General features: G+C 43.9%; 4 protein-coding genes and 1 pseudogene across 11 annotated transcripts; 2 read left to right on the top strand and 3 right to left on the bottom strand.

The window, feature by feature from the left end:
* The first annotated feature begins 23507 nt into the window (after window positions 1-23507).
* hapln2 (hyaluronan and proteoglycan link protein 2) lies at window positions 23508-30405 on the top strand. 2 transcript variants are annotated; one of them, XM_071384429.1, is made up of 6 exons: window positions 23508-24020; window positions 26465-26569; window positions 26807-27163; window positions 27339-27455; window positions 27575-27757; window positions 29605-30405. In XM_071384429.1, the coding sequence occupies exons 2-6, from the start codon at window positions 26491-26493 to the stop codon at window positions 29880-29882; spliced, it is 1014 nt and encodes a 337-aa protein (XP_071240530.1). In that variant the 5' UTR covers window positions 23508-24020; window positions 26465-26490; the 3' UTR covers window positions 29883-30405. The 2 variants fall into 2 exon arrangements, with proteins under 2 accessions (XP_071240530.1, XP_071240529.1); XM_071384428.1 differs by lacking the exon at window positions 23508-24020 and adding an exon at window positions 24878-26306.
* Window positions 30406-30462: 57 nt separating this feature from the next.
* On the bottom strand, window positions 30463-52440 carry LOC139564682 (aggrecan core protein-like). 4 transcript variants are annotated; one of them, XM_071384425.1, is made up of 15 exons: window positions 52305-52440; window positions 44151-44233; window positions 43366-43752; window positions 42533-42707; window positions 42255-42403; window positions 41875-42168; window positions 41153-41745; window positions 39961-41071; window positions 37002-38699; window positions 35073-35180; window positions 34763-34921; window positions 34162-34244; window positions 32153-32297; window positions 31865-32047; window positions 30463-31713 (listed from the first exon to the last, which is right to left on the bottom strand). In XM_071384425.1, exons 1-15 carry the CDS (start codon window positions 52307-52309, stop codon window positions 31586-31588), a joined length of 5301 nt encoding a protein of 1766 aa, XP_071240526.1. In that variant the 5' UTR covers window positions 52310-52440; the 3' UTR covers window positions 30463-31585. The 4 variants fall into 4 exon arrangements, with proteins under 4 accessions (XP_071240526.1, XP_071240528.1, XP_071240524.1 ...); XM_071384427.1 differs by having other exon boundaries at window positions 42255-42382; XM_071384423.1 differs by having other exon boundaries at window positions 39961-41745.
* Window positions 52441-56898: 4458 nt separating this feature from the next.
* isg20l2 (interferon stimulated exonuclease gene 20-like 2) lies at window positions 56899-60772 on the bottom strand. The gene is made up of 4 exons (XM_071383234.1): window positions 60470-60772; window positions 59091-59973; window positions 57675-57875; window positions 56899-57509 (listed from the first exon to the last, which is right to left on the bottom strand). Exons 2-4 carry the CDS (start codon window positions 59796-59798, stop codon window positions 57408-57410), a joined length of 1011 nt encoding a protein of 336 aa, XP_071239335.1. The 5' UTR covers window positions 59799-59973; window positions 60470-60772; the 3' UTR covers window positions 56899-57407.
* Window positions 60685-64697, top strand: LOC139564098 (methyltransferase-like protein 25B; annotated as a pseudogene).
* A 2595-nt stretch (window positions 64698-67292) lies between these two features.
* s100a1 (S100 calcium binding protein A1) lies at window positions 67293-70033 on the bottom strand. 4 transcript variants are annotated; one of them, XM_071383236.1, is made up of 3 exons: window positions 69676-70033; window positions 67987-68143; window positions 67293-67554 (listed from the first exon to the last, which is right to left on the bottom strand). In XM_071383236.1, exons 1-3 carry the CDS (start codon window positions 69708-69710, stop codon window positions 67411-67413), a joined length of 336 nt encoding a protein of 111 aa, XP_071239337.1. In that variant the 5' UTR covers window positions 69711-70033; the 3' UTR covers window positions 67293-67410. The 4 variants fall into 4 exon arrangements, with proteins under 4 accessions (XP_071239337.1, XP_071239336.1, XP_071239339.1 ...); XM_071383235.1 differs by having other exon boundaries at window positions 67984-68143; window positions 69676-70010; XM_071383238.1 differs by lacking the exon at window positions 69676-70033 and adding an exon at window positions 68571-68890.
* Between the last annotated feature and the right edge of the window lie 806 nt (window positions 70034-70839).

Genomic DNA, 70839 nt, shown 5'->3' with positions numbered 1-70839 from the left:
CATGCCCACCACATTTGTGTGCCTCCAATCAGAGGCTGAATGAAAACCTCAGCTCCTCCCCTTCCCTATTGCTGCTGTTAAGGAGGTCTGGAATGAGTTAGGACTCCTTAAAATGATCAGTTACTCCTCTAGATTCCAAGAGAACGAAAATGACCCATTAAAAACTATTTTCATGGGGTTGCCCTTCATATTGAAATCATTTCTCATACATTATCTACGGTAAAACATTAGGTTGATGGTTCAAGGCCCACGGTGAATTAAAAAACACAAACAGATGCATGCAGACAGTCAGGCATGCACAGGATCTAACATATTGCTCCTGTGATTGTAAGCAGTGTCTCTCCATTATGCCATTGACTCCTCAAAGTTAGACAAAAAGTAAAATAAAAACAAAACATCTTGGGATCAGAATAGTTTGTGCAACCAGGTGTGATAATGGGCCAAGACACACACACACACACACACACACACACACACACACACACACACACACACACACACACACACACACACACACACACAAACCTTACTGCCACAATGTCAAAAATCTAAAAGAGCCTGTAGTTGAGATGTTTGGACAGGCGCAACTGGAAAGACAGGGGGACATCGGGTTTGGGATGGGTGGGGGTGTTGAGACAGGTTTTGGGGGAGTAGGATGTGAGAGGGGATGGAGGCAGGTCTGTGCACATCTTTCTCCTGTAAGGAGCAGTCATCACTCAATATGTACGCTTTCTTTCTCCTATAGAGAAGAGCACCTAGCAGGAATGCTGTGATGGTTTAGAGAATCTCAACTAAAAGCCTACAACAGGCACAAAGCCAATCTATGAAGTTGAATTGTGAATGTCTGTCAAGCTTCCTGCCTACCTTTGTGCCTGTATGACTGTCTGAAGAGTCAATTAAAATTCAATAATTGACGAATTCCACTAATGATGATGACTGATGGCATACTGTAGGGCTACTGTAGCTAAGGCACAGCAAAATCCAAGCAGAACTTACAGTAACTAGGGATTTTATTGGCCCATCCACCACTTCGGTGGACAAAAGTGACTTTTGTATGACATTTTTTACAGCTATTTTGTGACATATACTGTACATTATTCATACATTTCACATACATGGTACTTCTAATAACAGTATTACCAGGGCCGTAACCAGAGTTTGAGTTTTAGTGAGAACAGTTTGGGAGGGGGGGGGGGTATTTAAGTTTATTTCCTGAATTGACTGCCTTCATTTCGAATTGAACCCAGCCCTTCTGGGCATGTGCCCTGTGTGCACGGTCGGTAATTTGGATGTGATTACTACAAGTTTAGATAGCTGGCTAGACTAACTTGACTAATTTACCAATCAAAATATTTTTTGCTGATATGGGCTAATTGCGTGACTGTCAGTCAGAGACCTATAACAAGAGGGAAGCTGCTGATGTTCATGTTCAATTAACCGAAACAGAGAGGTTGATATCTGGATAAAGGAAAAAAGGCAATAAAAAGCCATTCTTACTACTCTACTGGAGAACCAGTTTGGTTTAAGTATACCTGTTGTATGACTGACGCTTTAATAACATTTTACTGCGGTGGGCTAAATCAGGGTGTTTCTTGCTAGTCTTAAAACAAATCCACTTTGAAACAAAAGTATACACCTCACACACATCTTTATGGGCATAGGAAAAAGAAGACACGTGTATCATGTCAGATATAGAGTTGGCATGTATTCAATTTTGAGTTTGCATACCAATATTACACTTTATATACAGCACAGAAGACCAAAATAGAACAAAACTGGTTGACATAGAAACACCAGATTATTGGCAGATTTCTTTGGAAATAATGTTTAATTATGAAATTATGAAAAATATTAATAACATTCCACCCATGAGACCACTAGGTCATTTGACTGCAGGAAAGGGTGAGAGGTTTAATGCTTTAATATTTAATACTCCCCCCCACCCCCCAAACTCGTATACATTATAGAAACAAGCACATTTAATTTTGTCTGGCTTACCGTTGCAAATAAAGCGAAATATTTGTTACTCAGAATTTGGAAAACAAGTAGTCTGGAGTAGGCAGAGCTTTAAGTAAATAAGTAAACTGTGATTTTCCTAGTGTAACATGTTTCATCCTGTCTTTACGTGGGACCCACTACCATTCCTCCCCACGGTACGTTGACAGGGTGGGCTACAGGGCACGTCTAAATCATCAGCCTCTTCAAAACAATTGAGTTTCACTTACTTAGCCCCACAGTTTAACTCGGGAGTATTCTTCTCTAAACTGATAGCATATTCTCAGATTAGTAAATTACATGCTTGCCCAGGTTGGGACACTGATGGGCAGAGAGGATAATGTATTGACCATGTTCTGTACATAGTGTCTCGCCATCTTGATTAAGGTGACTTTTGAAGTCAACAAACAAAAGCCATGGATCATGGGCAAAATATGAATTTGACGGAGGTTAGCCTGGTGTAAGGGATCCCTTTAGTAATTTATAAAGGAGGGCAATCTTTTATTGAGTACTTTTAGGGCTAACCCAATTAGATAAATCTGCTGAGGCCGTATTACGGTAAATGCTGCATGGCCAATGCAGACGTCAGATTGACCATGCGCCAAGATGCACAATGGACTTCTCTCTCCAGAATGAGCTCTCACACGCCAATATGTGCACATTCAAATTGTTTCATAACTTTATTGTGTGAATTGTTTGCGTTTGATTGTTAGTGTATATCAATTCCCCATTACCTACTGTATATTACCAGTAGTACATTTACCGTTAATTCCTATAATTAAGTGATAATGCCCGAGAAGCTGGTGTTTGGAGGATATATTGCCATAGGTGTTGTTAGGCGAAGTCGAGGGCCGGCAAACCGTGTATACCGTGGGTTACCAACGTATTCAAATAATGTTTGACACATATTTATTAAAAATTATGCCAGCTGATTCATGAAGATGGCTGCCTATTTGTCTCATCCTAACTCCCAACACGTTCATTAATTAGGGACAGTTGGAAATCAAATTTTAATATTGAAAACAATGTTGCAAATGTCGGAGAGATTGACTGCAAGATTTATACAAATCTCCGCTGTTGAAAACTAAATGTAAGGCCAACATTTTTTGAGATAATGTCTAAATGTTTTTTATAGTGGAGATCAAGTTTATAAATTGCCTGGCTGGGCTGAAAAGACAGTGGATTGCGCAGTCAAATGGAACAGAGTAAATAGGCATTTTAACTTCATAGATTTAGCCAGTGGTAACTTGTGGAATAGACACCGGCTGGAATGCGGTTTTAACCAATCAGCATTCAGGATTAGACCCACCCGTTGTATAATTAAGCAATAAGGCCCGAGAAGGTGTGGTATATGGCCAATATACCACGCCTAAGGGCTGTTCTTAAGTACGACAGAACGACAGGTATTTTCTACCTGCAGTCTGCAATGTGTTTATTTGTTGGCTTTATGTAGGCTATTTTTACATAGTTGGCAACGCAATAAAAAAATATTTTTAGGTTTGTATCATTTTCATTTAGATATGGATAGAATTTTGGAATTTTGATTAACCACATTTACATTTACATTTAACCTTTATTTAATAATTTATTTAAATTTAACCACATGATAATGATTTTGAGATTTGAAGACGTTATTATAAATGAAAGGAAACCTTTTCATAAAAATGTGCATATGAAAACCATACCTGGCACACAGATCGGTAGATATGGTAAGATAAATTGGCATTCCACTTGAGAAAGGTTGCCGACTCCTAGTGTAGCCTATTACTGGCAACTTCAGGAGAATAATGGCAGAATCTGCAAAAACAATTTATAAAAGATAGATCATTTAGAAAACGGGATTGTCTTTTTTTTAACCTTTTTAACATTACAAAATGGAAATCGACAACTGTCTCGGTCTTCATCTGATTCTTGTAAGCATCCTAGAGTCTAAGACCTTGTAGGAATCTGTGGTAGATTGCATTCGGAAAGTATTCAGACCCCTTCACTTTTTCCACATTTTGTGACTTTACAGCCTTTTTCAAAAATGTATTAAATAGCTTTTTTTCTTGTCCTCAATGTTCCCACAGTACCCCATAATGACGAAGCAAAAACAGTTTTTTTTGTTTTGCAAATGTATATAAAAAAACTGAAATATCACATTTATATAAGAATTAAGACCCTTTACTCAGTACATTGTTGAAGCACCTTTGGCAGCGATTACAGCCTCAAGTCTTCTTGGGTATGACTCTACAAGCTTGGCACACCTGTATTTGGGGAGTTTCTCCCATTCTCTGCAGATCCTCTCAAGCTCTGTCAGGTTGGCTGGGGAGTGTCGCTGCACAGCTATTTTCAGGTCGCTCCAGAGATGTTTGATCGGGTTCATGTCTGGCTGGGCCACTCAAGAACATTCAGATACTTTTCCCGAAGCCACTCCAGCATTGTCTTGGCTGTGTGCTTAGGGTCGATGTACTGTTGGAAGGTGAACCTTCGCCCCCAGTCTGAGGTCCTGAACGCTCTGGAGCAGGTTTGCATCAAGGATCTCTCTGTATTTTGCTCAGTTCAACTTTCCCTCGATCCTGACTAATCTCCCAGTCCCTGCCATTGAAAACATCCCCACAGCATGATGCTGCCACCCACGTGCTTCACCGTAGGGAAGGTGCCATGTTTCCTCCAGATGTGACGCTTGGCATTCAGAACAAAGAGTTCAATCTTGGTTTCATCAGAGCAGAGAATCTTGTGTCTCATGGTCTGAGACTCTTTGGGTGCCTTTTGACAAACTCCAAGCGGGCTGATCATGTGCATTTTACTGAGGAGTTGCTTCCGTCTGGCCACTCTCACTCGTCTGGCCACTCATAAAGGCCTGATTGGTGGAGTGCTGCAGAGATGGTTGTCCTTCTCCCATCTCCACAGAGGAATTCTGGAGCTCTGTCAGAGTGACCATTGGGTTCTTGGTCACCTCTCTGACCAAGGCCCTTCTCCTCCGATTGCTCAGTTTGGCCGGGCGGCCAGCTCTAGGAAGAGTCTTGGTGGTTTCAAACGTTTTCCATTTAAGAATGATGGAGGCCACTGTGTTCTTGGGGACCTTCAATGCTGCAGCAATTTTTTGGTACCCTTCCCCAGATCTATGCCTCGACCCAATCCTGTCTCAGAGCTCTATGGACAATTCCTTCAACCTCATGGCTTGATTTTTGCTCTGACATGCACTATCAACTGTGGAACCTTCTATAGACAGGTGAGTGCCTTTCCAAATAATTTACAATCAATTGAATTCACCACAGGTGGACTCCAATCAAGTTAGAGGATGATTTCAAAAATATATATATTTCACCTTTATTTAACCAGGTAGGCCAGTAGAGAACAAGTTCTCATTTGCAACTGCGACCTGGCCAAGCTAAAGCATAGCAGTTCGACACATAAAACAACACAGAGTTACACATGGAATAAACAAAAATACAGTCAATAATACAGTAGAAAAAAGAAAACAAAAAGTCTATATACAGTGAGTGCAAATGAGGTAAGATAAGGGAGTTAAGGCAATAAATAGGCCATGGTGGCGAGGTAATTACAATATATCAATTAAACACTGGAATGGTAGATGTGCAGAAGATGAATGTGCAATTAGAGATACTGGGGTGCAAAGGAGCAAGATAAAAAAATTTATACAGTATGGGGATGAGGTAGTTGGATGGGCTGTTTACAGATTGGCTAGGTACAGGTGCAGTGATCTGTGAGCTGCTCTGACAGCTGGTGCTTAAAGCTAGTGAGGGAGATATGACCCTCCAGCTTCAGTGATTTTTGCAGTTCGTTCCAATCATTGGCAGCAGAGAACTGGAAGGAAAGGCGGCCAAAGGATGAATTGGCTTTGGGGGTGTCCAGTGAGATATACCTGATGGAACGAGTTCTACTAGTGGGTGCTGCTATGGTGACCAGTGAGCTGAGATAAGGCTGGGTTTACCTAGCAGAGACTTGTAGATGACCCGGAGCCAGTGGGTTTGGCAACGAGTGTGAAGCGAGGGCTAGCCAACGAGAGCATACAGGTCACAGTGGTGGGTAGTATATGGGGCTTTGGTGACAAAACAGATGGCACTGTGATAGACTGCATCCAATTTGTTGAGTAGAGTGTTGGAGGCTATTTTACAAATGACATCGCTGAAGTCGAGGATCGGCAGGATGGTCAGTTTTACGAGGGTATGTTTGGCAGCATGAGTGAAGGAGGCTTTGTTGCAAAATAGGAAGCCGATTCTAGATTTCATTTAGGATTGGAGATGCTTAATGTGAGTCTGAAAGGAGAGTTTACAGTCTAACCAGACACCTAGGTATTTGTAGTTATCCACATATTCTAAGTCAGAGCCGTCCAGAGTAGTGATGCTGGACGGGCGGGCAGGTGCAGGCATTGATCGGTTGAAGAGCATGCATTTAGTTTTACTTGCATTTAAGAGCAGTTGGAGGCCATGGAAGGAGAGTTATATGGCATTGAAGCTCGTCTGGAGGTTTGTTAACACAGTGTCCAACGAAGGGCCAGAAGTATACAGAAGGGTGTCGTCTGTGTAGAGGTGGATCAGAGAATCACCAGCAGCAAGAGCGACATCATTGATGTATACAGAGAAAAGAGTCGGCCCGAGAATTGAACCCTGTGGCACCCCCATAGAGACTGCCAGAGGTCCGGACAACAGGCCCTCCGATTTGACACACTGAACTCTATCAGAGAAGTAGTTGGTAAACCAGGCGAGGCAATCATTTGAGAAACCAAGGCTATTGAGTCTGCCAATAAGAATATGGTGATTGACAGAGTCGAAAGCCTTGGCCAGGTCGATGAATACGGCTGCACAGTAATGTCTGTTATCGATGGCGGCTATGATATCATTTAGGACCTTGAGTGTGGCTGAGGTGCACCGTTGACCGGCTCGGAAGCCGGATTGCACAGCGGAGAAGGTACGGTGGGATTCGAAATGGTCAGTGATCTGTTTATTAACTTGGCTTTCGAAGACTTTAGATAGGCAGGGCAGGATGGATATAGGTCTGTAACAGTTTGGGTCTAGGGTGTCACCCCCTTTGAAGAGGGGGATGACCGCGGCAGCTTTCCAATCTTTAGGGATCTCAGACGATATGAAAGAGAGGTTGAACAGGCTGGTAATAGGGGTTGCAACAATGGCGGCGGATAGTTTTAGAAAGAGAGTGTCCAGATTGTCTAGCCCAGCTGATTTGTACGGGTCCAGGTTTTGCAGCTCTTTCAGAACACCTGCTGTCTGGATTTGGGTGAAGGAGAAGCTGGGGAGGCTTGGGCGAGTAGCTGCGGGGGAGGCGGAGCTGTTGGCCGGGGTTGTAGTAGCCAGGAGGAAGGCATGGCCAGCCGTTGAGAAATGCTGATTGAAATTTTTGATTATCATGGATTTATCAGTGGTGACCGTGTTACCTAGCCTCAGTGCAGTGGGCAGCTGGGAGGAGGTGCTCTTATTCTCCATGGACTTTCTGTAAAGGTGGATTTTTAAAAGTAGAAGCTCGAATTGTTTAAGCACAGACCTGGCTAGTATGACAGAACTCTGCAGGTGATCTCTGCAGTAGATTGCAACTCTGCCCCCTTTGGCAGTTTTATCTTGTTGGAAAATGTTGTAGTTGGGGATGGAAATGTCCGAATTTTTGGTGGCCTTCCTAAGCCAGTAATTCAGACACGGCTAGCACATCAGAGTTGGCGGATTGTGCTAAAGCAGTGAATAAAACACGCTTAGGGACGAGGCTTCTGATGTTAACATGCATGAAACCAAGGCAGTTACAGAAGTCAACAAATGTGAGTGCCTGGGGCCTGGGAATAGGTGTGGTGCTGGGGGCTGCAGGGCCTGGGTTAATCTCTACATCACCAGAGGAACAGAGCAGGAGTAGGATATGGGTATGGCTAAAGGCTATAAGAACTGGTCGTCTAGTGCGTTGGGAACAGAGAATAAAAGGAGCAGATTTCTGGGCGTGGTGGAATAGATTCAGGGCATAATGTACAGACAAGGGTATGGTAGGATGTGAGCACAGTGGAGGTAAACCTAGGTAAACCTAGGCTGAGTGACGATGAGATCGGCAGTGTCTCTGGACGCACCAGTTAAGCCAGGTGAGGTGACAAAAAAGCCATCTAAGGCATGTATGGCGCGGCTGGGGGCTCTACAGTGAAATAAAACAATAATAACTATCCTAAACAGCAGTAGACAAGGCATATTGACATTAGGGAGAGGCATGTGTAGCCAAGTGATCATGGGGTCCATTAAGCAGCAATAGGTAGGTCAGGGAGCCGTTTGGTAGTCGCTACTACGCTAGGCGAGCTGGAGACACGGCGATTCAGAAAGCTAGCGGGCCAGGGCTAGCAGATGGGTCTACGGCGAAGTCGCAACAAAAAAGCCTGTTGAAACCTCCTCGGACAATAACGTCGGCAGACCAGTCGTGATGGATCAGCGGGGCTCCGTGTCGGCAAAAAAGGGTCCAAGCCAGTTGGCAAAAGAGGTATTGTAGCCAAGAATTAGCTGGTAGACCTCTTCGGCTAGCCGGGAGATGGGCCTAGCTTGAGGCTAGCTCAAGGCTAACTGGTGCTTGCTTCGGGACAGAGGCATTAGCCAGCAGTAGCCACTCAGGTTGCAGCTAGCTAGCTGCGATGATCCGGTGTACTGGTTCAGAGCTTGCAATAGGATTCCGGTGAAGTGGTAGAGAAAAAGCAGTCCGATGTGCTCTTGGTTGATATAGCGCTGTGCAGACTGGCAGCTATTGACTGAGCAGCAGCTGGCTGGTGTCCATGTTAACGGTGAAGACCGCTGGCAGTGGCTAACTGCCTACTAGATAGTAGCTAGTTAGCTGGCTAGCTTCTGATGTGGGTTCCGGTTCTAAAGTATAAAAATAGCAGATCATTACCACATTGGGTGAGGCAGGTTGCAGGAAAGTACACTGCTCAAAAAAATAAAGGGAACACTAAAATAACACATCCTAGATCTGAATGAATGAAATATTCTTATTAAATACTTTTTTCTTTACATAGTTGAATGTGCTGACAACAAAATCACACAAAAATTATGAATGGAAATCAAATTTATCAACCCATGGAGGTCTGGATTTGGAGTCACACTCAAAATTAAAGTGGAAAACCACACTACAGGCTGATCCAACTTTGATGTAATGTCCTTAAAACAAGTCAAAATGAGGCTCAGTAGTGTGTGTGGCCTCCACGTGCCTGTATGACCTCCCTACAACGCCTGGGCATGCTCCTGATGAGGTGGCGGATGGTCTCCTGAGGGATCTCCTCCCAGACCTGGACTAAAGCATCCGCCAACTCCTGGACAGTCTGTGGTGCAACGTGGCGTTGGTGGATGGAGCGAGACATGATGTCCCAGATGTGCTCAATTGGATTCAGGTCTGGGGAACGGGCGGGCCAGTCCATAGCATCAATGCCTTCCTCTTGCAGGAACTGCTGACACACTCCAGCCACATGAGGTCTAGCATTGTCTTGCATTAGGAGGAACCCAGGGCCAACCGCACCAGCATATGGTCTCACAAGGGGTCTGAGGATCTCATCTCGGTACCTAATGGCAGTCAGGCTACCTCTGGCGAGCACATGGAGGGCTGTGCGGCCCCCCCAAAGAAATGCCACCCCACACCATGACTGACCCACCGCCAAACCGGTCATGCTGGAGGATGTTGCAGGCAGCAGAACGTTCTCCACGGCGTCTCCAGACTCTGTCACGTCTGTCACATGTGCTCAGTGTGAACCTGCTTTCATCTGTGAAGAGCACAGGGCGCCAGTGGCGAATTTGCCAATCTTGGTGTTCTCTGGCAAATGCCAAACGTCCTGCACGGTGTTGGGCTGTAAGCATAACCCCCACCTGTGGACGTCGGGCCCTCATACCACCCTCATGGAGTCTGTTTCTGACCGTTTGAGCAGACACATGCACATTTGTGGCCTGCTGGAGGTCATTTTGCAGGGCTCTGGCAGTGCTCCTCCTGCTCCTCCTTGCACAAAGGCGGAGGTAGCGGTCCTGCTGCTGGGTTGTTGCCCTCCTACGGCCTCCTCCACGTCTCCTGATGTACTGGCCTGTCTCCTGGTAGCGCCTCCATGCTCTGGACACTACACTGACAGACACAGCAAACCTTCTTGCCACAGCTCGCATTGATGTGCCATCCTGGATGAGTTGCACTACCTGAGCCACTTGTGTGGGTTGTAGACTCCGTCTCATGCTACCACTAGAGTGAAAGTACCGCCAGCATTCAAAAGTGACCAAAACATCAGCCAGGAAGCATAGGAACTGAGAAGTGGTCTGTGGTCACCACCTGCAGAACCACTCCTTTATTGGGGGTGTCTTGCTAATTGCCTATAATTTCAACCTGTTGTCTATTCCATTTGCACAACAGCATGTGAAATTTATTGTCAATCAGTGTTGCTTCCTAAGTGGACAGTTTGATTTCACAGAAGTGTGATTGACTTGGAGTTACATTGTGTTGTTTAAGTGTTCCCTTTTTTTTTGTTGAGCAGTGTATATTCAGTCCATAGATGGAAAGAGTGAGTAAAATATATACGAAATATATACGGAAAAAATTAAGAAAAACTACTATTTACACGGGACAAGATGAGACAAGACAAACACATGTCTGACTGCTAAGCCATCTTTGAATTTATTTGTCTTGATCGGATGACGAGAACCACATGTTAATGCAAGGTGTAACCACGGCAGGAGATGTGCGATATAGACCTAGGTGCGATACAGGATTAGGCTAGCTATGACGGATGCCAGTGAGATGCCAGGAATCCCTGTCATTCCAGCACACACACTCAGGCATAGTGGGGAGACACACATGGTGTCCCAACAGTTTCGTAAGCCAGATGCAAGCCTGTCCCGTGCTGGCACAAACAATATCTCTGTTGTCATTTCCTTTGCTCTGATAAGAGGCTCAAACTCTGTAACATATTTCATCTATTAAACATGAACACTAGACATTGTCATATGCCATAATGCAGTTCCAATACACCTATGTATTGAATAATTACATTTCATTTGCATAGACACACATTTCAAAGAAATAACATTTTATACACACATACACACCCTTCAGTGTGTCAACAACCCCTGCCCCCACAGGCATCAACTGTAGAATTCCAGCAGCTGCACTACCACAAATATGCGTGCAAGAGATGTCCTATGAAGTGTTCTATTGACACTCCATCTGCAGGCTGGGTCCTGGGCCTCTCAGATAAGACAATCTGGCCATCAGGCAGGGCCGATGGGACATGTGGCGATGGGGGAGTTGCTTGTGTGTGTGTGTGGGGGGGGGGGGTCAAAGAAGGGACATGCGTTGTAACAGAACTGGCTACTGGAGCCTTGGCACCTGATCTGACGCGATAAGTACAAGAAAGGACCTGTCCGTTATGCAGCCTGTGATAACATACAGTAGTACACCATACAGGTACTTCACACCTGTGTGTGTGGAGGTGTGTGTGTTACGGAACGTTATAGTACTACTGTGCTTGCATGCTTAGTCATGAGGCTAGGAGAGAAATTCTGAAGTGGCGGACTCCATCGAAGACTGTAGATGTGAGAGTGCGCCTATTAACTCCTCTTCCACAGGTGATGTGGAAGTCAGGTATGTGTGTTTAGGAAGACATTTTTGTGATTACATTCCTAACCAAAAGACAGTTCTTCTCTCTCTCTCTCTCTCTCTCTCTCTCACACACACACACACACACCTATTTCCTCATGTGATGTCCGTCAGCACCCATGGCATGCAGTGTGTTGTTAGAACACAGAGTGGTGCGGAGTAGCTGCAGGGGAAACGGAGCGAGAAAGAGATAAGTAAACAGTCCTATACCTGAGCCCTATCTCTGATCTCTGCCTATGTGACTTCCCATCAAATGGGGAGCACACATGCCCCAAAACCAACTACACTGAGAATCTATGGGGTTATCCAGTATGTTGTTGTCACCAAGGGGTGCAAAAAAGTGGCATGTGGGGATAGTGACCCCTGGGCGACAGGTCAGAAATAACAGAGATGAAGAGATAGCGTCTCACCTAACCTCCCAGAGCTTAGGTTCACTATAGTGAGTGAATCAGTGTTGTCACTATAAGGTACCCTGATAATAATGTCTAAGTAAGAGATGCCTTACTGTGCGCTACACATGGAACAGTAGGCCTTGGCATATCTACAAAGCACATATAGAAGCTTGGCTTTTTATTTTTCATGGAGGTTCCAGGGGTGATGAGTACAATTAGCATGCAATATCTTTGGAGAAACAATGTAATGGCACGGGTAACTCATTGTGGAAGAAGGCTCATGACAATGATGAACATTTCAGCTTTTACAAGCGAGCACAGAGATAAGTCTCACTAGAACTGGTTCAGCAGAGTTTTGAATGAGCCAATCCGTAACAACCTATGTGTGAATGGGAGGAGCATCTGGTTGTCACCTAGGCAATCTGTATACCAGAACATCACATGACACATTTTAGACAACCATCAGTAGACCATGAAAATATGGCACAAAAACTGAACACATAACCATTCACTCAGGTATGTGTGTAGACCCTTTATCAGTTCTCCCTGTACAATGGCAGTTTGTGAAGGCATAATGCAGTCAAACGCCCAACTGAAAGTGCAGAGAGGCAGACAGTAAAAAAAAGAGTACCGTTTCTCACATTGAGCGTTTTTGTCAGGTCAGCATGCCTTCTAGGTTCACCTGACTAATATTCATATGAACGACTCACAAGGGAATGTGAAGGAAAATGTATCTTGTGATCTACTGTAAAGGTTCCTGTCAAAAAAAGAATACATTACAAGTTAAATTTGGGGCAATTCGATACAAACATTTTTGTGGCATTTCGTCGATTACACAACAACAATGTAAAGCCTTCCTCCAACAACAACAACCAACCCACTGGGCACAGACGTCAATTCAACATCTAAACTACGTTGGTTCAATGTAATTTCATTTATATGATGTGGAAACAACGTTAATTCAACCAATGTGTGCCCAGTTGGAAGTGAACCAGCAGTCCAATTATGCTTTAATTACTTTACCATTCATCTATTAGTGTCAGTGCCAAGTTATATTTATATCATAGCCTAAGGAACATACTGCACTTTAGATAGCATGAAAGACGAAAATAAAATGCAGCACAACGTTCAGACCTCAACCTAAAAAAAACTGTTTTTCGCACGTACAGTTGAAGTCGGAAGTTTACATACAATTAGGTTGGAGTCATTAAAACTCGTTTTTCAACCACTCATTGATTTGCACTTTTCGCACCAAAGTACGTTCATCTCTAGGAGACAGAACGCGTTTCCTTCCTGAGCGGTATGACGGCTGCGTGGTCCCATGGTGATTATACTTGCGTACTATTGTTTGTACAGATGAACGTGGTACATTCAGACGTTTGGAAATTTCTCCCAAGGATGAACCAGACTAGTGGGAGGTCTACAATTTTTGTCTGAGGTCTTGGCTGATTTCTTTTGATTTTCCCATGATGTCAAGCAAAGTGAGTTTGAAGGTAGGCCTTGAAATACATCCACAGGTACACCTCCAATTGACTCAAATGATGTCAATTAGCCTATCAGAACCTTCTAATGCCATGACATCATTTTCAGGAATTTTCCAAGCTGTTTAAAGGCACAGTCAACTTAGTGTATGTAAACTTCTGACACACTGGAATTGTGATACAGTGATTATAAGTGAAATAATCTGTCTATAAACAATTGTTGGAAAAATGACTTGTGTCATGCACAAAGTAGATGTCCTAACCGACTTGCCAAAACTATAGTTTGTTAACAAGAAATTTGTGGAGTGGTTGAAAAACGAGTTTTAATGACTCCAACCTAAGTGTATGTAAACTTCCGACTTCAACTGTATATACTGTACTCTTTACAATCTACTGCATCTTGCCTATGCCGCACGGCCATTGCTCATCCATATATTTATATGTACATATTCATTCCTTTACACTTGTGTGTATAAGGTAGTTGTTGTTTAATTGTTAGATTACTTGTTAGATATTACTGCACGGTTGGGACTAGAAGCACAAGCATTTCGCTAGACTCGCATTAACATCTGCTAACCATGTGTATGTGACCAATAAAATGTAATGTGATTTGAGACAGGGGGGAAGCCAGGGTGCTGTAACCCCGGATAAAGCGTCAATAACAGTTGGTGGAAACATTTTGGCTGCACCCTGGACATAGGCTGGGGCCAATTTACCATCGCTCTCACCTTTCCTGGGATCCATCTGAATTTGCACTTCTCTGCTTTTACAAAAAGCTGGTTCTCCAGGAGGCGTTGGAGAACCTGTCGAGAGAAGACGAGGATGTCATTGAGGTAAACGAAGACAAACCGGTTCAACATGTCACGGAGAACATCATTAACCAGAGCCTGAAACACAGCAGGTGTGTTAGTAAGGCCAAATGGCATGACCAGATACTCGTAGTGACTGCTGGCCGTGTTGAAGGCAGTCTTCCACTTGTTCCCTTCCTATATCCGCACCAGGTGGTAGGCATTCCGTAGGTCCAGCTTAGAGAACATGGTGGCCCCCTGGAGTGTCTTGAAGGTCGAGGAGATGAGGGGTAGCGGGTAGCTGTTCTTCACCGTGATGTCGTTGAGACCCCGGTAGTCGATGCATGGGCGCAGGGTTTTGTCCTTCTTCTCCACAAAGAAGAACCCTGCGCTGGCGGGGGAGACAGAAGGAGAGATGAACCCTGCAGCTAGGGAGTCCTCAATGTCTCCATAGCCTTGGTCTTCGGACCCGACAGAGAGTACAGTCGTCCCCGGGGCGGAGTGATGCCTGGGAGAAGGTCAGTCCCACAGTCATAGGGTCGGTGCGGAGGAAGCAAAGTGGCCCGGGCCTTACTGAACACTTTCCGGAGGTCCTGGTACTCCGTGGGAATGGCGGAGAGGTCCAGGGCAACATCCAAGCCCACAGGAAGACGTTCCGGGCAGGCAGCGCTGACTTCAGACAATGGGTGTGGCAGAGCGGGCTCCAGCCCATAATGGCACCAGCAGTCCAGTCTATGATGGGATTGTGTCGCTGGAGCCAATAGAATCCCAATACCACGGGAACCTGAGGAGACTTAATCAGCATAAATTGGATTGCCTCGCTGTGGTTCCCTGACACTCGTCGGTTGATGGGAGTGGTATTGTGAGTGACCCGGCCTTTAGAGTGCCCATCCAGTGCTCTAACATCCATGAGAATGGAGAGGGGCTGAGTGGGGATGCCCAGCTCGGACTCCAGGGTAGCGTCCAAAAAAACTCTCATCGGCCCCAGAGTCCAGGAGAGATTTAGACTGGTTACCCCACAGCAGGATGGCATGGAAAGGGGTGCGAGTAAGTGGAGAGGAAAAGTTTTCCATAAGGCCCACCAGAGTATTCACCCCTTATTGATGAGCTTGGATTTTTAAATGGCAGGTAGCCACGAAATGTCCCATAGGTCCACAATATAGAAAGCTCTGGGTGTCGGCGTAAGCGCTCAGCCAGAGTCAATCTAGCCCTGCCCAGGTGCTTGGACTCTGAAGGAGGCGAGTCGGCAGCCCTCGTGATTCCCGAGAGAACTCGTGTGACATCGGGTTCACTCGAACATGTAGACTTCGGGGGTCTCCGGGATTCTTTGGAGGTGAGGTGGGTTCGAGGGCAAATGAGGGCGACAGGGCACAAATTCCCTCTTCCTCCTACGTTCTCGAAGCCACCCATCAATCCGGGTTGGGCAAGGTCAAGGCTATGAGGGAGTAAAGGTCCATGGGCAGCTCCCGGGCTGCAAGCTCATCTTTGACCACCTCCGATAATCCATGAAGGAACATGTCAAACAATGCTTCCGGGTTCCAGGCACTCTCAGCCGCCAACGAGCGAAAATCCACCGCGCAGTCTGCCACACTACGGGAGTCTTGACGTAGCTGGAGCAGCTTACGAGCAGCCTCACTCCCAGACAACGGAGAATCAAACACCTTCCGAACTTCCGCATCAAACTCCTCTAGACTGAGGCAGATGGTGGACTGTTGCTCCCACACCGCCGTAGCCCCGGTGAGTGCCCTCCCAGACATCAACGTTATGATGTACACTATCCTCGAGCGGTCCGAGGGAAATTAAGAAGGCTGCAGCTTGAAAAGGAGGGAGCACTGGGAGAGATAAGCCCGGCAGGTTCCGGAATCTCCAGCGTAGCGTCCCAGAGGAGGTAAGCAGGGTTCTTGGGACACTGGGGTAGGCTGGGAGATTACGGGTGTGATCTGCTGCCCAGTGGGGAATCCAAGGAATTGCTCCAGCAAAGTCTCGAACGCCTGGTCATGGCGTGCTGCCAGGGTATCGAGTCTCTCCATAAGACTTTGCAGTAACTCCTCGTGTCGTCCAATGGTGGCTCCTTGCAGGGAGACAGCATTGGGGAGCTGGTCTGAGTCTGCTGGGTCGGTCATGGCCAGTTCGTACTATCACATTTCAGGAAAGACCTAGAAGCAGACAGTGTCGAAGTAACAAAAGTGTATTACTAGAACAGGGGTAGGCAAAACGACAGGTCAAGTGCAGGCAGAGGTCAGGATCCAGAGCAGAGTCCAAGAGGTACAGAATGGCAGGCAGTCTCAGGGTCAGGGCAGGCAGAGGTCAATAATCCAGTGTGGTGGGACAAGGTACAGGACGGCAAGCAGGAATGGTCAAAACCGGGAAAACTAGAAAACAGGAACTTTAGAAAAGACAGGAGCAAGGGGAAAAACGCTGGTAGGCTTGACGAACAAAACAAATTGGTAACAGACAAACAGAGAACACAGGTATAAATGCACAGGGGATAATGAGGTGAGATGGGAGACACCTGGTGGGGGATGGAGACAAGCACAAAGACAGGTGAAACAGATCAGGGTGTGACAGTTCCAGTGTGATAGCCATAGCCAGCTAGCTAACATAGCATTCCTCTCTTTATGAGCTGGGTGTTTGAGTAGGCTACACTAGCTAGCTACTGTACATTCGCTAGCTAAGTGAAAGTGAAAATACAATGGAATGGAGTGAGAACCATGAGCCTCCTTGGTTTTGTATTGACGTACCCAAAGGAGGACAGAAACTAGAAGTCCTCCGGCTACACCATGGCGCTACCCTACAGAGTGCTGTTGAAGCTACTGTAGAGCTTCATTGCAAAACAGTGTTTTAATCAATTATTTGGTGATATAAATATATTTTGTAAAGTTATATCTAAAAATGTTAACTTTTTCAATGTTTTACTATTTTTATGAAATTCACTGTGAATGATGGTCCTCCCCTTCCTCCTCTGAGGAGTCTCCACTGGTTGAAGCTCATTGGCTTGATCTCGAATTGGTAGGAGGCTGGCCCAAGTGGGTGAACATTTTGGGAAAATGTCACCACACAGCTTTCGATAAACAGTCGCTTTCAAACTATGGATTTCGTGGCTAATTTAAGGAAGACTGTAATTCTGCTCATAGATTATGCATGTAAACTCAGCAAAAAAGGAAACATCCCTTTTTCAGGACCCTGTCTTTCAGAGATAATTCGTAAAAATCCAAATTATTTCACAGATCTTCATTGTAAAGGGTTTAAACACTGTTTCCCATGCTTGTTCAATGAACTATAAACAATTAATGCACATGCACCTGTGTAACGGTCGTTAAGACACTAACAGCTTACAGACGATAGGCAATTAAGGTCACAGTTATGAAAACTTAGGACACTAAAGAGGCCTTTCTACTGACTCTGAAAAACACCAAAAGAAAGATGCCCAGGGTCCCTGCTCATCTGCGTGAACGTGCCTTAGGCATGCTGCAAGGAGGCATGAGGATTACAGATGTGGCCAGGGCAATAAATTGCAATGTCCATACTGTAAGACGCCTAAGACAGTGCTACAGGGAGACAGGTCGGACAGCTGATCGTCCTCGCAGTGGCAGACCACGTGTAACAACACCTGCACAGGATCGGTATATCCAAACATCACACCTTTGGGACAGGTACAGGATGGCAACAACAACTGCCTGAGTTACACCAGGAATGCACAATCCCTCCATCAGTGCTCAGACTGTCCGTAATAGGCTGAGAGATGCTGGATTGAGGGCTTGTAGGCCTGTTGTAAGGCAGGTCCTCACCAGACATCACCAGCAACAACGTCGCCTATGGGCACAAACCCACCGTTGCTGGACTAGACAGGACTGGCAAAAAGTGCTCTTCACTGACGAGTCACGGTTTTGTCTCACCAGGGGTGATGGTCGGATTCACGTTTATCGTCGAAGGAATGAGTGTTACACCAAGGCCTGTACTCTGGAGCGGGATCGATTTGGAGGTGAAGGGTCCGTCATGGTCTGGGCCGGTGTGTCACAGCATCATCGGACTGAGCTTGTTGTCATTGCAGGCAATGTCAATGTTGTGCGTTACAGGGAAGATCCTCCTCCCTCATGTGGTACCCTTCCTGCAGGCTCATCCTGACATGACCCTCCAGCATGACAGTGCCACCAGCCATACTGCTCGTTCTGTGCGTGATTTCCTGCAAGACAGCAATGTCAGTGTTCTGCCATGGCCAGCGAAGAGCCCGGATCTCAATCCCATTGAGCACGTCTGGGACCTGTTGGATCGGAGGGTGAGGGCTAGTGCCATTCCACCCAGAAATGTGAGGGAACTTGCAGGTGCCTTGGTGGAAGAGTTGGGTAACATCTCACAGCAAGAACTGGCAAATCAGGTGCAGTCCATGAGGAGGAGATGCACTACAGTACTTAATTAATGCAGCTGGTGGCCACACCAGATACTGACTGTTACTTTTGATTTTGACCCCCCCTTTGTTCAGGGACATATTATTCCATTTCTGTTAGTCACATCTGTGGAACTTGTTCAGTTTATGTCTCAGTTGTTGAATCTTGTTATGTTCATACAAATATTTACACATGTTAAGTTTCCTAAAAATAAACGCAGTTGACAGTGAGAGGACGTTTCTTTTTTTGCTGAGTTTATGAACTACACATTGACACATCCAGCCCATAGCGGGAGGTTGTAAAATGACTTACTAATCACCAAAGTTCCGGAGCATGTATTTACCTGGAGGGAAAGGGCCTCTTGCAAGTTGATAAAGACCTGTCAGAAATGCATGCCTTTGGCTTTGAAAAGCCTTCATGACCCCGATGTGTGCGCCAAGCTTTCATCAACACAGTCATGCACTGGTGATCCCAGTAAACTGATACTACATAAGGGCTTCAGGGCTGGTAGGACAAACCTGCTCTTTATCATTATTTCTTATCTATGATATAGGCAAAGAAAAGGTCATTCAAAAGCTCTAGTTCAACTGACACCCAAAAATATGAAATGTCATGTTAACGTTGTGGACAATAGGTTTACAGACTATATTTGACATCTATAGTGTAATACTGTACCTCTTCACACTTAGTGATGAGCTAAATTACACTAAAATGTTTAGTTAGGTATAGAAAACAAGTTACCTTGTTACTGTACATCCATTAATCCATGTTTAGTTAGCGTACACTAAATAAGTACTGCAGCTCCACTGTAATATCCATGATACTCATGACCCTAGCTTCTTGAAAAACCTGTTGGTTTACCACAAAGATTATTTCTGAGAAGCCACAAAAAAGTCCATAAATCAAATTGAAATTAAACATATGAACATGTCTTTACTTGAGTCGGTTATTTAGTACTGTTTACCTGAGGGTAAGAGTAAAAAAATGTATAATGAGAATGGGATCGAGCGATAACGGAGAGAAGCAATACAGAGAGGGGTCGATACATTTGTGATAACTTCCAACACAGAGTACATACAGTAGTACACTAGAAAACACAGAGAAAACCTGTCAGTTAGTCTTGCATTAGTCTCTCTACTCTATCTCGTGGCCCTAAGGACAGTTACGCGTATTCATGGATGCCAAGGGAAGCCAGGCTTCCCCAAAACTTTACCAAGACAAAAACATACAAAACATACAGTCATCTCTCTGTGCTTCATACATTTCCTTCAATTTGCTGAATGTATCTCACTGGAGAAAGCATCCGAGTGAACGAAAGAGTGCCCTTCTGTCTCAGTATGTGTAGCCCATCTATCTGATGCTATTTGGTCAGAAAGAGTATGATGTTTCCGCCTGTAGCATTGAATGCAAGGGAAGCCAGAAAGCATTTGGCCTCCCTTAATAAAAAACGTATAAAATAATATCCAATCAGCGTTGAGCTAAACTGAGTGAGTTCAGCTGTGAATGGTCCTGGCGCACCAAAAAAAAAGTATCAAGGGAAGCCAGTTCGGATTTGGATTCAAACCAATCACATCAGAAGCTAAACGTCATTGACAGAAAGAACTTGAATTGTTGCATCTGCATCTAGCTAGCTAAAATCAGCCCTTTCCTAAATTATCCATGGATGGAGATAGGGATTTGGACTTGTGGTTTTATTGAATTATCCGTACTGGCCAATGATTATAACGGTGATTCTGATCCATCCATAAATTCATACATTGAGAGGATGGAAGTTCAACATGTAGGTAGATGTAGTAGGCTAATGTTATTAACTAGCTGGCCTGGCACATCGTTGCCCATGAAAGGAAGTTAGGCTACTGATGAAGCATTTTAGCCAGGTAGCATAGGACAACAAAAACTAAAATCGTGTACTGTATGACAGAGTCATAGATCGTTTCTGCTACATTAAAGAGGAAGGCATTGGCGTTTCCCTACAAGTAGGGTGAGTCAACATGTTTTTTTCTACTGGCATGCACGCATGCAAAACACACACACACGCACACAGAAACTCTTAACTCTCTTTCAATGGAGGCTGGTAGGAGGAGCTATAAGAGAATGGGCTCATTATAATGGCTGGAATGGAATAAATGGAACAGAGCTTCCATGTGTTTGATGTGTTTGATACCGTTCCATTGATTCCATTCCAGCCATTACAATGAGCCTGTCCTCCTATCGCTCCTCCCACCAGCCTCCTCTGCGCTCAATGGTTCTACATCAATAGTTGTTAAACTTGCTTGACCATGCTGTAAGTCAACTGTTTGTTACATGCAATATGTTTTGTGGACTTCAGGTTTTGTAATGAAACAAAGGTTTGTTTGAATTTATTCTGCCACTGTGTCTTCTTATTGTCTCAGCCTTTAGGCCTATATATCACGGTATCAAGGCATATGAACTAACTGGTTATAGAGCAAACAACGCAATTATCACAACACGGGTCTTAACTGTGTGAGAGACAGGTTAAGCCGGGTGTACACTACACAACTTTCAGAACCCTAACATTGCTGAGCCTCTCACATTAAATGACCATTTCTCCTGTAGTTTTTATTGTCTTGCCAACGTTGTGGTGAGCACACTAAACGATGTGGCACAGACGGGGGTCACACACTACAAGATTCTTCACTTGGTGGTGAGGATTCTCAATACCACGCTGTCTCGCCAAAACAGTGATGTGATTAGATTTAACGTAGCTACTACCAGCTGTTGCTCATAGCAGCCCCATAAAGGTTTAGCATCAGAGATTCACTCTTGCCATACAGAGTTGAAATATCTAGTCAAGATTTTGAATTGAATAACGTTGCTTGTGAACTTCAGAGCTGTAATGATTTGATACTTTGGCTTTGATTCTGATTCAAATAATCAACTAATCTTCAAGCTTTGATAATTTAAATCAGCTGTGTAGTGTTAGGGAAAACACCGAAATGTGCACCCCTTGGGGTCGCGAGGACCGAGTTTGGGAAATGCTGGCTTAAAGGAAAGTACAAATGCATACTAATAATAGTCCTCACTCCTGCTCGAGAGCCTACACATTCTGGGTGATGCGAAACAACGTTATCATCTCACTGGCTTCTTCTCTGGCGAGCTCTCATTGGCTATTTCTGATCACCGTTCTCAAAACTTGTCATTGCACATCTCACACTACAAAAGCATTGCAGAATTTTGTGCCGATAAATATCAGGACTTCTGGTACTGTTTAAAGACAATATCAGTAGCCCTCAGATTGTGCCTCTGACCCGCTCACATTAAACGAGAGTCCGTGACAGCCGCGCGCCCCCAGGTAGGCAAGACATGGGAATTTTGTCTCCGATCTCAAAAACTTGCCTGGGACAGCTAAACCGGGGCCAAAATCGTGTAGTGTCCACCAGGCTTTAGAGAAGAACACGTTAACCTCACCTCTGACACCAGGCCTGACCTACGACATCAACTGATGTGATTAAAGTTTCTGAAGGTATTGAAGTGCATCTTTAATTCAATCGAGTACAGGCTTAACTGAATGACAGAGACAGAATACAATATGGAATTTTATTGAATAGTTTGGGGTAGGCCTCGTCTCCGAGGAGCGCTCCTCAGAGCCAGATGCTGATGACAGGGTGCCCTATGCTAATGAGGTAACATTATAAACGTTTCCCTATAAATACTGGCTATACTGATGGGGTAATCTGAACTTTCTTAACTACATTACAAATATGTACCAGAGGGCAGTGTTTCATTGACTCTCAGCACTGAGGAGTAGGTATTGATTGTGCGTCTCTTATACAAATATTCACCAGAGGGCAGCGTTTCATTGACTCAGCAGAGAGGAGTATGATTTAAAAGAACGTTGGGTTATGGAGCTGATGAGACAGAGGAAAGCAACTGAGAAAGTGAGGTAGAGACAGATATGATCAGGACAGAGAAAGCTCTTTCTCAATCAAACGGTAATTGATTGAGAATGAGAAAAGGGAGAGGAAAGAGACAGGGAAATTAGAAAGAGCAAACATAACTCCACCATGTCCAACTCTCCTACCTGCATATACCTGCCTACAAACTTCGCCTGAACACCTGTAATTCATTCAATGGAGGGCCGAGTGCCTGAGGTTTTCGCTCCTCCCTTGTACTTGATTGATAAATGAAGGTCAGTGATTAGTTAGAAACACCCCTCACCTGGTTGTGTAGATCTTAGTTGTACACTCTTATAAAAAAGGGTTAAAAAAGGGTTCTTCGGCTGTCCCCATATGAAACCCCTATTTGGCTCCAGGTAGAACCCTTTTGGGTTCCAAGTAGAACCCTTTTGGGTTCCATGTGGGAAGGGTTCTACATGGAACCAAAAATTGTTCTACCTCAAACCAAAAAGGTTCTTCTACCTTGGTCCAAAAGGAGTTCTTCAAAGGGTTTTCCTATGTGGACAGCCGAAGAACCTTTTTAGGTTTTAGATAGCACCTTTTTTTCACAAATCGAAAGGAAAGCCAGGCCTCACCAAATATTTGACCAATAAAAAAATATCAATTATGAAATAATTTATCTTTCGTCTCTCTGTGTTTTCATCATTTTCCGTCAATTCGCAAGTGACTGAATCTCACCGGAGAAATCCTCCAAGCGTTGGATATGGCGCCCCTCTGTCTCAGTGTGTGTAGCCCATGTATCTGATGCTGCCTGGACTAAAAGAGTATGACATGTTATGGCTGTAGCATTTGATTGATTGATGCCAGTGTAACAGTATAACTTGATTGAAACGCTACTAGCGCGTACCCGCTAACTAGCTATCCATTTCACATCCGTTACACCAGCAATCATTTGGCCTCTCTTAATAAAATAATTATAGGATAATTAGCCAATTAGCTGAGCTCAACTGTGGGTTGTCCTGGTGCTTCACCAAGGGAGGCCAGTTTGGATTTAGCTTCACACGAATCAAATCTCACCCTAAGCAACATGTCATTTTAGTTTCTGGTCTACTTGTGTTGATGTCCTGCAGTAGCTATCGGCCCTTTCCTAATCCATGAATGGAGATGGGGATTTGGAGATGGGGATTTGGACTTGTGGTTTTGACTTAATTCTCTGTACAGGCCAATGATTATGATGCGATTCTGATCTAACCATCAACGAATATGCTGTGCCACTGGCCTGAGACGAATGAAGTTCAATATCTAGCCTTGATGTAGCCTAGCTCTTTTAGGCTCAAGTTAACTAGCTAGCTAACTTAGTTGGTTAATTTTTGCACATGCAAGGAAGTTAGGCTAGCAAGCATTTTAGCTAGGTAGCCTAGGACAACAAAAACTTAAAGCATACTTACTATATGACAGAGCCATGGACCGTTTTGTCAACATAAAAGAGAGGAGGATGGCATTGGCGTTCTAGTCTACAATTAGGGTGAGTCCCAAATTGTTTTAGCTTGCTCGCTCACACACTTACACACACAACATTGATTGGACTAAATCATTTTTGGTACCTTTAAGTTTGTTTTCAGTGTATAAAACTAAGCATGTATAGCGTTGATTTGACGATGTTTAAGTGTTTATGTTGAAATAGTGCTGAAATAGCTAAGGCAGTGCTCCTGTTGTCTTTGTGCAAATTTGCGGTAACTCCGTGGTTCTAAATCGTTAGTTGTTTAGTAAACTGTCAAACATTAACTTGCTTGACCATTCTGCAGGTGATATAACGGTTTGTTGCATGCAATATTTTCTTTGTGGACTTCACTGGACAGATGTTGCTCTCCGGTTTTGTGATGAAACAAATGTATGTGTAGTTGAATTTATTCCGCCACTGTGTGACTGTTGTGTTTTTGTTGTCACGGCTTTATTGTATATCACAGTGGCGTATGAACAATTGGGTTATAGAGTAAACAACGCAATTATCACAACATAGGTTGTTATATGGATTTTTTTACTGGCTTGGCTTCCTCAGTGATTTGACCCACGCACCGCTACTGAAGGGAAATAACAAAAACCAGCAACTCTGCCCTCCATGGAAAGAGTTTGACGCCCCTGATCTAACATCTGAACTTAACTCAAATATATCAATAAGACCAACACATACAGTATAATAGAAAATACATGGAGAGCTGGGGTCGAAGTACAGTGAGAGAAAGATATATAGTTGGATGGAAAGAGGGACAGAGACGGGACAGTTGTCACTTAAGCGTGTCCTGATGAATACTAATTGCTGTGAACTAAAGAGCCAGAATGAGTTCCATTGATGGCTGAGCACAATGGAGAAGGGACAGGGGAAGCAGAGGAATTCTATTATTTCATTTTTCCCTTCTCCTCGTGTTTGTATGCCAGCCCACCGCCTGTTGTCTTTGGGGGGAAAGGAGACCATGGCTCTCACAATGCAGCCCTTGTGTCTGGGGCCACAGGGCCAGAGTAAGCCAGGGCTCACACAGCTTCCTCCCTCCCTGCAAGATGGCAAGGGCCTCAGCGTACAGGCAGGCTTGCCATCAATAAGGTTTTGAGATGATAAATTGAGCTCACTGGTGTAGCGGAAACCCCCGTAGCCCCTGCAAGGTGGGGGTCCCGCGAGCTCTGGGTGCCAATGCGACCATCATCTCACACCTACAGTATGTCTAAATTGTATTATATATTTTTTATAATTTTGACAGTAACCCTCCTTTTTAATGTCCACATGTAGCAAGCAAAGTGTTTGTGTTGTGCAATCTACATTGGGGCTGTTTCATGGAAAATTTATTTTACAATCTGCAATGTTTAAATTTCCAACTTTAATTGCTGTACAAGTACATACAATATTGCCGCCAGCCATCATTCTAGATAGCAGCATTGTGACACCGTAGGCCTATAGCTTCGTGAAACATAAAGGTTAGACTTAACATGAGAAAATGACGACCAAATAAAAGTAAATATGAATCCATTAAAGCAAAGCTATAGTCTACGACAAGCACTAGCACCACATAATCTGATAGGCAGCCGTGTAAACGTCCCAATTTAAGAACCATGGACAGTGATTAGTAAGTAGTTCTAAACTTCGTGAGCGGCTGACACATAAGATTTTTCTGCGGTCCAGAGAAACTGCGTTATGCCAGTGGTTGAGCCAGCAGTAGGCTACAACCTTGCTACTGAAAGTTACAGCATTGACCAGCAACATGGTTACCTCCATGGGGATATACTGCTGTTTTACCCATACACAATACCAGACTCAAAACTAAATATGTATAAATATCCCTTTCTCGAACTGTCTCTCTATTACATAAATACAGTAAACAAACGCGTTCTAGGTTCAAACTCTTTGAAAATGGGCAACTCTTCCTCACTTCCTCTCACTTGTTCCTTATTGATAAGTAGAGGATGGAGGCAGAGAGAGACACAATGGCAGCCTGTCACATCACATCCTCATTAACATCTGGAGCAGAACAGAGAACAACCCAGTTTACACTGTCCACCACAGCCTGAGACATATGAGCACTGGTCTGAGAGAGAGAGAGAGAGAGAGTCAAGGGAAGGAGAGAGAGAGAGAGACCTTGGGGGTCAAAGGGAGGAGAGATCACAGTGGCAGAAATGGGCTCAGAGAAAAATAAAGATATTTTTGCTTCCGAACTATCCCACTAACGGAAAACGGTCATGTTTGGCTGAACAACCCTCAAAGGTGATCAGTCACCGCTGTTTTGAAGAGGAAAATAAATCCTCATCTCATCAACTGCTGCAGGTTAGAGCTTTGGGATTTTCTTTTAGTGTCTGTTGAGCTGTATTGGTCCTCCTTAGGGACAAATGTTCTATGTATAAAACTGTTCTTAGTACAATCAAAAATGCTCTACCACATTATGTAACCATTATAAATCAGATAATGCTGTTATTCTATTGCAGGGACAGGGAGGGTGACTTGCTTCATTATGAACGGTGCTGCTATTTTGATACTAACCGCAAGTTGTTTCAGTTGGACGTCTGCTATTTATCTCCCAAACAGACAAGGTATGTTTTATAATTTTCCGAGTATAAAAGTTATTTTAGCTTATGACAGGAGAGTATGGAGAATTGTATCCATCTATTGAATCTGGTCAATTTAGTTCATGAAGGCCACTAGCTATAGGTCAGTGACATTGCTTAATGATGACCATAGAATAATTCTAACCCAATGTAATGTATGAGACTTTGATTGTTGAATAATGGAGGAATAATCTTACAAGGAAGCTGTTTTAATTCCCTCAGAAACAAAGAAACTGAAGTATCTGCTTGAGCCTCCTGTTTATGCCGAAGTAACCAGCCCTCGGGGAGGAAATGCCACTTTGCCATGTGTACTGCGATTCAAACCAAGCCATTACAAGGTGAAATGGACAAAACTGGAACCACTTCGTCGTGGAAGCGAGAACATTGTCATGATCACAAACGGTTCAGCCCACAAACCCTATGGCCTGCTTGGGCCACGGGCCTCGCTTCGTAAGGCTCATGCCATGGATGCCTCACTACAACTCAGCAACTTGGAACTAGAAGATGATGGTAGATATCGCTGTGAGCTGATCAACGGTATTGAGGATGAGAGCGTCATCATTACATTGAGGATAGAAGGTAAATTATGATGATTCATGTAGCCTTTCTAAACATTTCAAATGTTGTAAAGAAACCTTATTGCTTGCTATTCAGACGAAAATGTATTTGAAAAAAAAAGGCAAATCAGACAAAGTTTTTGATATGTTGTGACTTAAAATCAACATAAAAAGCGACAACTTCTAATTACTTTTAGGGATGATATTTCCATATCAGAGCAAAAATGGCCGTTACAAATTCACCTACAAGGAAGCTAAGGAGGCCTGTGCTGAACAGGATGGCACATTGGCCACATTCAAGCAGCTATACAGAGGTATTTAATATTCAATCAGCAAAACATTGACAGTTTACTCTGTACCTTTACTGATGCCATAGAGATTTATGTAAGGCTAACTTTCACAAAGTAAACAGTAACACATTCTCATTGTGTAGCCTGGACAGAGGGTCTGGATTGGTGCAACGCGGGATGGCTCATCGATGGGACAGTCCACTACCCCATCCTGCACCCACGAGCAGAATGTGGGGGGGAGCTGCTACCTGGCATTCGCAGCTATGGCCCCCGGGACAGGATCCGGGACCACTTTGATGCCTTCTGTTTCACCTCTAGAACCACAGGTCAACTGAATGGGTTTTGGTGCTTTGTGAAGCTGTCAAATAGCAATGTCAGTATAGTCTTCATGTGCCAAATTAGTTCCATCCTTTTTCATTTGGGATGCTGCTTACTGAAAATGAATAAAAGGAGTTCAATTGGATTTGGGCGATGTGGTACATTTAAAAATAGTCTGGAACCAACATATAATCAAACATTAATAAGGATGCAATTATATTATAATATTGGCAAAAGACTGTGTTCAGAACAGTCTTATGTTATCCTGACTGTAAACTTTCCATAGCAACAGGGTGACCTTTGGCGATATTTAGGAGTGGGCTCGTTAATGGTCCTGAGTGGATGAGGATAGACAATAAAGGCTGATGTTCAGACCCACTTGTAAACAAGTCCATCTGTGAGAAACTAGTTGCCCTTTAGTGACATTAGAACATCCACTAATAATCGGAAAATAAAAACCTCAGTGGAAATGTTGAATTATAAAGATAGTGGGTGGTTTTATCATATAGCATGGTTCCCCAATAAGTTTACATTTTGTTATTGTTGGACATAAGACTGTACATTTTAATTTAGGAAATATGTTTGAAAGTATTCCCACCCATAATAGAGAGATATACAGGTACAGTTGAAGTTGGAGGTTTACATACACTTAGGTTGGAGTCATTAAAACTCATTTTTCAACCACTCCACCAATTTCTTGTTAACAAACTATAGTTTTGGCAAGTCGGTTAGGACGTCTACTGTGTGCATGACACAAGTCATTTTTCTAAAAATTCTTTACAGACAGATTATTTCACTTATAATTCACTGTATCACAATTCCAATAGGTCAGAAGTTTACATACACTAAGTTGACTGTGCCTTTAAACAGCTTGGAACAGTCTGGAAAATGAGCTCATGGCTTTAGAAGCTTCTGATAGGCTAATTGACATAATTTGAGTCAATTGGAAGTGTACCTGTGGATGTATTTCAAGGCCTACCTTCAAACTCAGTGCGTCTTTGCTTGACATCATGGGAAAATCAAAAGAAATCAGCCAAGACATCAGAAAAGAAATTGTAGACCTCCACAAGTCTGGTTCATGATTGGGAATTTTTACAAGGATTAAATGTCAGGAATTGTGAAAAACAGAGTTTAAATGTATTTGGCTAAGGTGTATGTAAACTTCTGACTTTAACTGTATGTTATCGTATACAAATATAAGCAAGGTTTGAAATGATTATGTTTCAGTTAAATGTTATATCTGCTTGGGCTTCTTGCAGTCAATTTGCAGTCTACAAACTATTTGTAATTATTATAATTATGAAAAAATCTGTGGCTGAATCTAGTTGATGATCGCTGCCATATAGGGATGGATACAGCACCATACTTAACTTAAATAACAGTAATGATATTGTTGTGAGTGCATGTCAACACTTCAGATCCAGAATGACTGAGACAAATTACTTCTTATGCTTTAGCACAGGGATAATCAACTAGATTCAGCAAAGGGATGATTTTTTTTCTTGAGCAGATGGTCAGGGGGCAGGGACATATTTACAAATAATTTGTAGATTGCAAAAAATGACAGCAAGAAGCCCAAACAGATATAACGTTTGACTAAAACATAATCTTTTTAAACCTTGCTTACATTTGTATATGATCACATATATACTTTGGAACAGATTTCCAAAATTGAAATCACTTGGAGCTGATATGCTGGTGTTTTTACAGTCTTTTATGTCCAACAATAAAAAATACTCAAAACTTGGGGGGCCAAATAAAATCACCCGCAGGCCAAATTCGGACCACGGGCCATCAGTTGGGGAACACTGCTTTAGCAGGTTAAAGAACTTGCATTCTCCTTCCTCTCTTCCAGGCTTTGTGTTCTTCGTTGGAGAGCCACTCACATTTGGGGAGGCAATGCAGGCATGTAAGGGTGAGGGAGCAGAGTTAGCTCTGGTTGGACAGCTCTATTCGGCCTGGCGTTTCCTGAGCTATGACCGCTGTGATGGAGGTTGGTTGAAGGACGGCAGTGTGCGTTTCCCTATCACCACCCCTAGAGCGCGCTGTGGCGGTATTCCCGAGGCTGGGGTGCGCACCTTTGGGTACCCCAACAAGACCCTGCGTCTCTATGGTGCCTACTGCTACAGGTAGCTTTCATGAGACCCATTGCGTGTGGAGCCTACTTCCACTGACTTCGTAGATCCAAGACGCAGAACCATTGTGAAGATTACCAGTGACCCCTACAGGTTTCAGTACGCAGGGCTTGCAGATACAGGTAGTCAAAAGGCTAGGAACTGGTTCCACAACAATGGCAAAAAGATACAAGTAGCACTGCGCTTTTCTGCAATACTACAATATGTTATTACAGGAAACCTCAAATACTTAATGCCTTTTTCCATGGGACACATCAACAAAAGCCTGCCACTTTTATGAGCTTTACTGCTACAGGTAACAACTGCTGTACATGTTTTCCTGCATTTGTGTAACATTCGTTTTGTGAACTTTGTTATCCAAGAAGCATTATTCTAGTGTAACAGGGTAGTTATTACACAATGACAATTTCATAAAATGCTGCTGTTAGCTTCTTAGCTGATGTAAGAGTGTGTAAATAGCAGAATGGGAGAAAGTATACGCACTGAGCATAACTGTAATACAATAAAATATCTTGACAGTGTATTTGATATGTGGCATGAAAATATAATTCAAATGCAACCATATTCACATGGATAAATACATTGTAATCAATTCATTTTATTAGATATGTATTTTCTACTCTCCAAAAACGATATTTTTCTTATTTTCATTTAATCCATCTCCTTTTTAATTAGTTTAACAATTACATTTTTTCTTTCATAACAAGTTCAATATGCAATTGTGCAGTCACAAATGGGATTTACAATTAGCATTATTTGATTACTGTTAAACACTACCAACGTACAGTATTACTTCCACTGGAACTAAGACAATGACATCATTGATGCATGAAAACGGAAATACCATTGTGGACATTTTCACATGTTCTTCCTAGTATCTTAGTGATTACGTTTTTACGAGAGTATAAAAAAAAAAAACTTTGGATTCTGGCTATTTTCAAACCAAGTACATTAAAAGTGGATATTGGCTTCTAATTTTGGGTCCAAAGTTCGCAAGACACCTGAAAAACAAAGCACCAGATAAGAGGACATGTTGAGAAAATGCTTTGTGTTGTGGGAATTGAGAAGATATGGATTGATAAGGAGATTTTCTTATACAAAAGCATACGAAAGTGGACATCTTAATTCTGTCTTGGTGGCAGAGAGTGGGGAAAGTGGTTTCGGTTAATGTCAGACCAGCTGAGGTTGAGATTTAGATTGCACTTTACTAAAACTCTCCATCAAAATCTTACTGTATACCATCATAAACATGTCATAATATATGTTAATCGCAGTCAAATACAGTAATCCAACAGTGTCGTAGCACAGGTGAATATCAAAGAATTTCACTAGTCAACAATCACATATCATTATACAACAAACAAGCCCAATGATGGATGGGACATCTTCGTTAAAGCTCATTCCAATGACAAACTGTACTGTGCAAATTTGATCCATTACCTCTAATCGTGGCCATATGTTGGGATGTACTCTTATTGTAAGTGTGATCGATCGGCACTAGGTCCGAGTAACATCAAGTCTGTTGATGTTTTGAATGGGTTTATTCTGGAGAGAGCTGGTGACAGGAATGTGATGACTCATTCTCAGGGAGAACATTTATTTTACAAGGCTCCAACTTGTTGGAGGGACAGTCTTTGAGTGGAACATAGGATTCCAGGGAAGGGGGCAGAGGGAAGGGGCATATTGAGTTTGATGAGCTTATTAGTTCCACTTGATGTCCCAGAACTCTGAAGTGGCTTTCTCCGTGGCTGTGTCCACCACCTCCACCCCCTCGTTCTGATAGGGTGGTGTTGTGACCTTCTGCTCTCCCTCTGCTAAGTTGGTCAGGGCTGGAAAAACATAGCAGGTACATCATGTCATTATCACAGTGAGCATAAAATAACTTAAGCGGGTCATACAATGATAACATTAGAGACCTATCACACACATCATACATTATTTTGTTTCATGTCAGTCAATAGAATGAATGTCTGTCCTCACCAGGGTGACAGTTGATCAAAGCCTCCTCCCATTGGCCGTTGGATAGGCACTTAATGACGGGGTTCTGTGTCTGGAGGAATCCTTCTTCACAGTAGTAGCGCACCTTGGAGTTGGTCTCGTAGCGCAGATGCGACTTACCAAACACCTTGGCATTGGCAATGACGGGGGGCTGGCCACAGAAAGCTGAACAGAAATAATGCTGTTAGGGGTGCAAATACATTAAAACCATACTGAGAGATTGAGGACTTCTATGCTACACTACAGTGGTGGTTTTGGTTGTGTACTCACAGGTGCCCTTCTTGCAGGTGTAGGAGAGGTGGTAGTTACAGGGCACATCGCTCCAGCGCCCCCCGTCATGCCATACCATCACCACACAGTCCTCTCCAGACAGGAAGTAACTGTCCGGCTGGCCCCGGTACCAGTTCTCATACAACTGGCAGAGAAAGATGGGAAGGATGATGAAGAAGTAGAGGAGTTGTAATACTGTTAGTTCACATACAGTGGGGCAAAAAAAGTATTTAGTCAGCCACCAATTGTGCAAGTTCTCCCACTTAAAAAGATGAGAGAGGCCTGTAATTTTCATCATAGGTACATTTCAACTATGACAGACAAAATTAGATTTTTTTTCTCCAGAAAATCACATTGTAGGATTTTTATGAATTTATTTGCAAATTATGGTGGAAAATAAGTATTTGGTCAATAACAAAAGTTTATCTCAATACTTTGTTATATACCCTTTGTTGGCAATGACAGAGGTCAAACGTTTTCTGTAAGTCTTCACAAGGTTTTCACACACTGTTGCTGGTATTTTGGCCCATTCCTCCATGCAGATCTCCTCTAGAGCAGTGATGTTTTGGGTCTGTTGCTGGGCAACACGGACTTTCAACTCCCTCCAAAGATTTTCTATGGGGTTGAGATCTGGAGACTGGCTAGGCCACTCCAGGACCTTGAAATGCTTCTTACGAAGCCACTCCTTCGTTGCCCGGGCGGTGTGTTTGGGATCATTGTCATGCTGAAAGACCCAGCCACGTTTCATCTTCAATGCCCTTGCTGATGGAAGGAGGTTTTCACTCAAAATCTCACGATACATGGCCCCATTCATTCTTTCCTTTACACGGATCAGTTGTCCTGGTCCCTTTGCAGAAAAACAGCCCCAAAGCATGATGTTTCCACCCCCATGCTTCACCGTAGGTATGGTGTTCTTTGGATGCAACTCAGCATTCTTTGTCCTCCAAACACGACGAGTTGAGTTTTTACCAAAAAAGTTATATTTTGGTTTCATCTGACTATATGACATTCTCCCAATCTTCTTCTGGATCATCCAAATGCTCTCTAGCAAACTTCAGACGGGCCTGGACATGTACTGGCTTAAGCAGGGGGACACGTCTGGCACTGCAGGATTTGAGTCCCTGGCGGCGTAGTGTGTTACTGATGGTAGGCTTTGTTACTTTGGTCCCAGCTCTCTGCAGGTCATTCACTAGGTCCCCCCGTGTGGTTCTGGGATTTTTGCTCACCGTTCTTGTGATCATTTTGACCCCACGGGGTGAGATCTTGCGTGGAGCCCCAGATCGAGGGAGATTATCAGTGGTCTTGTATGTCTTCCATTTCCTAATAATTGCTCCCACAGTTGATTTCTTCAAACCAAGCTGCTTACCTATTGCAGATTCAGTCTTCCCAGCCTGGTGCAGGTCTACAATTTTGTTTCTGGTGTCCTTTGACAGCTCTTTGGTCTTGGCCATAGTGGAGTTTGGAGTGTGACTGTTTGAGGTTGTGGACAGGTGTCTTTTATACTGATAACAAGTTCAAACAGGTGCCATTAATACAGGTAACGAGTGGAGGACAGAGGAGCCTCTTAAAGAAGGTCTGTGAGAGCCAGAAATCTTGCTTGTTTGTAGGTGACCAAATACTTATTTTCCACCATAATTTGCAAATGAATTCATTAAAAATCCTACAATGTGATTTTCTGGATTTCTTTTTCTCATTTTGTCTGTCATAGTTGAAGTGTACCTATGATGAAAATTACAGGCCTCTCTCATCTTTTTAAGTGGGAGAACTTGCACAATTGGTGGCTGACTAAATACTTTTTTGCCCCACTGTATACAGTAGCTGTGAAGTAGCATGAGAAGCAGATCACATACCAGGAGGAGGTTATTTTTGCACCAGGTCTAACAAAACATAAGTGAGGATGTTCTGTATACCAATGGGATACAATCCCAGAGGCACGTTCATGCAATTAACATTATGTTTATGGAGAACCTAGACATATTTGATGGGAACACAGACTATGTGAGACTCACCAGAGGATTCCCGTCAGACCAGCGGAAGTCTCCCTCTATGGTCCTGTCATTCAGTCCCGTCCACTGGTACTCTCTGTACTTATCTAAAGGGAAAGAGAGAGCTCACTGTAACTTTGGGCCTGCAAACACTCGCTCACTAGCAAGTAGGGGCCGCTGTAAGACTACAGGCAATGGGAAACAACTAAGGAATGCTAGATAATCGTCTGCTACATATTTCCAGACACAATATCAACACTGGCATCAAAGCCAGGGTAAAATGAGTGAATGGCAGGTAAGACATGAAAGAAGACAATGTTGCGTCTTCCCTGGACCATTCAACCTTTAAACAAATAAATTCATTTGTTTACAAAATATTCCTCACAGATGGTACTGGGGTTACAGAGGGGTCATTACGCATTCAGTTTATGCATTTTAGGACTAAGTTCTGTTCACACTAAATGAAGCTCTGATAAATAGTTAAATTAACAAATTTTCCCATTTAAGTGATTGAATTACACCTTTTTAACAATCCAGGGAATGAGGGTCACACAGGTCAAGTTATGCAGAGCACTCGGCGCTGTCTGTTACAAGATCAAAGGACATGTTTTCAGGCCTGCTGTACCATTAATGTAGTCCTGTTCCTCAGGGGTCATGACCGAGATCAGGTGACCGCCACACAAACGACAGTGCTGCTCTGCCACCTCCCAGCCCTGACGCTTGGTGAAATGTTGGTAACAGAAGCCCATGAACTTTTCCCAACCCGGCTCACACACCTCCAGGTCTAACCAACATGAAGAAGAAGAGGTTAGATGCACACAGAGGAGACAAAAATATACATAATTAACATTATATTATAATAACACATAACATTATAATGTTAATTATTTCAACATTATCTTTGAGAAAACAAAACATGAAATCTGTTACTGTACCTGTCTGGCACATGTTTCCTCCATAGGTGGGCAAGCAAAGGCACTTGGTTGAAGACCCACTGTCGACACATGTTCCCCCGTTGGAACAAGGATTATCTAGGCAGGCATCTGAGACAAAGGTAGGAGAGGACAAGCATTGGCACCAATGTAAATGCAGTAACAACATATCTAAAATATTTTTTGTGTGTGTGTGTGTGTGTGTGTGTGTGTGTGTGTGTGTGTGTGTGTGTGTGTGTGTGTGTGTGTGTGTTCCATTTGTTCCATTTTTGAATCCCCTCTATATAGTGTCGATGTAAAGGACAGATACGACGGGATCACTTTATTGTTGATTTACATGGGAATTTATTTAAGTGCCACTGGAGGGAGCAATTATACCAACAGTACTCATCACCAGACTGACTGACTATAGGCCTACAGTGGCCTGAGTGTTCAGCTTATAGAAAATATAATTTTACCTATTCAAGCCCCTGTACTGAGGAAATTTCATACATAGGTGACCTTTTCACATGCATATATGAAGTGGATTCTTTTACATTTTATTTTTAGATCATCACTGTATATGTCTAATAAATGAAAATAACTACTTGAAAATAACTTCCTGAGTCTCATTTTGCCATTTAATTGCTCAGTATGATTGTGTGAGCTTGTTGATACAAATTGAAATATATTTACATATACTTGCCTGCCCTGCCCTGCTTGGCAGATAGGATTGTCTAGACTCTAGAGCCCCTTCAATGTAAGAGGATACATATGCAAATAAAAGATGACTGGTCATTGGTCAGAATAATCAGATTGGATTGTGATGTCATGCTGTGGGCCAAAAACTCCCTCCCACCTGAACAGGCTGAAATTCCAGGTATTTTTTTTCTTTAAAAAAAAGCTCTTGTACTAAAAGGGAATGATCATAATTTTTACAATTTCAGAGTGTTATTTCGACCTCATAGTGTGGAAATATCATTACAAAAAACAGGAAATCCTGTTTTGACTGCACTGCCCCTTTGTTTATTTTTGTTTTGCCTCTGTACTCCAGCGCTTTGAAATGATACAATGACTATGAGCTTAAAGTGCAGACTGTCAGCTTTTATGTAAGGGTATTTTCATACATATCGGGTGAATTTACAGCACTTTTTGTAGATAGTCCCCCCATTTTAGGCAACCAAAAGTATTTGGACAAATTCACTTATGTGTATACAAGTAGTTGAAAGATTAGTATTTGGTCCAAAATTCCTAGCACACAATGACTAAATACAGTACATCAAGCTTGTGACTACAAACCTGTTGGATGCATTTGTTTTGGTTGTGTTTCAGATTATTTTGTGCCCAATACAAATGAATGGTGAATAATGTAATGTGTCATTTTGGAGTCACTTGTATTGGAAATAAGAATAGAATATGTTTCAAAACACTTTTGGAGGGGTATGTTATCTATGCCTCTAACTTTCTCAGTCATCATCATTCACGATTCATTCACGGTTAGCCGTAATCATGGTAGCATCCACATTAATGTAGAAGTGTTTAGAATTTCATAGTCATTGTATCATTTCAAATCCAAAGTGCTGGAGTAGAGCCAAAGGAAAAACAAAAATTGTCACTGTACGAATACCTTTGGAGGTCACTGCATATTATGTTCCCAATCCTTTGCTGCTATGAACAGAGACAGCTCCCCCTGCTGTGTGTTTACCTCCAACAGAAACAATGATCATCCCCTTCTTTTGCTGAGTCAGTTGTTTACTCTGACTGCCATGTGAATGCATTTTTAAAAACGTTCTAATGACTAAGCAGAGTGGGGGAGGCATGAGACCATAAAATAAATACAAGAGTCAAGTGAGTAATTTAAGATGAGGTATATGGTAGAAAGTATGCAATTATGATTTGCATTAACACATGCATTCAAATAATTGCCATGGTTTGAGTTGCATTGAACGTTACCTGAAATGTTCCCAAATCTTGGAGTAGTAGGAGTGGTAATCACTTTCTCCTCATCAACGTCCTCTGGATATAGGGGTGCTGCCGTCGTAGTCTGGTCATCGTAGTCTACTGTGGTGGGCGTCGGGCTGGGGGTCTCCTCAGGCTCCTCAGTGGGTGGAGTGATGGAGTCAGGATCCTCCGTGACTGAGGTCTCCCCACTGTACTCCAGATCTACATCGGCCCGGGACTCCTGGGGTACGGTGGGTGAGGGCACGGGGGTCTGGGACAAGTCAGGGAGCAGCGTGATCTCCATGTCAGTAGAGGGCGCATCTGTGCTCGACTCAGGCTCGCTTTCATCTGTGCCATTGACAGTTGTGCCATTGATGGGAGTGACAGTTTCATTGATGTATGGGACTTCTGGTTCAAGGATCCCTGAGCTTTCTCCAGATTCAGCAGATGCAGAATGCACCTCGCCTGATCCTGATCCTGAGCCGGACTCTACTCCCTCTTGGCCACTCAACTCCTGACCACTCTCCTTGTCTCCACTCGCCTCATCTCCACTCGCCTCCTGACCACTCTCCTCGTCTCCACTTGCGTCCTGACCACTCTCCTCGTCTCCACTCGCCTCCTGACCACTTTCCTCATCTCCACTCGCCTCCTGACCACTCTTCTCGTCTCCACTCGCCTCCTGACCACTCTCCTCGTCTCCACTCGCCTCCTGACCACTCTCCTCGTCTCCACTCGCCTCCTGGCCACTCTCCTGGTCTCCACTCGCCTCCTGACCACTCTCCTCGTCTCCACTCGCCTCCTGACCACTCTCCTCGTCTCCACTCGCCTCCTGACCACTCTCCTCGTCTCCACTCGCCTCCTGGCCACTCTCCTTGTTTCCACTCGCCTCCTGACCACTCTCCTCATCTCCACTCTCCTCCTGACCACTCGCCTCCTGGCCACTCTCCTTGTCTCCACTCGCCTCCTGACCACTCTGCTCGTCTCCACTCGCCTCCTGACCACTCTCCTTGTCTCCACTCGCCTCCTGACCACTCTCCTCGTCTCCACTCGCCTCCTGGCCACTCTCCTCGTCTCCACTCACCTCCTGACCACTCTTCTCATCTCCACTCACCTCCTGACCACTCTTCTCGTCTCCACTCACCTCCTGACCACTCTTCTTGTCTCCACTCACCTCCTGACCACTCTTCTTGTCTCCACTCACCTCCTGACCACTCTCCTCTTCTCCACTCACCTCCTGACCATTCTGCTCATCTCCACTCCCCTCCTCACCAGAAGCCGTCTCTGGGGTAGTAGTTTCGACTACTTCTGAGATTTCCCCCAACCCCTCTCGCTCCACCTTCTCCAGCCCTTCCTCCAGGGGATCAAACCCAGATGGAACGCTGGATTCTGGGATGAAGGTTATGAAGTCACCTGGGGAGCTGGCCTCTGCTTCCACGGATCGCTGGGTCGGGGGGGAATAGGTTATAGGTTTGGGGGATGTCAAGAGGGTAACGTCAAGCATTCCCTCGTGGACCCCAGAGGCTTCATTAGAGCCAGTGTCATAAGTAACTGTGAGGACTTCGTCAGTTGGAACTGAACCCAGGTCAGTGGAGCCCATGGAAACTTCTGATAATGAGTCCACTGTGCCTCCTGCCTTCTGCTCCACATGGTCATCTAGGGTAGAGGAGTCAGGTGACGTGACACCAGACTGCTCCTGAGTGGGGTCAAAAGCTGCCAGGAAACAGATCACAAACATTATTCAAGCCTACGGTTAGTGTAACCCTGTCCACACTTGAGTGTTCAGCTCTTAATAAAAAAAATGTATCACACATTACATATGCACAGATGTTTTCATGTAATTTAATAAAGATATACGGGGCGGTTAGAGCATTGGACTAGTAACCGAAAGGTTGCAAAATCGATTCCCCGAACTGACAAGGTAAAAATCTGTCATTCTGCCCCTGAACAAGGCAGTTAACCCACTGTCCCTAGGCCGTCACTGAAAATAAGAATTTGTTCTTAACTGACTTGCCTAGTTAAATCAACGTAAATATAAAATAAATACTGTGCAAGCTTCGAGTAATTTATTGGGTTAACCACCAACGTTTCGGCATCACTGTGCCTTCAAGGTAATGTCATGAATGCTTGAACCAGGTTATGTAGACATTCACGTTAAAGCATTCATGACATTACCCTGAAGAAGGCACAGTGATGCTGAAATGTTGGTGGTTTATCAAATAAATGACTGGGAGCTTGTATATAGAGTGTGCAACTCTATTTTTATTTAATTTTTAATTTTGAATAGCCTACAATTTTATAGCTTTTTATAGAATAACACCCTGCATCCGAATGCTGGCTTGGCTCTGAAGCTAAGCAGGGTTGGTCCTGGTCGGTCCCTGGATGGGAGACTCGATGCTGCTGGAAGTGGTGTTGGAGGGCTAGTAGAAAGCACACTTTCCTCTGGTCTAAAAAAAATATCCCAATGCCCCAGGGCAGTGATTGGGGACATTGCCCTGTGTAGGGTGCTGTCTTTCGGATGGGACATTAAACAGTTGTCTTGACTCTCTGTGGTCACTAAAGATCCCATGGCACTTCTCGTAAGAGTAGGGGTGTTAACCCCAGTGGTTAAATTCCCAATCTGGCCCTCATACCATCATGGCCACCATATCATCCCCAGCTTCCAATTGGCTCATTCATCCCCCTCCTCTCCCGTGTAACTATACCCCAGGTCATTGCTGTAAATGAGAATGTGTTCTCAGTCAACTTATCTGGTAAAATAAAGGTTAGATAAATTAATAAATACAATTTACACGCCATTAGTCAGCACCTCTACCACCTTTTTTAGGGGTGCGCCAGCTCATGCTTTTTATGTCATTCAATACCATTAAATACACATCTGAATATTTACTACACTAAATCTTCAGTACATTACATAAATAAAAGTGTTTAAAAAATGCCCCTTATGCACAGAAAGGCTTCTCTATGGACTCACCATATTCAGAGGTAGGGATCAGTTCATAGGGGTCCATCTCCACTGGGCTTAAGGTAGCCAGGTATCCTGACTCAGCAGTAGCAGAGCCACCGTTCTCCGCTGTCTGGATTACCAATGAGTCCAGTGATGTGGTATGCTCCTCAGGGAGAAGGACACTGGCACTGTGGTCCACAGAGTTGGTACGGCGGTATTCAGGTGTGTTCTCCCAGTATGGAGGCTGAGTGGTGGACTGGTCAGGGAAGAGCTCCGTTTCCTCGTGAGGTGAAGTGGAAGATACAGATGTCTCCTCAACACCCCCAGCGATGGCTCCCTCAGGCCTGATGGACCCTCCTGAGAGGTCGTAAGAGGTGCTTGGGTAGACCGAGTCTGTGTCTGTGACATGCTCCTGGATGACATGCTCATCTCCGAAGTGGTCCTCCTCAGGAGGTGTGGGCAGCCCACTTTCCAGTTGCTCCTCTGGAGAGCTGTCATGACTAGTAGTGGCTTCAACTCCTGATACATTGTAGCCTGCGGTCTCAGAGGTAAAAGTGTAGTGTTCGGTCTCCTGGGTGATCCCTGTTTGCAGATGGCTTTCCTCTGAAATACCATACTGAGACACACCACTCTCAGGGGTTGTGCCAGGCATGGGCTGTGGATCACTGGACCCGTCCACCTCCTCATACCCTGTGGTGGGCACGGGGGCCTCCAGAGCAGTCCCTGGTACACCCTCTATAGAGAGCTCTCCTGATTCCACGTTTGACTCTGACAAGGGCTGGTAGGGATCGGCGCTACTAATGTTGTCTTCATGAGCAGTTGTAAGATCACCTGACTCATAATTTGTCTCGGGAGAAAGTGGATACAGTGTTGGGTTTGCATTCAGCTCATCATAGGGTGGGACTGGGTAGTTTGAGTCTAAGTTTGTCTCCTCAGGGGCAGGCTGATATGATTCTGGGTTGCTGACCTCTTTCACCGGCTGCCAGGTGTCCTCTGTGGGCTCCAGGTCTTGGGGGAAGGATGTGGGGGTGAATGGGTCTTGGGGTTCAACCGGAAAGGGTAGCTCCTCGTGATAGACAACAGTAGGGCCCTGGCCATCGACAGCCCCCTGCTCCTCTCCAGGCTGGTCTGGGTACTGCTCCCCAGGAACAACCCCCTGTTCCTCTCTGTGCTGCCCAGGCACAACCGCCTGCTCCTCTCCATCCTCCTTGGTGTAGGCCTCCTCAGTAACAGCCCCCTGCTCCTCTCCGTGTTCTCCAGGAACAAACCCCTGTTCTTCTCCGTGCTCCCCAGGGACAGCCACCTGCTCTGGGTACTGCTCTCTAGGGACAGCCATCTGCTCTGGGTACTGCTCTCTAGGGACAGCCACCTGCTCTGGGTACTGTTCTCCAGGGACAGCCCTCTGCTCTGGGTACTGTTCCCCAGGGACAGCCCTCTGCTCTGGGTACTGTTCTCCAGGGACAGCCCTCTGCTCTGGGTACTGTTCTCCAGGGACAGCCCCCTGCTCTGGGTACTGTTCTCCAGGGACAGCCCCCTGCTCTGGGTACTGTTCTCCAGGGACAGCCCTCTGCTCTGGGTACTGCTCTCCAGGGACAGCCCCTTGCTCCTCTATATGCTCTGATGCGTACTGCTCCTCTGGAACAGGGACGGCAGTCAGGGAGCCCTGAGCTTCTTCGCTCACCACCTGCTCCGTCACCTGACCCAGGCTGAATTCCTCCAGAGGCTCAGGCAGCGTCACAATGTCCTGGCCGATGTCCTCTGGCTCTGTTGCCAGGTAATCATGGGGAGATTCGGTGTGAGTGTTGCTGTTGCCTGTCAGATGCAAGGGCAATGAATAAAAGTTAGGCCAGAGGATGACTTAGAATACAGTAGGAACTGAGTTTGGATGCCACTACTGAAGCCCAGTATCATATCAATACCTATGCTTTCAAAAGCTCTTACCTCGGAAGCAGTAAGTGTCGTGGCGAGTGTGTGCCTCTGGAAAGCCTGTCTGGTTCAAATGGCGATAGACAGTCCTGACCCCAGGCTCCCCTCCACCACAACGCTCCCTGGGAGTGACAATGGGGTAGCGTACACTCCCATCAGCCAACCACCCCGGGCTGCAGGCGTTCAGTCCGTCATTCCAGGCTGCATACAGCTGACCTGTGGTAGCCAGCTCCGCTCCCTGAGCCAGACAATAGGCCTTAGCTTCCCATAGGGTGAAACTTCGGGGGGCAGATCCATGGAACACTTCCCCTGTATATATGGAGGGAGAAATCAGATTGTGATCATCTGCACTTGATCAAATTTATGAAATACTCCAATAAATAAGATTTTCTTACCCTCTATATTCTCCACATAACAGTATACATCGTACAGCTCATCAGGTTCAGGCAGCCCATAGTTCCTCACTCCAGGATGCCCGTCCATGTCTCCAAAACATCCCTCTCGTGGCATCTGGATGGGATATCTGTGGAGAAGGGTGTTGATACTACATAGTGTTAAACAACTGTTATAACAGGGGGGAAAGTATATTGAAGTGGATGAAAGCATCTCTCTATCTGTGTCCGCTTGATATGAGAGAACATTTACAGTGGTCTTTTCTCTGCCGGGCCCTTACCTCACTGAGTGGTCTGAGAGCCAGCCCGCATCACACTGCTCATAGCCACTGTGGTAGGCTGCCAAGAGCTGCTCTGGGGTGGCGATGTGAGCCCCGATCTCCTCACAGGCGTCCCGGGCCTGCGCAAAGGTAAAGGCATAGCGACTGGAAGCATCCCGGTAGTGGAACACCACCCCTGTTGAGGGTCCACAGTCTTGGCGTTATTTCAGATTCAGTATTTTGTGCGAACTACAGCTACATTCACAAGGGTAGCCTATATCTGTTTTATTAGTCAGGCAATCCATAATCTATTACTTTCTGGGTGCATACGGTGGGACAACCAATTAATCTCAGCAGAATTTGTATGACATTATAAAGGTACAGAAATGTACAGTAAGTGTACAGAACATAAAGAACACATTCCTAATATCGAGTTGCACCAGAACAGCCTAATTTCATCGGGCCATGGACTCTACGAGGTGTCGAAAGCGTTGCACAGGGGTTCTGGCCCACGTACACACGGGAAACTGTTGAGCGTGAAAAACCCAGCAGCATTGCCGTTCTTGAGACAAACCAGTGCACCTGGCACCTACTACCATACACCGTTCAAAGACACTTAAGTCTTTTGTCTTGCCCATTCACCCTCTGAATGGCACACATAAACAATCCATGTCTCAATTGTATCAAGGCTTAAAAGTCCTCCTTTAACTTTAATTGAAGTTGATTTAACAAGTGAATTCATTATTAAAATCACAAGCCACAAGCCTTGACACACACACTTCTGAGTTGTTACTGTCATAGGTCAGGAACTCTGGCTTATCCCCTACATCTATGACATCAACCCCTGGCCTCACCTTTGACCTTGACCTGAGCCACATCGTTGGCATCCTCCAGGCCCTGCTGCACCTCACAGCGGTAGAAGCCAGAGTCGTTGTACTGCAGGCCCTTCAGCCTCAGGGTGAGGTCGGCTGGGGAGGAGGCGTAATGGAGCAGGGAGGCTCTGTCCTTGTAGGCCTCGCTGACCTTCACCCTGTCCCCTCGGGCCACCAGGATCTCAGTCTCGTGTCCCTGGGACAGCACGCTCCACTTGACCCTGGGTAGGGAGAGTACGGCATGGCGGCCATTTGTATTGGGGGGCGGGTGGGACAGAGACACCAGGCAAGGTAGGGTAAGAGAGCCCCCCAAGACGGCAGATAAGGGAGGGGTCGTAGGGATGGTCACCTGTAGGAGTCTGGAGTCATCTGGAGAGTGCAGAATGAAGGGGTTAAATTGCTGACTTTATACAGTCAAAAAGTTCCCAGTTTAAAAACAATTGGGGGGCGTCTCAGGTTGCAGTTAATGTTATTTGTTAAAGTCTGGAACCCATTCAACAGTCTTGCCAGTTGTCACTTGCCGTCATGGTGTTGTTGACACAAATACCGGATGAGACACGTCCTCTACACACCTGGGCACATCAGTTAACCTTGATTTATGCTTCTAAAGTCACACCTTCTAAAATTGTTTCCAGAGTGTGTGTGTCAGCAAAAACTATGAATGATCGGGGAGTGATTAAAAAGTGCCCCTATACCCTTAGAAGTCAAAGGTCATAGATAATTAAATGGATGTCAGTATAGCCGGGGCTGACGGGGTAGTCACGCACCTGAGGCTTGGCTGGGGGTAGAGGAGGACGGTAGGACGAGCGGACAGATGGCACACAGCAGCAAAGACAGGAGCATCTCCAATCTGCAATAGAGAGAAAAAGAGAGGTGGAGGGGGAGAGAGAGACAAAGAGAGAAAGACATTATCATTATAGTGACAGCTTAATAGACAAATGGAGAAGTGCTGTAGAGAAAGTAAGAAGAGGCAGAGGTAGGGATGACTCCCTCAATAACTCTCAGAGGGTCATGCGGCCTCTTTGGATACCTAGAGACAAGATAAAAAAATAAAAAAATATTGATTCATGCTTACAGGCATTCATCAACCTCAGAGTATATTACTAGACAGTGGCAAGTGGCCAACTTTCACCAACCACCTCAGCCTCTACTACCGTAAAGTAAAAGCCGTGGCTAAGACATCAGCGCTGTCATTTAGCAGAGACCTTGAGAACGGATAGGAGGGTGTGTTAATCCATCACATGCAACGTCAGTCCTGACCAGGCTGAAGTCCTTTTGAAATAACAAATATTCATTCTTCATTTTGACAAATTGATTTGTATGACAAGTGTGAGGGATTGTTCTTTAGTTCTGCAGAATTTTGTTGAGCTTCCAATAAGTTAATTGATGAGATTATGGATATGTGTTTGTGGGGAATTGTGTTTTTACATGTGTATATAAATCTCTTTAAGTCAAGGAGTGTCATTAGTCAGATTGTGTGTGTGTGTGTCGATAGAGTAGCTGTGTACAGCATGTGCCTTTTAGCATCAGTCACAGTCAACTAGAGTGTGTTAGAGAGGAACTGTCTGTGTGGCCTTGGTGTTATCCAGTTGGCATGAGTCAGACTTTGGGAGCTCTCGAGTGTGAGCAGAATTCTGATGTCCCCCAAATTCCCCCAGGATGGCATGGCACAAAGCCCTTTCTCCAACTCCACTGCTTTATCATCATTATATCCCTTTTAGCAACCTAAATGTTAAACCCCAACCACCCCCACCCCATCAACATTACCTACGCACTAAAGACACAGCTACACATTTTCCCCACTGACTCGATAGGACCGCCACATTACCCATTCTGAGCAGGCCGGTGTATTCAAATAAGCAGTGCGTTTCTTAGAGGGTGCAAAAATGTATACATGAATAGAGTCCCCCCCCCCACTGGATGTGTTGGTGAATGAACTGCGCAGTCATGCTGCAAACCCAGTGCACTGGTTGCTTTAGTGATCACTTTCTAACAGTTAGAGAATCTACACTGAGTGGACAAAACATTAAGAACACCTTCCTATTATTGATCAGACCCCTTTTGCCCTCAGAGCAGCCTCAATTTGCCAGGTCATGGACTCTACAAGGTGTCAAAAGCGTTCCAAGTTGGCTGGATGTCCTTTGGGTGGTGGACCATTCTTCATACACATGGGAAACTGTTGAGCGTGAATAACCCAGCAGCGTTGCCGTTCTTGACACAAACTGGTGAGCCTGGCACCTACTACCATACCCCGTTCAAAGGCACTTAAATCTTTTGTCTTGCCCTTTGTATGGCACATACAGTGGGGAGAACAAGTATTTGATACACTGCCGATTTTGCAGGTTTTCCTACTTACAAAGCATGTAGAGGTCTGTAATTTTTATCATAGGTACACTTCAACTATGAGAGACGGAATCTAAAACAAAAATCCAGAAAATCACATTGTATGATTTTTAAGTAATTAATTTGCATTTTATTGCATGACATAAGTATTTGATACATCAGAAAAGCAGAACTTAATATTTGGTACAGAAACCTTTGTTTGCAATTACAGAGATCATACGTTTCCTGTAGTTCTTGACTAGTTTTGCACACACTGCAGCAGGGATTTTGGCCCACTCCTCCCTACAGATCTTCTCCAGATCCTTCAGGTTTCGGGGCTGTCGCTGGGCAATACGGACTTTCAGCTCCCTCCAAAGATTTTCTATTGGGTTCAGGTCTGGAGACTGGCTAGGCCACTCCAGGACCTTGAGATGCTTCTTACGGAGCCACTCCTTAGTTGCCATGGCTGTGTGCTTCGTGTCGTTGTCATGCTGGAAGACCCAGCCACGACCCATCTTCAATGCTCTTACTGAGGGAAGGAGGTTGTTGGCCAAGATCTCGCGATACATGGCCCCATCCATCCTCCCCTCAATACGGTGCAGTCGTCCTGTCCCCTTTGCAGAAAAGCATCCCCAAAGAATGATGTTTCCACCTCCATGCTTCACGGTTGGGATGGTGTTCTTGGGGTTGTACTCATACTTCTTCTTCCTCCAAACACGGCGAGTGGAGTTAGACCAAAAAGCTATATTTTTGTCTCATCAGACCACATGACCTTCTCCCATTCCTCCTCTGGATCATCCAGATGGTCATTGGAAACTTCAGACAGGCCTGGACATGCACTGGCTTAAGCAGGGGGACCTTGCGTGCGCTGCAGGATTTTAATCCATGACGGCGTAGTGTGTTACTAATGGTTTTCTTTGAGACTGTGGTCCCAGCTCTCTTCAGGTCATTGACCAGGTCCTGCCGTGTAGTTCTGGGCTGATCCCTCACCTTCCTCATGATCATTGATGCCCCACGAGGTGAAATCTTGCATGGAGCCCCAGACCGAGGGTGATTGACCGTCATCTTGAACTTCTTCCATTTTCTAATAATTGCGCCAACAGTTGTTTCCTTCTCACCAAGCTGCTTGCCTATTGTCCTGTAGCCCATCCCAGCCTTGTGCAGGTCTACAATTTTATCCCTGATGTCCTTACACAGCTCTCTGGTCTTGGCCATTGTGGAGAGGTTGGAATCTGTTTGATTGAGTGTGTGGACAGGTGTCTTTCATACAGGTAACGAGTTCAAACAGGTGCAGTTAATACAGGTAATGAGTGGAGAACAGGAGGGCTTCTTAAAGAAAAACTAACAGGTCTGTGAGAGCCGGAATTCTTACTGGTTGGTAGGTGATCAAATACTTATGTCATGCAATAAAATGCAAATGAATTATTTAAAAATCATACAATGTGATTTTCTGGATTTTTGTTTTAGATTCCGTCTCTCACAGTTGAAGTGTACCTATGATAAAAATTACAGACCTCTACATGCTTTGTAAGTAGGAAAACCTGCAAAATCGGCAGTGTATCAAATACTTGTTCTCCCCACTGTATACACAATCCATGTCTTCATTTTCTCAAGGCTTAAAAATCCTTCTTTAATTAACTTGTCTCCTCCCCTTCATCTACACTGATTATCTACACATCAATATGGGATCATAGCTTTCACCTGGATTCACCTGGTCAGTCTATGTCATGGCCAGAACAGGCATTATTAATGTTTTGTACACTCAGTGTACAGTACATTGCCTTTATTCAAATGCAAGTCTAACTTCGGCTATATAGTCAATGTGAATTCTTTATTCAACCTAAACTATCTAGTACTGTAGGTGGCATTCATGTATATCAGGCCAATTATCTTTATAATTATTATATCTGCAGATATATCCCTGTAATTCAAATGTCTTGATGTCCTAAAGTTTGACTTAGGAGGAAGTGATGATTCCGCTAAATGGAGAAGCAGGAGGAAATGTCTACTGACAGCCCACGGTAGATTAAGCCGACTAACTGTAAAAGTCACATCCAGACCTTTTAATATTTTTTACAAGCTATTTTACAAGCAACCAGTGACGAGGTTAGAGGAAGAGAATCTCAACCTATACACTACACTGCCTGCCTGGATTGTTGCTTCACTTTTATATAGAATCCTGATATTGTGGGAAATCACATCAGGAACTGGAATTAGGTCAAGAAGAACTAAATTAACTAGAAATCAAGGCAGAAATTAATGTTGGTTTTGTAGTAATCCGATTGTTGCTTAATGATCAATTACCCAAAGTTCCCATGTAAAACTCTTTTCAAAGTTTGAAGTACAGTGACCTATTGCATAACATAAACTGTAAATCCATTAGTAAACATGGGGGTTGTTAGAGTGTGATCTCTGTGTAAGGATCTGGGTGTAGCTGGTGCAGAGGAGTCAGGCGCAGGACAGCAGAGATGAGTAGCACAAGGAACTTTACTCAAAATGTCCAAATACATGAAGTAATACCAAGCCCACAAACATCGGACCGAACTTAAAATAAAACAATCACGCACAAAAACCATGGGGAAAACAGAGGGTTAAATAATGAACATGTAATTGGGGAATTGAAACCAGGTGTATAAAACAAAGACAAAACAAATGGAAAATGAAAAGTGGATCGGCGATGGCTAGAAGGCCGGTGACGTCAACCGCCGAACGCCGCCCGAACAAGAAGAGGGACCGACTTCGGCGGAAGTGGTAACACTCTGATAATACAGTGGAGATTAGTGGTGAAGATAGAAGTTGGTAAATTGCACATGAACAAAACTGTCTCGAACCTGTGAAGAAAATCATTGGGTAACTCATCCACATAACTGTCAGTTGAAATGAAATTGGGGAGCTGATAGATCTGTGGCAGTATCCATAACAGTAGATGGAGAGAATGTGGACAAGCAAATTAACTGTCACACTGGCAGCCTTCCCTCTCCTACTTGTCTCAGCTCCGGTTTCTAGGAAAATGAAGTCTTTTTTGTACAGTTCCTCAATTACCCTCCATTCAATCTTCCTCAATCCTATGACTGTTAATGAAGTATATAAGCAGACAGCATTGATATGTATTCCTTTCCCCCAACCCCCAAAACATCACCACCCCCCAATATCCACACACACACACACACACTAGCGCTGGGACAATAAACCCCAAAATGATCGATACAGACCGAACCAAACATTTATCGAGGGCGTTTTACTGATATCGATAATAATGATAAGTAGCCTTTACTAGAGGAATGTGAAGTTTGAAATGAAACGGGACAATGGTAGCCACAACATTCAAAGAGGTAGAAGTAGTTTTAAGTGTAATATAAAAAAGTAACTTGTAAACTTATCGTTCAACTTATCATTATCATGATAATTCAGTAAATTTATCATGATATGGATTTTTGTTCATATCGCCAAACTCTAACACACACACACACAGTAGTTTTCTTCCCTGCTGTGTTGGGCACATGGCCCTTAGCCATGACACATTTCCATACTCCAAGGAGAGAGGGAGAGGGCTTCCTCTGGGGAGAGAGAGAGAGAGGGGAGGACGCATCCCAGGCAACCTCAGAAGTGCTTAGATGTGCATCACAAGTGGCTGGAATAACCAATGACTTCACCTTGGTCTGACCAAGAAAGGTCATTTCAGGCTGAAGGACTGCAGTATACAGTGTTGGTGATGGGGATGATGGTGGTGGGAAGGGGGAAGTGTGTGGGTGGGTAAGTACCTCTGTAAGTGGACTTATACTTTCTTGGACTGATTCAATGAGGGTTAGTAACAGATTATTTATCTTTTGGCTTAAGTAATGGTTTGATACATCACTCTCTATGGTCAAATAGAATGAGATACCGTATACACGAACACAGACACCTTTCCCACACAGCCTCTCTCCTCTGTAGCTTATCAAACACCAGCTGTCCTAGTCATTATTTTCGTATAGTTCCCGAATCTGAGTGACTGCCCCTCCTTTCATGGAAATGGCACAGACCACCACCGTTGCCAGTCTGCCACCCTCCATTACCCGGCCTCGTTCCACCCCACCACCACGCCCATCCTCCAATTCTGCCTCGCGTTACCTCGAATGATTCCATCTGCCCATCTCTAGGGGCAACTCATACCCCCTCACAGGCCCAGGCTGGTAGGAAGCAAAAAAAGGGGGTGGGGGGGGAATGAGAAAGGGGCTATGAGAGCGAGAGATGGGGGGGGGGCAAAATTGTACAGAGTGCACTAAGAGAGGAAAGAGAGAGAGAAAGTCAACAGGAAGGAAGCTTTGGCGTGATTGAGCAGTGCCCCTCCGGCAGGGCAGGACACAACAGAAGGTCCAGCTGAGGAGTGACATTAGCCATATTGCTATTAGCTTTAGCCGTTAGCCACTCCAGCCAAAGGGACTGACTCATGGAGGTGGATGGGGGGGAGGGAGCCTTGGCCAATTTGTAGCCTGTGCCACGGGCTGATTAGGCAGAAATGTAGGGCTTCTGAGCGCTTAAAGGGCTTATGGGAGACTGTCAAGGCAAACTGTGGCAACACTCACAGCAGTACACCAAATCAGTCTACTCTCGTCAGTCAACAGCACGAAGATGGTGCAATGACCTATTTAGAAACCAGTGATCTCATATTTGCAATGGACAGTCATATTTGCAAGGTTAGTCAAACTGAGAAGGATAACCCAGATACCATAGCATCAAAGTGTCTGTCTTGACAGTCAGGCTGCAAGGAGGATATAGCTACTTGATCGTACATAGGAACATGATTAAGAGACCAGTAACGTCAGGCTGACAACTAGGGCATTATCTGGCCCTGTTAAAACTCAGCTAAGTGTCATCAAAGTGCACCTTTATTCTGATCAGCCTCTACTTTCTTTATGGAAGAGATAATAATAATGGTCCTGTGAGGCTCAGTTGGTAGAGCATGGGGCTTGCTAAGCCAAGGTTTGTGGGTTCAATTCCCACAAGGGCCACACATACGAAAATACAGTATATGCTTGCATGACTGTAAGTCGCTTTGGATAAAAGTGTATGCTAAACAGCTAATATTATGAGACAGACCTGTTTATCGTTTCTCCGGTGACTGGTTGGCTGAATATTTAAATATAAAAACTATAAAAGTTTCAAGCTGACAAACAGAAGTGAATTATTCTGTTTCTTGTACAGCAGAGTGGTCATGCACTCACCCTGCTCTCTCTCTCTCCCTCCACTCCATGCAGTAGAGTCCACTTGGGTAGGGCATGCGTGTCACTTCCTCTGCTCACCTCACACCCCTCTTCATATTTCAGGGAGCTCCTCATGGCTGTCCCTACCTGGGGCTTGAGTGACGAGCACATCCAGGGGCTGGGCTTGGGGGGCTCTCTCACACGTAAACGTTTACAGTTCCACTTTTCCATGTAAAAGTACAAGGCTTGTTGACATACATACTGTATCAGAAAGGTCCTGCTTGGAGCATAGTACTTAACTAGGTCAACATACTGTATGGGTCGATGTTAGTTCTTTTAAAACGACAACATCAACTTAGAAACAGAGGTGTTGATAAATCAACACTGAGATGTCATGAAATAGCCTATACATTGTAAGTGCCCCTTACTATGAAGAAAACTAGCCAAATAGGTATGCTGACTGTGAGAGGTGTAGAGCAACTAGCTACCTGTTCCAACGTAACTATCACTTGACATTCCACAAAACATCTGTGTTAGCCCACTCAAAAATCAACTGGCATCAAAAGGTCCAAGCCTTTGACAGGCAGTTGTTCCCGGGCTGGATGTCGATTAAGGCAGCCCCCTGCACCTCTCTGATTCAGAGGGGTTGGGTTAAATGCGGAAGACACATTTCAGTTGAATGCATTCAGTTGTGCAACTGACTAGGTTTCCACCTTTCCCTTTCCCTTTCCAGTTCAGAGATCTGTATGTCTTAATCAATATGTTTAAACAAAGCCACTGGTATTAATGTCAATACAGTAGTTGGTTGGGGAAAATATGCTGTATTCACTGTCACAGAATGTCCATATGTAGTCAGTTTAGAGTACAGTACAACTTGTATTTCTATAGGTACAAGTAGGCCTACAACAACAGTGTGCATTGCCCCATGCGATTTACTTAATAAAATCAGTTTGGAGTGAATCCTTACACAGCACTGTAGCAGGTACAATCTGTCTGGATCCTGCTTAACTGTGCTCAGCAAACAATGCATGAGGAAAATGTTATTTTACATTGAATACTTGAGATTGTGGGCTCGTGGTAAGTCAAAATAACTTTATATCAAAATAAACTTCCATAAAATTGTCAGTTTGACCTACAGAATAGCAATAACAGTAGGCTAAAAGAGGTGATAGAAAATATTTAATTATATATTTCTGACGAAAAATATAGACTATATTGTTTAAAACGTTTTTCGAAATAGCTCTAAATAGCTATAATTATGGCAAAATGTATTGAGCATTTTAAGTTTGATTAACACAACGAAAAAACATTTGTTGGCTAATTCATGAACAAAACGTGTTATTTTGCGACAGAAATGTATGCTTATATTTATCAAGGACATGCCAAAAATATATGATTTACAAATCCATCACCTACCTCATTTAAACGACACTCTCAAAGTATCCTTTCTGTGGACCTTTGTATTTTGAAGCAGACTCGACAGGTGAAACTTCTAATAATTATTTTTTCCACCAAATTTGAATGAAATTAGACAATGGGTTGTCAGGCTCCCCAAGTTGAATTGAAAAAGCTAAAGAACGACTTGAGCTCCGTCCGCCAGCGAAGGAAGCAAAGTAAAGAGGGATTGGGATAGGGGGGCAGAGAATTATGCACACCAAAATCTTGAACAGCCCACTTTCTTCCTCCGACCAAGAACGCTTTCCCATTTGCGCGATGATTGGGGGGGGGGGGGGGGGTTAATAACGGAAATAACAAATCAATCGCCCACAAGCATGCAGGTTGAAGGAATCACTTTAGGGGATATTAATATCAGAAGTCAATAGCCTGAATTCAAAGTTGCGATCCCACACCATCTCGCAGAAGAGGGTACCACTGAGGATGCTGCAGTGGGACTACAATAGAGCCCTATAGGCTACCAGCAGCACCCATTCACATACTCCAGTTACCTATAATACAATTAAAAGAAAACAGCACTTCAATATGTTGGTTTTTCAATTTTTCTATTTTGAGCAATCGTGTAACTGTTTAAATTGACCAACCAAACTTGTAAACCACTTTAATAATTTGTTTCAACGCTCCAAATTCAGTGAGAAGAGCACATATCATGGTGATTTGATTAGGCCTATTCATTGCCTGTCATGAAGAATATGACCAGTTATGACCATCGCTGATCACTCATAAAAAGGAGAGGAAATCTTCATTAAAATACTCCTCCTATAAGCTCCCCTGAAATATTGCAAGGCTCTCAAGAAAATAGCAATTCATCCAAGACTGAGGGTTAACAGCTAATGGTGAACAATCTAAAATTATCCTCAGTATGTGCCCCTGCACAAAGGGATTAATTAAGGGTCATTAATCTGGGATAATCTTGATTAACATGTGGATGATAGCAGATATTTTTGCTCAACCTATCGACAACATGAAAGGCCAAACAAAGGTCAAGTGTCACAATCACATTGCTTTGAGTTCCATTTGGATGCTTATGCAATTTCAGTTCCCAATTTAACAAAATCTCTGTGGGATTCATCAAGACCTGTATTGGATTACTTGCACAACAATATGAGAATGTGGAGGAACTATTTGTCCTTTCACAGCCATCAGAGTTAACCCAGTTTCCTATAAAAGTCAAACACATGATACAGGTTGAAATTATGTGGGAAACGATTATGTACAGATTTCCGACTAGACACAAAGCAGGACCTTGCTTTCTCGCAGACAGGCTGCAGAGTCAGAGTTGTGATTCATGTCTGCTATGCTCACCACTTGTGGACAGAGTGTGGATGCTGGCCACCCACAGAGGTTTTAATGGTCCAACGGTATGAACAGACAGAAGTTAGAAATGTGGGTATAGCATGGTAGTAGTGCTGAGCAAGAGGTCTTGGTAAGAGGGGAGGGTGAATACGGCTTTGTTCATAGCCTTGCTCAGCTGACAGTCGCGGCCGAGTGGCGGGCTGTGGAGGAATCTAACATATAGGCATGGTGCGGGGCGGTCAACATGGGTGCTGGGAAGCCAGTGGGACGGACGCCGCTGTTGGACTGCAGGCCCAGAGGCATGGATATGCACTTCCCACCCAATGTCTAGTTCATTCTTGGTTATTGCGACCATCCATGTCAATGGTATAATTGATAATGATGTGAGGGCCAAAACATAACTGCAGAAAATACATGTATGTTACAACTTTAATAACTTGCTCTGGGAATACTTTCATTCCAGGCAACGTTTCCCAATTCATTCAGCTATATCCCTTCATGGCACAAAGACATGCATTCCACCTGGGATTAAATCTGATCACTGACCTGATTGTTCCACTGCTGTAATACTTTACTGCCTTTTTAAATCAATATTAATGAGAACCTGTTTAACTTATCTCACAGACTGCATACTTCTTCAGCTGTGTCACTGATGAATGCATTGATAGGTCATTCCTCAACCTTGCGCAATGACTTCTCTCCATGGTACCTACCAGGCATTTTGTGGCAGAATTTAAAACTCAGGCTTCTCTGCCATTTGTAAAGGTCCACTCTGCGGTGCCTACACAAGTGGGAGTGGAGTTACAAGTGAATATGCATGAGAGACAATTTATTCCTTGACATGAAATGGTAAAAACCATCTGATAGGAGGAAATGATGGAAAGCTCCAACAAGTCAAAGTTTTTTTGTGAAATGAATTGTCTTTAAACCTCAGTGGATAGTTATTGTGAAGAGTCAAGATGTCCGTCAATGTAAAACAAGGATCCACGTAACCAGTGAATGGGTGGCAGCCGGGAAGACTGGCATAGAGTGGCATGCCCTCTCAGAATCACTGGTACATTCTGGCGAGAAGGTGTAATGTCCTAGATTTAGCCATCAGGAGCTCTGGCACCAGCGGTGGCGATACCGTGGTTTTCAGTTGCCTGCTCGGTCAATAGAGGTAGGCCAAGGCTGACATGAGAAGAACAGAACGGTTCTCTTTGAATACCTAGCATAGGTCTTCACAGAAGGAGGGGGGAAAACAGAACAGCCAAAGGCAGTAGCACACGGTTCACACCCTGACCCGGGCAGGCGCCGACAGAGATGGCTGCCTCGCTTCGCGTTCCTAGGAAACTATGCAGTATTTTTTTTTTTTTTACGTGTTATTTCATACATTGGTACCCCAGGTAATCTTAGGTTTTATTACATACAGTCGGGAAGAACTACTGAATATAAGAGCAACGTCAACTCACCATCATTACGACCAGGAATATGACTTTCCCGAAGCGGTCCTGTGTTTTGCCTTCCACCCAGGACAATGGATCTGATCCCAGCCGGCGAACCTAAACAACGTCGCCGTAAAAGGGGCAAACGAAGCGGTCTTCTGGTCAGGCTCCGGAGACATCGCGCACCACTCCCTAGCATACTACTCGCCAATGTCCAGTCTCTTGACAACAGGGTTGATGAAATCCGAGCAAGGGTTGCCTTCCAGAGAGACATCAGAGACTGTAACGTTCTTTGCTTCACGGAAACATGGCTCACTCGAGAGACGCTATCGGAGTCGGTGCAGCCAGCTGGTTTCTTCACGCATCGCGCCGACAGAAACAAGCATCTTTCTGGTAAGAAGAGGGGCGGGGGGTATGCCTTATGATTAACGAGACGGGGTGTGATCATAACAACATACAGGAACTCAAGTACTTCTGTTCACCTGACTTAGAATTCCTCACAATCAAATGTCGACCGCATTATCTACCAAGGGAATTCTCTTTGATTATAATCACAACCGTATATATTCCCCCCGAAGCAGACACATCGATGGCCCTGAACGAACTTTATTTGACTCTGTGCATGTAAACTCCCGACTTCAACTGTAGGTCCTGGATGGCAGGAAGCTTGGCACCAGTGATGTAGTGGGCCATTCGCACAACCCTCTGTAGCGCCTTACGGCCAGATGCCGAGCAGTTGCCATACCAGGCGGTAATGCAACTGGTCAGGATGCTCTCGATGGTGCAGCTGTAGAACCTTTTGAGGATCTGGGGACCCATGCCAAATCTTTTCAGTTTCCTGAGAAAGAATAGGTTTTGTCATGCACTCTTCACAACTGTCTTGGTGTGTTTGGACCATGATATTTTGTTGGGGATGTGGACACCAAGGAACTTGAAACTCTCAACCTGCTCCGCTACAGCCCTGTCGATGTAAATGGGGGGCCTGTTCGGACCGCCTTCTCTTGTAGTCAACGATCAGCTCCTTAGTCTTGCTCACATTGAGGGAGAGGTTGTTGTCCTGGCAACACACTGACAGTTCTCTGACCTCCACCCTATAGTCTGTCTCATCGTTGTCGGTGATCAGGCCCAACACTGTTGTGTCGTCAGCAAACTTAATGATGGTGTTGGAGTCGTGTTTGGCAACACAGTTGTGGGTGAACAGGGAATACAGGAGGGGACTAAGTACACACTCCTGAGGGGCCCCAGTGTTAAGGATCAGCGTGGCAGACGTGTTGTTGTCTACTCTTACCACTTGGGGGCAGCCCGTCAGGAAGTCCAGGATCCAGTTGCAGAGGGATGTGTTGAGTCCCAGAGTCCTTAGCTTAGTGATGAGCTTTGTGGCCACTATTGTAGGATAGTCTTAATCGTAGGTCATCAATTTTATTTTCCAATGATTGCACGTTAGCAAGAAGAATGGAAGGCAGTGGGAGTTAACTCGCTCGTCTCCGGATTCTCAGAAGGATGCTTGATCTGCGGCCCCTTTTCCGGCATCTTTTCTTCACGCAAAAGGCGTGGATCTGGGCCTGTTCCAGTGAAAGCAGGATATCCTTCTTGTCGAACTCGTTAAAGGAAAAAGTTTCTTCCAGTCCGCTGTGAGTAATCGCTTTTCTGATGTCCAGAAGTTCTTTTCAGTCATAAGATACGGTAGCAGCAACATTATGTACACAATAAGTTTTTTTTAAAGTTACGCAAAACGCAAAAAAAATAACAAAATAGCACAATTGATTGGGAGAATGTAAAACGTCAGCCATGTTCTTGGGCGCCATTCATTATATCAATAAGTAATGTAGGCTTAAAAGTTTGCAATGGTCATTTATTTCCTTTTTTGCCATGTTTGCCATTACAATATTTGTTTAAAACCAATTTCTTCATTATACTGCAGTTATATTAAAATCGATTTTGTTTTCACCCGTCAAAATGAACATGTACTTGATGTACTGAGATACTGTATGTTAACAATTGAATATATAAAATAGAAATGTCTGAACAAATAACTCTAGACAATTCAAAGCAAAAAAACATCACAGTACTGTATTAGGAATTAATTAATAAAACCAAGAAAATAGACTGCACCCTTGTGGCAGAAGACTGCCATCTTGTGCCATAGGTCATCCACCACAAAATAAACAACTGCAACCCTGAAGGCAACTGTTTTTTTTTACGGAAGTAGAAAAAGAGACAGAAGTGGCTGAGGTGAGAAGTGGAAGACCTGATAGTGATTTCTGAATGTTAAAATTATGTTAAACATGATACGTCCATACCATCTCTCAACCCTTTCACCAGTTCAGTCCATCTCTGGCTTTTTTTATTTGGAGGTTAAGGTCCTCTCCCACTCCACCTCCACAACTTTGTACAGTTCCATGGTGGCTTTGGCGTCCTCCACGGACGAGTGCCCCTTCTTCCCAGTCTGAGAACACAAGGGGAATTCCTTGTTACTACAAAATAACATAAGCTACACAATAAGAGGTTTATTAGCTTACTACTTTTGTCGAGACTAGAAACAACAACCCAGAGTGAATCACTGTAGATTATATTCAAATCAATCCCGTTTCAATCAGAAGTCTCTTCTCACCTGGATGTTGCGGTTGAACAGGGCCTTGGTGAGTCTTTTCAGTGAGGCAACATCTTTCTCTGGAAAGCCAGCCTTCTGGTTGAGGAGAGGAATGCGGGATGTGTCCCGCGTTAAGACAGCAGGGTGACTGTAACTCAGGGACTTGAAGTCATTATGGACAGCATGCCCTATCACCACCTTTCCTGCAAGGATCTTCAGTATCTATAGGAGGGGGGAATACATATAAGAGATCAAATGATATCATGGTCAAGTTTAGCAAAGGTCCAAATAGAATAGATTAAGGGGCAATTCCACTGTAACAGATTTACGCTTTGACTCAGTTTTTTCACTTGAAAATGTATGCCAAACTAAAACCATTGATTTCAAAGTTTAACAAACCATACCACCAATGTTCCCTCTAATTTTTTAAAATCACTGAACAAATTTCAGGTCTGCTGAGTGCAAACTCGAACGTTGTGAAAATTCAGTGCAACTTCCGGCGCACGTTTACTGTGAACACTGATGCTGTTCCCGCTTTAGGTTAGTTTTAACAGTGGTCAAGTAGGCTGCTGTGAGTAGAAAAATCAACAGTAGCAGCCAATGTGTGGTGTTCAATATAGGCCTACATTACATGAGACTTTTGGAAAAAAAAAACATGCAGGGCTTGACATTAACCTGTTAATCCACTTGACCTTCAGACAAGACGACAACAAATGTTGTGTTGTTTGATACAAGAAACCACTTTACAAAATAAAATGCATAATTATTCCCATACCATTGCTACAGTGAATCAGACAAATTATGCTACCCTCTGCCTATTGGCTACTTAGCTTATTCAAGCCGGTCTCAAAATACAACACTACAAAGCTATTTACCTGACTCGCTTTTCAAAGAAAATGCTCACGTTTTGTGCTCTTGTAGGAAGCAATCAATCCTCCATTGTCGACTACAAATGATCTGTAATTGGGCTAATAACTCACTAACAAAGTATATGAACAAATATGCACACGTCACTACACGTAGCTCTCGCTTTGATCTCAAAACAAGCGCATCTACTCATGACCGCTCATGCTGTAAAAACAGTCCAGTTCAAAATGAATGACAAGTGTTAATATTAGTTGGCAGGGGTCTTTACTTCAACATTACTGTGTTTTGATGTATTTCTGATACCTTTTAAGACTTTTTCGGGTATATGTTTTCTAAGACCCCTTTTCCATCTGTTTATCCAGAAATCAAAGCCTTTGCTAATATCACATTTTTAAGATGGATAATGTTTGAAAAATGTATCTATGCCTTCATTTCCCCAAAATATAGACTCTTTGCTTTCATTTGACACCCAATTTGATATGCTCATAGGTCCTTTACGGTAGAAAAAGGTTAACCGGAAAACATATTTTTCATCCTCCTTTGAACATTCTCTTCCGGGAGCCTTCTTACCTCCTTCCTGGCATGTTGAAATGGCATGGCTTTGACCAGTTGATGCCAGGAGATGCCACTCCAACGAGTCCGGTAGTCAGTGACTGGATTGGTGGGCTTGATGTACCTGTCATACACCACGTCTCCATCATAGGAGACAATACTGCATCGTGCCAGCTCACTGTTGCGACCCTTGGGGCCCGTGCCGACCATCTCACAGTCCAAGGCAAGGTACTTCAGGGGGTTACAAAGGGGGGCCGACCCACTTGGGACAGGGGCATAGTGGGCAACAGTCCTGGTGGGTGGGGGTTGGTGCCCCGGGGTGATAGCCGAAGTGGATTGCTCAGGATTGGTGGAATTCTCCACAGTTATGGTCAAAGATGTTGAGCTGCTTGTGGATGATGCAGGCTTGGAAGCAACACTTCTAGCATGATCTGACCTGGGTATTCGATATGAACTTTTACTGTGAGTATTCTGCGTGTGAGCAATGCTTTTGTTGTGTGCAGCATTGGGTTGAGATGGCCGATTGGCCCCATTGTGCCAGGGAGGTGGGCCCTGATGTTTATTCCCCTGTCTGCGATTTTGCTGGTTCTGCTTTTTGTTGAGGTAACCCTTTTTCTCCAAGAGTCGCCGCCTGTTGATGAATGCCTTGTGTTTGTTGCTTCCCAATGAGTCCTTACAGGGTCCACTGCTGCCCGAACAGTCCAGGTTTAACATAATGTCAGACATCTTGGAGGGGAATCTTCCTCAGCTGGGGCTGGGTTTGTTCTTGGACAAAAACTGTTTACATCCACCTCCCTTCAACAGGACATAAAGGCATTCACTGCTGTGCAAATTTGGCTTCAAATATTTGCTTTAATCAAATGTCATTCTGACCCAATTATCATGACATCAATTGTGATACCTGGACAAAAACAAAATAGATTTCTGTTAACAAAGCAGCTGGTATGTCTGAAATTGTAGGAAAACATTCTAGTCATGACAAACAAAGAAGCCAGCTAGTTAGTTGTTTATATAATCTAGCTAGTTTGGTACTAGTTTAATATGAAACACATTGAGCCCACGTAGCTAGCTAGCCACAATTAACGTTAGGTATTTTCGAAAAGTATGTGTAATCCGTATAGTGTAAACGTTAGCTGTCAGGATGATATTACAGTCAAAAATACGGTTTAGGCGAGCTAGAATTGGGTCATTGGCTAGCTAACTAACTAGCGATAGTAATACTACCTAGCTCTAATGCTAAGCTTCCCGAAACAGCGACTCGAACATTAGCTAGCTAGGAATGAAACTCTATTCTCCAGACAGACTAATTTAACTGTATGTCTTCACTCATATTGTATCCTGATAATATGATGGTGCACAAATCAGCGTTATACAACAAATTACACATATACACCGACCTATAAACATAGCACCATGCTCCGACTTCCTTAACAGCCAAACAGTCGACTACTTCCGGTTCAGAGGTCGTGTTGTGATACACGGGGAAGAGCTACAAACACTTCTTATCGTCGTTATATAAAACTCTTTCACTCGGACTCTCTTGCGATAGAGTATTGTTGACATGTTTCATGTTCACAATTCATAACCGGTTGTTGTAGCCAGTCAGTTGCCGATGCGACAGTCGAATTATGTGCTCACGGACTCTTTCAGCAGAGCAGCAAAGAGAGTTGGCAAGAAATCTTACATATTTTCTGTCGACATACAAACACATCTCCGATTCAAATCAAATCAAATCAAATTTTATTAGTCACATACACATGGTTAGCAGATGTTAATGCGAGTGTAGCGAAATGCTTGTGCTTCTAGTTCCGACAATGCAGTAATAACCAACAAGTAATCTAACCTAACAATTCCACAACTACTACCTTACACACACACACAAGTGTAAAGGGATAAAGAATATGTACATAAAGATATATGAATGAGTGGTGGTACAGAACGGCATGGCAGATGCAGTAGATGGTATAGAGTACGGTATATACATATGAGATGAGTACTGTAGGGTATGTAAACATAAAGTGGCATAGTTTAAAGTGGCTAGTGGTACATGTATTACATAAAGATGGCAAGATGCAGTAGATGATATAGAGTACAGTATATACATATGAGATGGGTAATGTAGGGTATGTAAACATTATATTAAGTGGCATTGTTTAAAGTGGCTAGTGGTACATTTTTACATAATTTCCATCAATTCCCATTTTTAAAGTGGCTGGAGTTGAGTCAGTATGTTGGCAGCGGCCGCTAAATGTTAGTGGTGGCTGTTTAACAGTCTGATGGCCTTGAGATAGAAGCTGTTTTTCAGTCTCTCGGTCCCTGCTTTGATGCACCTGTACTGACCTCGCCTTCTGGATGATAGCGGGGTGAACAGGCAGTGGCTTGGGTGGTTGTTGTCCTTGATGATCTTTATGGCCTTCCTGTGACATCGGGTGGTGTAGGTGTCCTGGAGGGCAGGTAGTTTGCCCCTGGTGATGCGTTCTGCAGACCTCACTACCCTCTGGAGAGCCTTACGGTTGTGGGCGGAGCAGTTGCCGTACCAGGCGGTGATACAGCCCGACAGGATGCTCTCGATTGTGCATCTGTAGAAGTTTGTGAGTGCTTTTGGTGACAAGCCGAATTTCTTCAGCCTCCTGAGGTTGAAGAGGCGCTGCTGCGCCTTCTTCACAACGCTGTCTGTGTGGGTGGACCAATTCAGTTTGTCCGTGATGTGTACACCGAGGAACTTAAAACTTTCCACCTTCTCCACTACTGACCCGTCGATGTGGATAGGTGGGTGCTCCCTCTGCTGTTTCCTGATTCCTTCATAATTGTACGTAGCAAGCAACGCATTCTATTTCTAAGTTTTTTTAAGTTAAGCTGCTGCAGGTATTTATATGGTTATTTGATTATAAGATGAACACGTGATATACTGCTATCAAGTCTTGAGTCCTCCGCTCCAGGTTGAAGTTTCCCCTACAGATCTAGGATCAACTTCCCCTCCCTCAATCCTGACCTAAACCATTATTTGGAATAATGCAAAACTGACCAAGGGTCAGCGTCTAGAGGCAACTTCACCCTACACGTGTAACAGTATAACTTTAGTACGTCCCCTCGCCCCGACACGGGCGCGAACCAGGGACCCTCTGCACACATCAACAACTGACACCCACGAAGCGTCGTTACCCATCGCTCCACAAAAGCCGCGGCCCTTGCAGAGCAAGGGGCAACACTACATATTGGTTTCAGAGCAAGTGACGTAACTGATTGAAATGCTACTAGCGCGTACCCGCTAACTAGCTAGCCATTTCACATCCGTTACACACGCTCCCATGAAGCTTGATCCCTGGCTCAAAGGGCCCCTGGGTAGATTTCTCTAGCTACTCATCAGTTAATGTGTAATTGATCATTTTTTCTCCTGCCATAGGAATTCTTCAGTGAGGATCTATGGGCTACATTGCCTACCAGATGGCAATATATCCTCTGTGACCTGTCACCCCCACAAATAGCTGACCTCCTATTGGACAGATTGAATGTGAATATACGTTTTTTTTTCATCTACTGCACATCTACCATTCCAGTGTTTAATTGCTATATTGTATTTACTTTGCCACCATGGCCTATTTATTGCCTTTACCTCCCTTATCTCATTTGCACACATTGTATATAGACTTATTTTTCTACTGTATTATTGACTGTATGTATGTTTACTCCATGTGTAACTCTGTGTTGTTGTATGTGTCGAACTGCTTTGCTTTATCTTGGCCAGGTCGCAGTTGTAAATGAGAACTTGTTCTCAACTTGCCTACCTAGTTAAATAAAGGTGAAATAAAAAAAATAAAAAAGGTATTCAGTCATACCAGTGTATTCGTTCAACTTGAATTGGATTCTATATCATAAAACAGTTAGAAATAACTTGTACAATTTACTTTTAAAAATTTCAGCTACTATTGTGTAATGGCCTCTTTCACTATTGGCTTTCCGGGCCACTGCGCATGCTCTGACGCTCCCCAGGACACCCCAGGGCAAGCGGGGACATGAAGTGGGCATGCTGAAGCCAGAGGAGTTCTTGGAGAACAAGAGTCAGAGCTCATTGCTGGGAAACATGTGAAACCCAAGAAGCAGCATGAGATCTGGAGTCTGGGCACGGTAAAGGTAAAGGTGTGCATACTACTTTACATATATATGGATGTGCATACTACTTTTTTATATATACTGCTGATTCAAATAAGCATTTCAGTTGTTGATACTGATCTGTTCATCTCTCTCCACAGTTGGTGAAGCAGCTTTGTGACCTGACAGACTGCAATAGTGTGGTGGATGTGGGTTCTGGAAGGTAACCTAATATTCAGTCTTGTTATCAGACCTAGGAGTCACACAATATTACTTTTTGTAATCTGCCTAACAATGAGATTTGTCACGGTACATGATTTGTCACGATGTTGTATATCCCTACTGGTCTCCATAGGGCCATTTGACTCGTTTCTTGTCGTTTGGGCTCGGTCTGTCTATGACTGGAATTGAGGCTGATCCCACTCTAGTTTCCATGGCATCCAAATATGATGGACAGCTTCTGTGGATGCTGGAGAAGGAACGGCAGAGGAAGGTAATGCACCAGAACGCTCAGTAGTAAAGTGCAAGAAAGGCCCAGTTGACCAGGATTTTTTTGTAAAACCAGAGTGAAGCAATTTGGTGAATATTGCTAATATGCAATATAATTAAGAATTAAATATTTATACTGGTCTTACTCTTTCAGAATGGACCTCCCCTCTCTAGATCTGGCCCCTCACCCTACCATGTGGCTGGCTGGGTCAAACCCAAAGTATCAAGCAGGTAGGAAATGGTAAATGTGTCTGTGAAGATCAGACCACTCCGGTTGGACCCAGTAAGAAGAGACAGCGGGAGTTCATATCAGAAGCTGATCAGCAACATGGGCACGGAGACCAGCCTGTGTTGACTGCAGAATCAGAATTCCTGGGTTGTTGAGACAATGGCCAGGCTGCATCTCCCCTCAAGAATAATGACAATGCATGTACAAACTCTTTTACTAGTGTAAAACATGAACCCCGGTCTAGTTCACTCTCGTATCCAAAACGTCTCTGCAAGACTAAAGCCGGACAAGGCCCATATGTCCACCCACTCTGACAAAAGTGTTCATCCACTGAAGTTGTTGTCTGCCCTGTGGAAGAGGGGCAGGGATGTCCAGATTTCGTCCTAACAGGCCTCCATGCCTGCGGGGACCTCAGTGCCACCCTCCTTTGCCACTTTGCCAGCTGCTCTCACGTTCGTGGCATCACCTCAGTGGCGTGCTGCTACATGAAGATCACCACCAGCTGGAACCCAAACCCCCCTGGCCGCATAGCCCGTCCCCTTTCCCCACCAATGAGACATATCACTCAGAGTTTGGCTACCCAATGAGCTACTGGGTGCAGGGGTTGCCGGGACACTAGCTGTCCTATAAAGCGCGGGAGGGTGCGTGTCACTCCATAGAGGACTACGTGCACAGGCTGCGGGAGGAGAGTGGGTTGCTAAGGATACACTGTTATCGGGCAACCCTGGAGACAGTTATCAGGGAGGTGAAGCCGGAGCTGTGCAGGCCCGGGAGTCCAGGCGATAAAGGAAGCACATCTACTACCCTTTACAGAGTGAGTGTTTACACAAGTTTGTATCCATACCTCTTCAGTCTGTATCATTAGGCAGCAGCTTTCACTGTATGTTAGGATGAAAACCTAAGAAATTCATCCTTGCATATGTCTCAGAAAAACCTTTACTATTTGGTATTATCCTTGTTTATAATGATAATCATTTTGATGATCACATTTAGGAATTCAATAGCCGCTTTCTCTCTATATAGCCTTTAGGTCAAACATGGTCATCTTATATGTACCCCTGACCCCCTCTCACCATGTACCCACGGGTATGCCTGTCTGGGTCTGCCCCGCGTTGGCCTGCCACTGGACACCTGCAGAGTGGGGGCCATGCTGAGGCAGGAGGGTCGTGTGGTGGTATACTTCAACCTGGCTCTGCTACTGGCACCGGTAGTGTAGACACTGGTGCTGCTGGACAGGATGCTATACCTTCAGGAGAAAGGTGAAGAAATGTACAGAGACTGTGTGTTATCAGATCTTGTATCTGGATTCCATACATCTTTTTTGTGGGCCCAGTGCTAACAGTAAAGGTGTTATTTGTTATTGCTTGATTGTTGGTGTAGGTATAAAGAGTCAGCTGGTGCCACTCTTTGACCCTGCTTTCTCTCCCTGAAACCTGGTACTGATGGCTTTGAAGCAGCCGACAAGGGACAAAAAGGCCGAGTGTACTCTTCCATAACCAAGGACACCTCTAAAACCGTGTGTTGTGTTCAGAGTTTACTCCCTTACTCATTGGTGCTCAAAGACTTTGGAGTGGAAGTTTAGAAGTGAGTATGTGTGTCCAAATATCCATACTAGCGTACTACATACTTAAACTGCATACTATGTACTCATTGTCGCAAACTATTTTGCACGTATTGTTTAGTAACAAGTATGCCACAGCCACAACGCAGTAACGGCTCCTGACTGGCTGAGTAGGTGTTGCGGTGCCGAGTACGGGTGGATTTGTTAATCGAATTCTACTAGATGAGCCGAAATTAGTAACATTTAAACCATACCTGATTTTTGAAAATGACATACTATAAAATGTTTTTCCATACTGAGAATGCATCATGCACAATTGCATTGTTTATTGTTATTGGTTAAGTTTGGTAGCACATCCCCATATCTGGTTGTCAAAGCTGAAATAAGTATGACACCTGGGCATTTAAAGTATACTTGATTTTCAAAATGTCACATACTATAAAACTTTTTAGAACGCAAGTATGGGTATTCGGACATGGCTAGAGTCAAATTACTAATATTTCATCACAGAATGTGGAAAGAAGTGGAGGGCACGCAACCATACATGCAATGCAATTGCTTTTCCACGTTGTCTGGCCAAAATGGCTTTTTTAAGAGAATGTACCCCTTTTTCTGGCAAATTGTGTAAATTAATAAGACTAGTATTTAGATTTCACCTGATGAATCCCTAGCTATTTTTTAAACCTGTTTCCAGTGGTCACTGTCATGAATTTTCTCAGGGATTGACACATTCATCACTGACACTCAAATCGACCTGTACAGTAGTTTTGAAGGCTGTTTAAAGGATTATTTTAACGTGGCCAATGTATTTTACACAGCAGCAGTCATACATGAAACCCTGGCATGTTGCTCAGTGCACGCTCATATTTTAAGCCAGCAAGCTCTACACGTCATATATCCTATCCACAGGTCCAGGGTGGTGTTATTCAATCAGCTAGAGTAACACCAGTACATCGTGATCAACCACATTTTGTAACAGTTGCAACATACCATTAGTCATATCCTACTTGTCCATGACCACAAGTGTTCTTTCTAGACAGTATGATGTACCTCTGACACAATCAATTGAATCACACATTTTTTGAATTTTGCAGTCTACACCACATGTGCATTTGTTACAGGGAGTGTTCAACACAAATGACTGAAGCAGCCAGACTCCAGCATTAAGTTGGCAGAGACTGCAGTGTTCTGTTGCCAACACATCATCACACAGGCTCTAAAGCAGTTTTTTTTTTTACATGGATTTAAATCAAGCTTTGCATTTCATTAAGATTGGGGAATCTGATTAGGATGCAGCCAGTCTATGGGAACTTTTTTTTTTTCTCCTCATCTCTGGAGATTTGCATAGTCATTTTGGAAGTTGGTTTAGAACCGTGTTTGGCTAAAAGTGCAAACAGGTGTTGTGCATTTCAGTACAAATCCCTCACTAAAATGGTAGGTGCAGTTTGCCATGTTTAAGCATAGGTGGCAGAGCAGGGGCCATATGAAGAGTCTCAGTACAAGTGCTATTCTATGATCAAGTCCCTACCGTCCATGTAATCTTATTCACGGATCAAAAAGCAAAACTGATCCTAAATCAATACTCCTACTCTGAGACAATTGATTCATACGGCCCAGAGTTCATGCAAAAGACATGTACCAGTAACATGCATTCAAGTCAATGAGCTGAGTTTAACATTTAGAAAGACAGCAATGATCACCTTTATTGATCTGAGCAGAATGTTAACTACTAGTGCAATAGTACACTGAAACTGCCCACCTCATTGCAGGATTCTCTACAGAAGCAATCATTTATAACAGTGAAAAGAGCCTTTGTTAGAAATGACCATTATGTGACAAGAATATTGAAACATTTGCCTGTTTGAAATAACTTATCTTTTATATTTTTTGACAATCAAATTCAAGCATACATTTGTTTTATTAACAAGGAATAATGAGTAGAAAGGTGATGTCACAGACGGTTTCCAAACTCATTCAGGCTCTACAAAGAACTCGTTACAGGCCACCGTCAGCGCAGCAACCAAGACGACAAACTCCTGAAAGTCCACTTCGCCATCTTTGTTTTCATCCAGATCACTCATGATCTTCTCTACTACCATAGGGTCCTTGCATGCCTGAGAGAGTAGAAACAGTTAATGCATTGAAAGGTAGGCCCAGACCAGAAGCAGCCACATGACTCTTGGAACAGTTGTAGATAAGAATTGGAATAGGCAATGCGCAGGAAATTGCAAAGCCAATCAGATGGAAAGATCAATCTCATGCCATTGTTATACCCATCAAATCATTTCATATCTATAAATGCCTAGGCGATGTGTCATTTCTAGGCAAGGCCATGGTATTATTGAAATGATTCTAATACAATATGTTGTGAAGGTGATGGGTCCCACAACTCTTAAATAAATCAAGACCTCTCCAATGCTTGCCTGTATGACTTGTTTTGGGGCAGTTTTAATTTAGTTTGTCGATTAAAATGTAATTGATCAGAATGTCATATTGAAACCACACATATCCCTCCCCTTGACAGCATTAGGAATCAAACTCACCACCAGGAAGTCACTCAGTTCACCCTGCAACAGATTCTTCAGCTCAACTTTGCTCAGCTTGTACTTGTCCCCTTCTTTTGCGGAGTATGAGTGGAACACTTGAATTAGCCCCTCCATTGCACTCTCGAGTTTGGAACCCATTTTACACTGCTGTGAATACCTAAAAGAAATATAAGGGACAGGTCAATCCATGACAGTGTATAAACAATTAATAGATTTACAGTAGAAATCAATTTGCATGAAGTGAACTCCTTACTGGTTCCTGTTTATTTTGATATGAAACAATATTCTACACTGACAAATGTAAGCATTTAATCCAGTTCAAAATGATCATGTGGGTTGTTAAATTCTATCCCCCTTTCAAATTTGGTCTTTGAAAAACAAAGTCAATTCTCAATTATGATCTAGACAGGCAGCCGATAACTAGCAACCCATGAATTAAAATCGTTAAATAATACATCAACTCCAGCAGCAACTAGGATTGAAAAATATTGATCCAAAGGAGAATGAGACATTGCTATTGGTCATCCTGGGGAGCACACTTCAACAATACAGCCCTGGTGGGCCTACAGAGGAAACAGTCATACCTTGCTGTTCTCAGGGGGTCCATGATAAATCTTCTGAAACGATTGGTTGTCTCAGTAAGGTTATAGATGGTTTCACAAGCTATAAAAAGTCATCCCCAGAGACACAAATGTAGCCCATTCTTTTGTGATGTGTGCAGCTATCCTAGTTAATCAAGCTCTGAATGGGGTAGGCCTAATGTTTGATGCATCTAAAGCACACAACACCCCTGAATCAAGCATTATTTGATACGTTTAGATTGTGTGGTTCTGTTCCTTACAAATGTGACCGGCAATGTGAAAACACCCTCATTAAAACACCAAGGGCTGTTGAGGCAATTTGACTGAAAGTACACCGAGTGAACAAAACATAAGGAACACCTGCTCTTTCAATGACAGTGACCAGGTGAAAGCTATTATCCCTTATTGATGTCAATTGTTAAATCCACTTCAGTGTAGTTGAAGGGGTAGAAACAGGTTAAAATAAGGATTTTAAGTCTTGAGACATGGACTGTGTATGTGTGCCATTGAGGGTGAAAGGGCATGACAAAAGATTTAAGTGCCTTTGAACGGGGTATAGTAGGTGCCAGGCACACCAGTTGGAGTATGTCAAGAAATGCAACGCAATAGTTTCCCCATTTGTATTAAGAATGGTCCACCACACAAAAAGGACATCCAGCCAACTTTACAGAACTGTGGGAAGCATCGGCGTCAACATGGGCCAGCATCCCCGCGGAACACTTTTTACCTTGTAGAGTCAATGCCCCCGACAAATTGAGGCTATTCTTAGGGCAAAAGGGGAAGGTCTACCTAATATTTTGTACACACAGTGTATAGTTGTTATTCCAGTCAGTATAGGACCAAAGCTCATTTGCTGAACTTTTTGTAGGCCTAGTTTAAGCCAATTATAAAACAGATGGCAAATTGTGCAAGAACCAAAAGAGAACCACTATAAAATAGAAACCCAATGCTAGAGTCCCCCAAATAGGACATTTGATTTCTCTCACCTGGTAACCTATAGGCTGCATGGCACAAACATGTACATATGCTCAACAAGAAATAGGCATACAGGTTGTTATATATATATATATATATATATATATAGACCACAAACAGGTTCGCTACTCACCTCAAAGCTGATGATAAACGAAGCAGAAGTGGCATCGACTCTCATCTTACCTGTTTTATGCATCTCACCTGAGACAAAATTAAAATCAGGCGCCTCCCACCGGTGAAACCTACAACGTCACGGATGCAAATGACACAGGTAGGCGTAATTAATTTGACCATGTAAGGTTACATTTCGCGGTGCAACTACTAATTATAAGTATTATACAGAATGTATTAGCCTATCGCATAAACAATACAGTATCAGTATACTGTCATATAGGCTGTATTTAACAACGACGTCTTCAAATGATGGGACCTATTGGTTTAAAGCAACTAAAATTGCGGACTTCCATTCCGAGTTTAGTTGCAACGGAAACCGTTTACGGTTGAAGAACCACACTGATGCACTCAGAGGAAACGGTGACGGGACCTACCTGAATTTGTCCAATAGAAACTCTTGCAAAACGTTTTCCGTTTGGCGTAGGCTAAATGGTTTTGCAACAGACGAAACGTTTTGCAACAGAATTGGCGTAATGAATGAATATACCGTATGTAACATTTATTCTAGTGCATTACATGAGCCATTGGACGTCCCCTTTAGCCTTCTGAGGGAAATGCCGTGACACTTCCCAAATGCTCTGTCTAAACGCAAATAGGCCTATACCTCGCACGAAGAGATACTGTTTTGGAAATATTTGGAATAACTTTCACATCAGTGAGAAGGTATTTATGAAAAAACAAAAGGCTAAATGACCACACCTTTTTAGGATTAGAGGTCCATGCAGGGCTGCCATATTTCCATGTTATAGCGCTTATTTAGGCATACGGAAGACAGAGGCGACTGTGAGAAGTGTGCAGGAGGGCACGAGACAAAGGAATATGCAGTATCGGTTAAAACAGTTGTGTGTTGACTGTGGGGGTACCCATGGTGCTGAGGATCAGAAGTTTCCAGTGAGAGAAAGGCAGGCTGAAGTTGCTTGGATCAGAGTAGTACAGAACGTTTGGTATGCTGAGACAGTGAAGAGAGTAGGAGAGGAAGATGGGTACAGGGCTAGAGATCCTGAGATGATCCCTTTGAGCAGGCTGAGGCCAATAGAGAATGAGGCATAGCCATGGTTATCAACTGTACCTCAGGAATGGAACGTAAATCACAGAAAATAGATGTTGTGGTGGCAGCTGCAGA

Source organism: Salvelinus alpinus, chromosome 35 (assembly GCF_045679555.1).
Source record: "Salvelinus alpinus chromosome 35, SLU_Salpinus.1, whole genome shotgun sequence".
Classification (NCBI taxonomy): Eukaryota; Metazoa; Chordata; class Actinopteri; order Salmoniformes; family Salmonidae; genus Salvelinus; species Salvelinus alpinus.
Note: the sequence above shows the minus strand (reverse complement) of the source record. Positions and strands in the feature narration are given on the sequence as shown.

Coding starts and splice junctions, on each gene's coding strand:
- hapln2 (XM_071384429.1), top strand. CDS start 26,491: ATGAACGGTGCTGCTATTTTGATACTAACCGCAAGTTGTTTCAGTTGG. Junction 26,570..26,806: donor TTATCTCCCAAACAGACAAG/GTATGTTTTATA, acceptor TAATTCCCTCAG/AAACAAAGAAACTGAAGTAT. Junction 27,164..27,338: donor CATTACATTGAGGATAGAAG/GTAAATTATGAT, acceptor AATTACTTTTAG/GGATGATATTTCCATATCAG.
- LOC139564682 (XM_071384423.1), bottom strand. Junction 32,298..34,161: donor GGTCTGACGGGAATCCTCTG/GTGAGTCTCACA, acceptor TTTCTCTGCCAG/TTGTATGAGAACTGGTACCG. Junction 31,714..31,864: donor TTTGATCAACTGTCACCCTG/GTGAGGACAGAC, acceptor ATGTTTTTCCAG/CCCTGACCAACTTAGCAGAG.
- isg20l2 (XM_071383234.1), bottom strand. CDS start 59,798: ATGTCTGACATTATGTTAAACCTGGACTGTTCGGGCAGCAGTGGACCC. Junction 57,876..59,090: donor TTCAACATGCCAGGAAGGAG/GTAAGAAGGCTC, acceptor CCCCTCCTATAG/ATACTGAAGATCCTTGCAGG. Junction 57,510..57,674: donor TGTTCAACCGCAACATCCAG/GTGAGAAGAGAC, acceptor TTGTGTTCTCAG/ACTGGGAAGAAGGGGCACTC.
- s100a1 (XM_071383235.1), bottom strand. CDS start 69,710: ATGCCACTTCTGCTTCGTTTATCATCAGCTTTGAG. Junction 68,144..69,675: donor CGTTTATCATCAGCTTTGAG/GTGAGTAGCGAA, acceptor TATTTCTTTTAG/GTATTCACAGCAGTGTAAAA. Junction 67,555..67,983: donor AACTGAGTGACTTCCTGGTG/GTGAGTTTGATT, acceptor CTACTCTCTCAG/GCATGCAAGGACCCTATGGT.